At 34.2% G+C, this 70,920-nt stretch overlaps 4 protein-coding genes and 1 pseudogene across 6 annotated transcripts; 3 read left to right on the plus strand and 2 right to left on the minus strand.

Moving 5' to 3' along the window:
* The first annotated feature begins 1,990 nt into the window (after positions 1-1,990).
* Positions 1,991-13,231, plus strand: LOC144567876 (kinesin-like protein KIN-7J). Of its 2 annotated transcripts, none has more exons than XM_078318081.1 (15): positions 1,991-2,158; positions 7,081-7,418; positions 8,059-8,148; positions 8,262-8,362; positions 8,444-8,557; positions 8,677-8,758; positions 8,856-8,923; positions 9,032-9,094; positions 9,186-9,310; positions 9,553-9,801; positions 9,900-9,999; positions 10,096-10,200; positions 10,328-11,512; positions 11,993-12,306; positions 12,701-13,231. In XM_078318081.1, the coding sequence occupies exons 1-15, from the start codon at positions 2,124-2,126 to the stop codon at positions 13,017-13,019; spliced, it is 3,288 nt and encodes a 1,095-aa protein (XP_078174207.1). In that variant the 5' UTR covers positions 1,991-2,123; the 3' UTR covers positions 13,020-13,231. The 2 variants fall into 2 exon arrangements, with proteins under 2 accessions (XP_078174207.1, XP_078174208.1); XM_078318082.1 differs by lacking the exon at positions 1,991-2,158 and adding an exon at positions 6,903-6,966.
* A 3,806-nt stretch (positions 13,232-17,037) lies between these two features.
* Positions 17,038-17,590, plus strand: LOC144567469 (30S ribosomal protein S31). Its single transcript, XM_078317615.1, has one exon. The coding sequence runs from the start codon at positions 17,145-17,147 to the stop codon at positions 17,409-17,411; it is 267 nt and encodes an 88-aa protein (XP_078173741.1). The 5' UTR covers positions 17,038-17,144; the 3' UTR covers positions 17,412-17,590.
* A 3,876-nt stretch (positions 17,591-21,466) lies between these two features.
* On the minus strand, positions 21,467-22,590 carry LOC144567385 (auxin-responsive protein SAUR32 pseudogene; annotated as a pseudogene). Its single transcript, XR_013515405.1, has 2 exons — positions 22,446-22,590; positions 21,467-22,213 (listed from the first exon to the last, which is right to left on the minus strand). The product of XR_013515405.1 is annotated as an auxin-responsive protein SAUR32 pseudogene (transcript).
* A 21,811-nt stretch (positions 22,591-44,401) lies between these two features.
* On the minus strand, positions 44,402-45,958 carry LOC144567680 (EIN3-binding F-box protein 2-like). Its single transcript, XM_078317845.1, has one exon. The coding sequence runs from the start codon at positions 45,956-45,958 to the stop codon at positions 44,402-44,404; it is 1,557 nt and encodes a 518-aa protein (XP_078173971.1).
* Positions 45,959-51,084: 5,126 nt separating this feature from the next.
* EXO84B (exocyst complex component 84B) lies at positions 51,085-56,807 on the plus strand. The gene is made up of 7 exons (XM_078317149.1): positions 51,085-51,510; positions 52,293-52,390; positions 52,706-53,747; positions 54,728-55,225; positions 55,375-55,560; positions 55,854-55,990; positions 56,371-56,807. The coding sequence occupies exons 1-7, from the start codon at positions 51,328-51,330 to the stop codon at positions 56,513-56,515; spliced, it is 2,289 nt and encodes a 762-aa protein (XP_078173275.1). The 5' UTR covers positions 51,085-51,327; the 3' UTR covers positions 56,516-56,807.
* Positions 56,808-70,920: the final 14,113 nt, after the last annotated feature.

Here is a 70,920-nt window from a genome sequence, read left to right on the forward strand (position 1 = left end):
TTTTATACACGGAGATTTTCTGGAGACTGTAGCCCGGATGACATTATTTTTTCTCTTATTTTATCCTTAGGATAGCTCTTCGATAACTGATCTCCAGTCTTTTAGATCTGTCCAACTTTGACCATTGTAGACGAAATCAAACATCATTTTTTTTTTTTAATAAACTATTGTGTGTATAATAATACACTTGGCGCTCTCAATCATGTACAATGTTTAGTTAAAGTGCTCATGTCTAGCCCTTAATGCCATGCCTGTCGTGGTTAACTGGTTACATATGGACCTGAAATTTAGTTGAGAGAATTGAGAGCAGCGAAATTCTAATGTGCAATTGTTTTCACCATAGATCATAACATCCGAGCGGCCATAACAATAAATAAAAAAAGTCAACAAAAAATTAAAGGAGTGTTGAATGCAATAATTAATTGCTTTCAGTGGGAAATTAGAAATTCGAAATTAGTGCCTAATGCATTATATCACTATTTTTGAATGATCCAGAAGGCTCAGAATTGTCCAGAAAACAATGATTTTGTATCTATTTAAAAAATATTATTTAAAAAAAAATAGAAAAATTGATTTCGAGTCACATTTTAATATTGATATCATGTTGAGCGATTCAAATCAACTTTTTGGACTTTGAAATATGAGATGAAAATGAGACATGACTCTAATAGTCTAATTTATAATTAGATTAGTATGGAAGATATCTATAACATTTCTCTAGAAAGTAGTTATTGAATAATCTTTAACTTTTAAAAGAAGATAAATCTATAAAATTATTTTCGCTTTCAGCAAATTTCAGAAACAAATAAATTTATTTTTTTGAAACATTTAAAATGTATATAATAATAAACAATACGATTAGTTACACGATATTCATGAGAAGGAATATAAAATGGATTGAATTTCTTTCAGAGTTATATTATACCCATGGATATCAAGCAAATATATATATATATATATATATAGAGAGAGAGAGAGAGAGTGGCTAAGCTCAAATCGTTTGTTCTGGGCTCAGGAACAAACGATTCAGTTCTCTGATTTTCGAAGTTCAAACAGCCGATCCAAACCGTTAGATGTTTAATCTATATTAAAATGTGCTTGGAGATAAAATTTCATATTTTTTGGAATTTTTTTACTATTTATTAAGAGGGTTTGAAAGTCGCTGTTTTTTTATGGTGCAGAATTTGAATAAAAACAGCAACTTTCAAACCCTCTTAATAAATAGTAAAAAAATTTCAAAAAATATGAAATTTTGTCTCCAAGCACATTTTAATATAGATTAAACATCTAACGGTTTGGATCGGCCGTTTGAACTTCGGAAATTGGAGAACCCAGTCGTTTGTTCCTGAGCCCAGGAACAAACGATTTGAGCTTAGCCATTCTCTCTCTCTCTCTATATATATATGTTTTTTGAGTAAGGAATGAAAAATATAAATCATGTACCATCCGATCAAGATAAATAAAACGGAAAAAAAAAATCAAGCGATTGAGAGTATAAATAATATAATATGACTAGAAAACTTGAATGTTTAACTATTTTTTATGTATTATAAATTATAAATTCGGTACATTTTTTTTTATAAATTAAGTGGGATTAATTAGTTTTTACATAGCCCTTACTAACTCTGTCACTGAGTGAGAGCGACAAAAATATAGGCATTATTAATATATGATTAATTCTATAATAAGCTCAGAGGAAACCAGATCACCTATGCGTCAGCGTTCAGATCAAACTAATTATGATTTTCACACGCTAACGGTGTTGTTTTATTTTTAGAAAATCCATCCTCTTAATTTTATTTTACAAAATATCCGAAGTACCAGGGGACTATTTTGCACAAAAACCACCTGTAGCAACAAAGCCAAAGAAGAACAGAGCGTTCAGGTCCTCAGACGTGGGAAGAGGAAACGGTTTTAATTTTTTTTATTTCCTAAAAGGAAAAAAAAAAAAAAAAACAATCGTCTCTTCTTCCTTGTATTGTAGCCACCTAAGCCACTTTTTATCTTTTATATTATTTTTTGGAATTCTTCACAATCTCCATTCCTAAGGAGATCAATAGAGAAATCTCCAAGGCGGTTTTAGTGCTTTTCCATTCCATCTCAGCTTTGATCGAAGCCCCTTTATGGTTTTATCCCTCAAAGCTAACGCAGCTATCAGGTAATTATATTATTTTTTATCTTTTTATTTTTTTTTCTGATAAATTGTAATGTGGTAACTGTCCTTCATCTTTCTTTTTCCTAATAATTTTTTTTTATTAAAATTGTTTTTGGGACTTCGCTCTTAGAATAAAAGTTTCTGTGGAAGAAAAATTGAATTAATCTTTAAGGATAATAAAAAATATATATATTTAATTGGCTCAATATAAAAATAAAAAATATAGACATGGTAATGGAATCAATTAAAAAATGAACTTTTTTTGCTTGTAAAGAAGAGATCAACTTTTTTAAAATAAACTTGTTTCAAAAATTGAAACTGAATATATCAGAATAATTGTATATTGAGATTATTGACGATTAATTAAGTTTATAAAAATCAATACATAAAAGTGTTGAATAAATTATACCAATCAAGAGCTTATCCTACATACTTTGTGTAATATAATAGTTTACAATTGTTCAAGTGAAATTAATGATTTTGATTGGTAAAAAAAATTATAATAAAACATAAAATTTGGAGAAAAATTCAAACTTATATAGATGGAATTTGGAAGGAATTCATACTTTCATTTTCTATTGCAATAGAAGGACTGCACTTTGTTTATTTTACCATTCTTTATTATATTAAAATATGTTGCCTGAAAAGTTGTTTAGTTTTCTGATGTTGATACTTATAAGTTATAACTAACAAAAAAAAAAAGGTGAATCGTAAGCGTTCAATCAATATCATGAGCAGATCAGATATTGATGCAAATAAACTATATAAGACAAAATTAGAGGAGTGTTGAAAAACTTAATTCTCAACTATTTTATGAAGAAGTATATATAGAGATTGATTTAAATATTATATTGGGTCAATATCATCCAACTCACAAATACCTCTCTTTTTCATTTATTTCGTTTGTTTTATGTGTCTTTCATGTACGTTTCAAACTGCCGTCTTTATCATTTTTTAATACAATTACAACGAAATTTTACTTGTGCAATCCCCATAAGAAATTTTCTTATCGAAATATAAATATACATGCTCTCAAACAGGGGTGGACCCAGGATTTTCGTCAGGGAGAGGCAAAAAAATATCGAATCGGGTTTAAATCCATTAACTAATTGGATACTCGATAAAAAACAATGTTTTGACTTATATTTTTCAATACACTGACTTATAATTTCTGATCCTATAACTTATAATTAATATTACCAATCATAATTCAAGAAATTTATTTTGATTTTAAAAGGCAGGCTATGGAACTATGCACAGTCTACTTTGATATGTATTATGGATATATATTTTAATTTTTAAAATCTAAATAATCAATCCGAACCGTTCAACATGATATGCATATAAAATATATTCAGAGACCAACTTTTATATTTTTTAGAATTATTTTACTATTTCTTAGATAGATAAAAAGTCACTACTGTCGAATAATCCGTATCCGTATTCTTTATATCAAGTGATTTTGTATTTTTTTTTTAAAATAGTAAAAAAATTCAAAAATATAAAATTTGAACACTAAGTATATTTTCATATATAGATCATATCAAGGTTCTAAATAGCGATTATAGCAGCATAGCGGGGAGACAAAAAAAAAGCTATTGCGAATAGCGTAGCTATAGCGGAAGCTATCACACATAGGGATTTCCCCTTTTCAAACTTTATATTCTATATTTATACTAATTATCAACATAATCAATATTAGAGAATTGATGTAACAACTAAATGACAACTAATCTAAGTCTATACTTTTTATCAATTACGCAAATAAGAAGGAAAAAAATCTAAAAAGTAACATTATTTAATAGTTTATACTTCAAGGTATTACATATTATAATAGACAAAGAGTAATTAATTTTATAAGGTAAATGAAGTCAATATACATATTTAAACATTTTATAATTATAATAATAATCAAAATCAGCTTTCAATTGAAACGAACGATAATAATTTTACAAATGAATACTATAAAAAGAGTAATCAAAATGAAGAATTAGTATTTGAATATTTCTCGATATAGAATGATAAAATAAATCACAAATAAAAATAGAAGCATATAGTTTGGTTTAGTATACTTATCGTAGAAGACCATGTAGCATTAAAAATAAGAATAGAAGTACAGAAGTCCATATAAATTGCAAAAAAAAAAACCATGTGGCATAGCGGGTCTCATATAGAGGTAATAGCGGTCAGCTATTATAGTTATAACGGTTGTAGCTGAGTTAGCGCAATTTTATCTCATAGCTTAGCGTTTATGGTCCGGAAAAGCTATAGCGCTGCTATAGCTAGCTATTTAGAACCCCGGATCATATTGAACAGTTTGATTGACTGTTTAAATTTTAAAAATAAAAATCTTTAATTATAGTACAGATTAAAGTGCGCTATAAATAGTATCAGCCTCACTCATTTTTTTTTTAATACTATTCTTTCTCACAGTCTATTCTCCATTTCTCCTACCCCATGTGATGTACTTTCAAAAAATAAATTGGAGAGGGGAAGAATAATTTTATGTCCTGGAAATGGGAGGGGACCATATACCATACCTTGCCTTGATTCTTGACTAAACTCCAAAACCAGTAGCGGCTGATGAATATAAAAAAAGAAAAAAAATGTTCTTTCATCAAAAGTCCCTATTATAACTGTTAATTATGTTCACATTATTACAAATAAAGAGGGGTCGCTCCCATGTTATATGCTCGGAAAAGGCACATACTGTTTTAATTATACTCTTAAAATCACTTCACTGTTTAATAGCATTTTTGGGTCCTTTTAAAATCGTTTTAAGTTTGGAAAGACAATTTGCTCACTATTTCAAAAATAAAACTTTGCAATAGCAAGAGATTGTTTTTACTAAGGAAGTTTATAAAATTTTAATGATAATGCACTGTTGTTGTTTTTTTTTTCGAAAAGGATTTTTATGTCGTGTGTTTAATTCGGCAAATATTTAAAATAACTTTTTTTTTATTCATACTTATTAACCAACAATGAAGATGAGAATTTAAATATTTCTATCGTTCATTTTTCCATTACGTCTTTATTTTTTATTTCTTAACATTGGAAAATCTAAAACTCAAATAATAATAAAAAAAACTACTAAAATTTATACTGCTTCCCTTTATATACATAAAAGTTGTTATATTTTTATCTTATTTTGATAAGAATCAAAAGTTTCGAAATTAAGAAATCGTCCTTAGCTGAAATACTTGTAAAACTTTTGATGTCAATCAAAATATTGCCCCAATGTAATAGTTTATTGAGGAGGGCTCATATGTCAAATTGTTTCATGTCCCAATTGTACTATAATATCTTTATTTTCAATTTTAAAGTCAAAATAAAAGATCTGAACCTCTCAATGTGATATACACATTAAAATGTGCTTAGAGATCAAATTTTTTTTTATTGTTTAATACAGCTACAAAATCACTATTTTTTAGAAAATTGTGGACCATCTAAAAACATTGTAAAAAAATTCAAAAAATATAAAATTTGACCTCCAAACACATTTTAACGTGGATATCACGTTGAGCAGTTCGGATTGTCTATTTGAAATTTGAAATTGAAGATAATGATATTGGAGTACGATTGTGACATGAAGCAATGAGATATTTGAGTTCTCTAGTTTATTTATACATGTAAAGAAAAAAAATGATATAAATAACTTAATAGTTCTATTTTTATACTTCAATATATATATATTTTTTTATTAAACCTTTTATAATAAACTCACAACAGAAATAAAAAATAGAAGCATTTAAATCCTTAGTTTTGCATTTGGATGAATCAAGAAATAGCTCGGAATAACAACTATTTTTGAATTCAGAATAGCTGTTAACTCAATATTTCATAGAAATAGCGAAATAGCAGCTAACCCGAGCTATTCCTTTGTTAAAAATAGCGTTTTTTTCATCAAAACGTACTGTGTTGAAAATAGTTTGCCAAAAATAACAGCTATTTATGAATTAGTACTATTCCTGTGTCATCAAAGTAAGTTTTCCTTTTATACTGTTCCTTGCGAAAATAACCAGGAGGGGTTGCCGACTTGCGGTTGCTCCCATATCTGTGGGGGTTGAGCAAGGGAGCATTAAATGCGAACCTGACAAGTGGGGTCCAGATAACGGAGGTTCGCTAAAAGGCCACTTTCAGGTGTCCCGTCGTGAAAATTTCCTCTGTAACGACCTTCAAGCTATTCTCAACGCTCTCGCCTCTCATATTACAATTTTCTATCTATATTATAATTTTTTTTTCGTTTTTTTTTTTTTTTAATCTCTACAAATCATAGTTGAGGGCTTGAGGCAAGATTAAGCCGGCCTAAATGAAGACAGCTAATATAAATTTAGAATCCTCTGTGGCGTGAACAAATCGTCACATAATGTGTCTTTTCATGTGAATCGTGGACCCACTTAGCGCTTTAAGCTCGTGGGGTCCATCTATCAGTGGAAATCTTAAAAATTGCAGTGACATGAATATATAGTTTAGGGATTCAAATCTGCTCTTTTTCTTAAGAAAAGGAGCACCCTCCTATTCCTCCCTCCGAGCCATTAAAAATTAATCTGACGGCTTCAATTACTTTTTCTTTTATATCAATATAATCTATTAAAACAAATCAGATGTAATTGAAGCCGTACGATTGATTTTGATTGGTTCAGATGAAGAAATAGGAAGTTGCTCCTTTTCTTAAGAAAAGGAACAGATTTGAATCCATAGTTTAGTGGTAGCATATTATATAGAAAGTGGCAGTCTACCTACCTTTTCCCTTTGCTTAGCTACAGAAAAGTGTACATATACAATCGCCGACGCCGTACCAAAAAGAAAATGTATACACTCAGTCACATTAAATAATCCATATATACAAACATACAAACATATAGTTAAGGGATATATCATTAATTATTTAATTTGTTTCTGTGTTGGTTAATACTTAATACCAGTTCAACCGTGTTGCCACCTACAAAGAGAGAGAGAGAGAAGCACCTTTTCAGTTCTGGCCTGAGAGATAGTCAGACAGAGAAAGGGGAGGAGAAAAGACAAAGCGAATCAAGGTGCCGGAGTCAGATGGGTGCCGCGGCGGCAGGAGACGATGAGGTCTCTGCGGCGGTCGCCGGAAAGGAGGAGAGGATCCTCGTATCCGTACGAGTACGACCGCTAAATGCCAAGGAATTCGAGAAAGGCGACACTAGCGACTGGGACTGCGTCAATGACACTACCATTGTGTTCAAGTACCCGCCGCCAGGCGAGCGCGCGCTGTTTCCTACTAACTATAGATTCGGTGAGTTTAAATTTGAAAACAATTTGGAAGTTCAGTTGATTTTTGGATGCATTTGGGTTGTGTTGGTGATTAGGGGGGTTTTGTCGAGCTTCGCGAGGTTTAATTTGACAATGTGGTGAGGTTTATGAGGAAATGACTTGGATTTTTGATGTAAACGTTGTTTTTTTTTATTTATTTTTAATTGAAAACTCGATTTCGTTTTTGTGCTCTAATTTCTGTCTTGGACTCTTTGTTGTTTTTTCTCTGCCTTTTTTTCTGTCTAATTTATACCCTCGTCTTTTTGTTTTTGGAATTTTGTTTGTTAAAAATAAAATACATCTGTGCAGTACTGAATTTAATTTACACTTGACTAATATTTTCCTTGTCCGTGATTTGAGTGTCCTTTTTTTTTTTTTAAATTTTTGCAAAGCTAAAGGTATATGAATTATCCAAAGGTAGCAACTAGCAACTCATTACAAAATGCCCAGTAGTAACCGATTCTCCTTTCTTTTTTCACTTTTTTTTTCTCTGGGTGAAATTGTTTTTTTTTTTTTTTTTGTTCTTCAAATCTGGGGAAATTGATTTGATAGGACACTTTTTCCTGAGTATAATCTTCTCAGATGATATATATTTTTTTAATTTGTTTCCATTATTGACACAGATAGAGTATTTGGAAACGATGTTGGTACAAGACAAGTGTATGAAGAGGGGGCCAAGGAAGTTGCATTGTCCGTGGTCAGAGGAATTAATTGTATGTACTTGCAATTTATTAAATCACTTGTTTGCCACTCTGTTATCTTTTTACCAACATGTAGATTGTATTTACCTTTTCTGTTTTTTTTTTTTTTTATCCTCATATTTCAGCAAGTATATTTGCTTATGGCCAGACCAGCAGTGGCAAGACCTATACCATGACCGGCATCACCGAATACAGTGTAGCCGACATCTATCAATATATTAAGAAGGTTTGTGTTAGCTTTACTTCAGCAATCATTACTTTTCTCTCAAATGTAATTTGTGAATTTCTTACCTTTTTGCTTCTGTAGCATGATGAGAGGGAATTTACTCTCAAATTTTCTGCTATGGAGATATACAATGAAGCAGTGAGGGATCTGTTAAGTGCAGACTCAACTCCACTTAGGCTTCTTGATGATCCCGAGGTATGATTAATCAATTTGACAATGAAGGCTAGGAAATGAATTTTCTTCATAGTACATCTTTAACATAGAAAAGAAGTGTTTAAATTTATTCTCTTCTCTTTTGTTTAAAATACCAACAGAAAGGGACTATCGTAGAGAAGCTCATAGAAGAAACATTACGAGACCAAGATCATTTGAGAGATTTGCTTTCCATGTGCGAAGGTAATAATAAAGATTTTTTAAAATTTCAATATAACAGAACCTTTTTATATCATTGGGGCTATATTTATTTAGTTGCATTGTTGGCTTTCTTCTACAGCCCAAAGACAGATCGGAGAAACCAATTTAAATGAAATGAGCTCCAGATCCCATCAAATACTCAGATTGGTTTGTTCCATCTCTGCTAAAATAACAAGTTTTACACAATCTACATATTCACCTCCATTTTTCTTTATTATTAAAGTTGATTTCATTTAAACTACTTTTGTTTTACAGACAATTGAAAGCTCTAATAAGGTGTATGTAGGCAGAAATACCTCTACTCTTGTTGCTTGTGTGGTATGAATATTTTTAATCTATTGCTCACATTCAGACTGCCTTTACATCTCTAAGCTGAATTAATTTCGGTTTTCATTCATGTGGATTGTAGAACTTTGTTGATCTGGCTGGGAGTGAACGTGCCTCTCAGGCAATGTCAGCTGGTATGAGGTTAAAAGAAGGTTGTCATATCAATCGCAGCTTGCTTACTCTGGGAACTGTCATTCGCAAGTTAAGGTAAAAGAATCTTGCATATTTATTTATTTAATTATAGTATGGTCACCTATAGATCATTATTAAATGTCTCCAAAAGCATCTAAAAGTCAAACAAGGTATCATTAGATCTTAAGAACAAAGAAAGGTAAATGCATGTACTTTTACATCATAAAAAAGGTCTAGGTAAAAGTATGTAAAATTAAATGTACCCAAAAAATTAAAACATAACAGATAATTAAGGCAGAACTTGCCGTGTATTGCAGCAAGGGAGGGAGGAATGGACATGTTCCTTACAGAGACTCCAAGCTGACAAGGATACTGCAGCCTGCACTGGGAGGAAATGCAAGAACTGCTATAATATGCACAATGAGCCCGGCTCACAGCCACGTGGAACAGTCACGCAACACCCTGCTCTTCGCCAGCTGTGCCAAGGAGGTTGTGACCAATGCTCGTGTCAACCTTGTTATGTCTGACAAGGCCCTCATCAAGCACCTCCAGCATGAACTCACCAGGTTTGTTTAATTTCTCTTCCAAACAAGGGTTGTTTTTTAGATCAGTGAAGTTTTCTGCTTTGATTGGCTTACCAAGTGTTTTTCTTTTTGGGGGATAGGTTGGAGACTGAGCTCAAGTACACTGGTTCTGCGTCGGGGTTGGGAGACTGTGCTTCACATGCTGAAAAACTTAAGGAGAAGGATGCTAAGATTAGAAAGGTATGTTACATTTTTAGTGGTCGCCAGTGATTGCATGGATACAAAACCAAATTGATTTTGCTTGATAAAAATCTTTCATTTGGTCTGTTTTATCAGCTGGAGAATGACTTGAGAGATCTCATGCTAGAAAGAGATCATGCTCAATCTCGGCTTGATGACTTGCTCCGAAGTGCCAGAGATGAGCCCTCTTCAAGACAATGGGTACGCTTTGTTATTTTTTTTACAGTTTCTCTTTGTTTTTCATTTTATCATCAGATTAAGAGCCCAAACTTCTTGTCTTTTTTTAAGAAAAGGAGCTAAAATTATCTTATTTCCCACCTTTTGTCAGGATGAACTGAGCCGCACATCTGGGACCCATGCACACAGCCCCTCGTCAGAGGTCTTCTCCAATTCTGACACGTTCGCACCAATCCAGGACCGCGAGTATGGTTTCACACTCTCTGAAAATCCAATCATGGCAGACAGTGACATTGAAGGCTGCCACAGCCGCCAACCCAGCAGCCCAGGCTCGTATAATTTAGGTTTCCATAAATCCCCTGAACGAGGCTTTGCACCTTTATCAGACTTGTATGAAGAACATTGTAAAGAGGTGCAATGTGTCGAGATCAACAATTTAGTAAGCAGAACCCAAAGTGAAAATTTAAGCACCTTGTTACCTGAGGATACTAATAATTTGCTGCTGCTTACTGATGCTGACAAGCTGGAGAGTCACGAGGTCTCGAGCTCTGACGACTCGGAGTTACCAGTCAAGGTAGACCAAGAACTCAGGAATGTGAGTATGACTAAAATGGTTGACATATTTGCTGAACCGGAGCCACAGCTTAAATCCTCCATTGACTCAGTCTTGTATGATGGTGCGGACCATAAGACCTTGGGCTTTTCAAAGAAAGTAGATGATGATTTTGCTGAACCAGATCTGTGTGTGGTGCATTCCGACTCATGCACAGACTTGCAGCATGAGGTAGACCAAAAAAGCTTGAGTTTTGCCAAGAGAGTCAATCAAGCTTATGTGAATCCGGAGTCGCCGTATGAGGTGGACGAAGAAGTTGAGAAGAGCATTGTCAAGAAAGTAGACAGCTTTAGCGAACCTGAATCAAAGGTCAAAGTCTCCATAGACCAGGAGTTGCCAGAAAATACTGGCCAAGAAAAAAATAACGCGATTGACAAGTCTATGGCCAGGTTTGCCAAGCTGAGTGCAGATGTGACTCCTCTGTTTACACCACCATCAGGAAGCCTGACTAGAAGCAGGAGTTGCCGTGCCAATCTGATGCTGACGTCAGCTTACCTGTTTGAAGATCTGCAGAATAGAGATAAAATGACCCCACCCGATTCATTCTACAAGGACTTTGAGGTGCGACCAGAGAGAGTGAGGAGGAGCCTTTATACACAGAATAGTGAGAATATGCAAGATCGGCTCTCAGTCATTAGATCTCATGGCTCTGAGAGATTTGTGCCTGACAAGGTTGAAGGGGAGAAACAGGTTGCTCAAGGACAGTCGGAAAAGCAAATTGATGTACTTTCTCTCTCTCTCTGAGTTTTTAATTTCAGAATTGTTTCTGTTAGTAACAAGTACAAAATAAACTTGGTGCTACCAGAAAGTTGGGTGTATATCTATCTATCTATATATATATATATATTTTCTGCTAGGTTGATGTCATTTGGTCTGCATAGATACAAGAGCTGTATTATTTTCAACTAGGTTTGCACTTTCCACAAAGTTATGCACTTAATGCAGCAGGTGATCTTAGGTGATTGAGAGGGTTAACTACAGTTTCATAATTAGGCAAATTGAAGTTTGATGATTGATTGTGATATTATGCCCCATTCTTGGAATTCATACAGGTAAGCTTTAAGAGCACATGGTTTTACAAAAATACAAGAATCCTCAAAATGATAATTAAACTTGGTATTCTCATTTAGGAGCTGGAACAAAATTTAGGAATAACTTAGTTATTACTAATTTCCCCTAAAACTAGTTGAAAATGTTTTTCAGCAAACAAGACGGGCCATGAGTGAGGACATGTCAGTGATCAACAATGTGCCAAAGGGGGCTTCAGGATTTGACCCGACGGCACTGGGTCCTATTGCAGGATCGCCAACACGGTGGACATTGGAATTTGTGAAGAAACAACAGGAGATTATTGAGCTGTGGCATGTATGCAATGTGTCCCTCGTGCACCGCACCCACTTCTTCCTCCTCTTCAATGGCGACCCTGCCGACGCGATCTACATGGAAGTTGAGCTCAGAAGGTTGTCCTTTCTGAAAAACAATTTCTCTACTGGCGGTAGCAACATAGTCACGTCAAGGTACTTAATAATTATTATACATTAACGGTTAGCTTGGTAAAAATATTGCACTTGATGTTTTATTTATTCCTGCGAAACTAAAAGTGTGCCAGATCCATCAGCTCTTTTCTGTTAATTATCATGATGCATAAACTGGCCTTCCTTTTTCATCTTTCCATATTTAAGATATGCCAAAACTACTCCCTTTTTTATAACAAATGCAATCGTTGGTCCTTCTCAGCCTCCATATTTGTATAAAATGAGGAAATTAACTGTCAGTGAGAAAAATTGACCCAGTTCTGGCTAGTTGGCTATATACAGGCTTCAAGAAATGGGAAATTCACTCAGTAGACTTGACCTAGGGTTATTCTACAAAAAGTTACTAATTTGTCTTATAATATACAAAAAATGGTAGTGTGAAGACCCTAAAGCGAGAAAGAGAGATGCTGTACCGGCAGATGCTGAAGAAGTTAAACACGCAGGAAAGAGAAAATGTGTACACCAAGTGGGGCATAGTACTGAGCTCAAAGCAGAGACGGTTCCAGCTAGCACGTCTGGTATGGACTAAAACTGACATGGAACACGTCACAGAGAGTGCATCTCTGGTCGCTGACCTTATCGGGCTATCAGAACCGGGTCAGGCCTTGAAACAAATGGTTGAGTTGAGCTTTACTGTAACACCCCCACGCGTAAGCCGACTTTCTTTTAGCTTTAAGGGTGGAAGCTTTGATTGAGTTTGAGAAATGATTGGTGCATGGAGGCGCTCTGGAGAAGCTGTATCTCTGTGGCTTGATTGATTTTTTGTTTGTTTTTGTTTTAACTTTTACTGTGTTTTATAGAAATGAGTGTATATTTTGATTATTAACCAAACCACAGAATGTATCAGTACTGTGCCATTGTAAGTATACTTGTCAAATAACAAAAGTGAGCTTGGGTGGCTTTGTTATTTTAGCTAGTGAACAAAAATGGAGTACGTCTTGACACGTGTGTTAATTACGTGACGTGACTCGTGTGTCTTGTAACAAGCTATTATACATGAGGTGCTTTTTTTCAATTAAAAAAAATGAAACAACATGGCACGTCATGTCCTGTAGGTCTTGACATATTATGACGTGTATATGACACGGCATCAAACAACACATTTTATGTCATGAAGTGACATGTGGTAATATTATGACACATGATAGAATGAGACGTTTTTTGATCCAACGGTAACTTTTGAGAAAAGAAAATTGACGATCTCATTTGAAACTGGGGCGTCTGCTGCGCCCCAATTCTCTACTAGGGATTTTTTTATTATTTTTCAAATCAAGAATTTAAAATCCAGACAACTAAAAACTTTTTCCGATCAATGTTGGGAAATTTAAATTTCTCAATGTTTTTTTCTTGAATTTACAATAATTTTGCATGTAACAAATCGACAAATCACAATACTAGTACCGTGCCTGTGCGTTGCAACGGAGACATATTATAAGATTGAATATAATATGAAAAGACTTTTTTATTTGACATTCACACAAAATAAAAAAAATAATGAAAATAAAAGACATTGAAAAAAATAGAAATCCAAATAATAAATAACAATAAAAGAAACGACAACAGATGAAAAAAATGGATCAAATATGATTTTTTTTTAAATATCATTGCGATTTAATATCTAATTTTCTCCACAAGTGAGACAAGTCATTAAACGATTTAGAGGAGATGATATGTAAAGAAACAAATTTGAAAAAGATATAATTAAATGATTAAAATAAAAATTTTCTCTACATATATATTCTTCATAAAAATTATTTTAACAATAGAAATTTTTCTACATATCATTTCTCTACACGAAAGTTCTAGATATTCTTCATTATTCTTCAAATCAGAAAGATTTATTGCTTTTGTCAGCACAAGATCTGTTATTTCTCTATTCACAAAAATACAATAACCCTAAACAAAATACAGAAAGATATGATTGTTTTCACTTTCATTGTTGAAACTATAGAGGAAGAGGAGAAATGAAGGAATCAAATCCTATGCCCACCGGTGGGCAGAATTTTCTTGCCATCTATGAAAACTAACCAATCCTAGTCTGCCACGTTTTGGGCCTCTCAACAATGGTTTTCACAATAATTAAATACTTGGTCCATTATTAATATTTCTAAGCATAGAAAAATTGACTCATGTGGTCAACAAAAATAGAAAAAAAATCCAGTTCATCTTTATGAAATATCTATTCTTATATTATGATACAACAAGTAAAATAAATTTATATCAAATTACCACAAGATATTTTTTTATGGAAAAAAAAAAGTTATATAGAAGAGAGTTCCAATACAATAAATTTTATGTGCAATTTGAGTTATAAATTTTCAAATATAAATGAAAAAAAAATAAACTTTGAACATTTTATAGCACAAAAATTTTGCCAAAGAATTTTGAATTTTAAAAATTATTATTAAATAACATCGGAAAATAAATTGAGTACGTTAGATTTTCAATGGTCTAGAAGGCTTTGAGTTAGTGGTTTGAATTAAAACTTTCGAACCAAGTTAGTAGTTCAGATTTAAACTTTGAAGTCGAATTAGTGGTTTAGATTTAAACTTTGGACCCAGACTATTAACTCAATTTCAAAATTTAAATCCAAGTGACCCACTCAGCGCCTTCTAAGCCATAAAAAATTTACATACTAAATCTATATTCTTATATTATTTAATAATAATTTCTAAAAATTAAAGTTTCTTTATAATGCTACGACACTTTGTAGCAAAATTTATTTTTTTGTTTATATTTGAAAATATATAACCCAAATTGTACATTAAATTTGTTATGTTGAAACTCTCATCTGGATAACTTCATAAAAAGAATACCTTGTGATATTCTTATTATTAATTTTTTTATATTTTTTATATTCATTATAATGATTATTCTCTAGATAAATTGTGGTGTTATTAATTATTTCATAAAATACATTGGATTGCATTTTTCTATCTTTGTTCATTATGTGAGTTAATTTTTTGGTATTTAAAACACTTTCTATATAAGTTAGTCTACACATACAACAACAACAACAACAACAACTAAGCCTTTAGTCTACACATATTAATGACAATTGATTATTGTAAAAACCTTCATTGAGAGTTAACAAAACGTGACATATGCAAATTAATTAGTTTTTATAGATGGCAGGGAAATAAAACGAAGAAAATAGAGAAATAAGAAAATAATTTAATTGCAAGAATAGAAGATAGTTGTAAGGAGAAATAAGGAAACAAATTGCTAAGAATTTATTCAATTTTAATGTGATAAATCATGTAGCAGTCTATGTGGCGAGCATGTTTTTAATTAAATTTAAACTTCTACACATAAAATATATGTATTGAATCAAAATAACACAAATTATGTGATTGGAGGGTTGATATTCAATTCGAAAATTCATATTTCAATCTCAGTCGTTGGCGGATCAGAACAACTACGTACATAATATAAGAATGGAGATTAACTAAATGTGGCGTGTCATAGGCGTGATGTGCATTTTTTTCGTCACATGAATAATATATTGTTGTGACGTCTCAGGTCTCATTGTGTTTATCACGTCATGTTATGAAACATCACAATTTTAAAATATAAATTTCAAACTTTGGAATTAGTTTGGCAAATTGGTCACCATTTTTAGAAATTAGGATTTCGGTGCTTGAAATACAAAGAGGTTGATGTTAACATTAATGTAAACTAGCCCTTGTGATTAAAATAGCTCTTTGGGGAAAACAGCAATGGTACTGAAGTGCTTTTTCAACGCTCTCTTTTTGTCACGATGTAATGAATGAAGAGAGTAGAGAGTAGAGACCAATCTCTCGATCCTTTGACCAACTAATTTTCCTAATAGTTGTTGCATTGGCTAAATTGGGCTTAACAGCTGTTGCAAAAACCAGTACGCAATTACATATCAAAGCACAAAAAGCAAGATAATTCCCAGCCAAGTAGGGAAACCATTAATGAACCTAAATAGCTTTTTCAATAAAACAAGCGTGGCCATGTCTACTAACAACCGGATCTGTACCTACCGTTTAGGCGCTCACAGTCCTTGGTCAAAGGGCATCCAAAAATGTATACTCCGGATCCTCTGTGCACCACATCAGTACTTGTTTTCTACATTAGAGTTAAGCACGTGTCTGTGTATATAGCCATTTTAGTTTAGAAATTATCTTCGGAAGAGTACAAAAGCAATGGTCCTAATGGAGCTAAGAGAAAAAAGAGCGAAAGGGGAAACCAAACCATTACTTCGGCCTACCTAGGATTTTAAAATCGAAAGCTCTTCCTTTGCTTCTTCCTTCTCTCATCTTCACCCGAAAACTCTTACCCGGCCACAGAGATTTTCACATTTCCTTTTCATATCTAAAAACATATTCGTTTTGAAATCTATTTATACAATCTTTGATAGTTTATTTTTAAGAAAAGTTAGAAAAATCTCAAATCTATGATTCCGGCAAAGTAAATTGTTAAACTTTTTTTAGGCCAAAGTTAAGATTTAGTTTAGAATTAAATAAGTTTAAAATGTAGTAAATAAAGGACGTAACTATTGATTCAGTCTAGATAACTGGTCAGAAATATAGTCCCCCTAGGCCCTATATTACAAGCAGCAGAGGCCCAAATTAAATCCTTTGTGGAGCCGAGTTTTAATTTAATTTAATCCAAGCCCAAAACAGATTTTATTATTGGGCCGGATATCCTAGGATCCAGAAATCGTAAACAAAACAAAGCTCTGGCTAGGGGGTCCCACCCAACACTTTCAGTTATCAGCGAAAGACCGAGAGAGAGGAGATTACAGAACCCTAGTGACCGGAGAGAGGCGGCGCAGCTGAGCTGATCCAGCCATGGCAATGCGGTGGTTGGCGAACCGATCGATGCTACGGCTCTTCTCCACTTCCAGCGTCTCTTCTTCTCCATCTTCTTCCACTCTTGGCGCAATGGGGGAGATGGTGACGTGCGGGAGAGGCGACAAGAAAACGAAGAAAGGGAAGCGGTTCAAGGGATCGTACGGAAACGCCAGGCCGAAGAAGGAAAAAAAGATCGAGCGCATCAAAGATCGTGTAGAGGTGCCGAGGTCTACCCCCTGGCCTCTCCCCTTCAAGCTCATATAGAAGGATTTAGGAAGGAGGTGTAATCGGGTTTGATTGGTTAGATTCCTGTTCCGATACTTATCTTGCTCTATGTAATTTATGGTTTTCTCAGGGTTTCCTATGAATATCTGGATCGAAACTTAGCAAGAAATGTTAGTATTTGCCTTCAGAGGTCTCTATTTGCGTTCTTGTTAATCAAACCCTTTGTTTTTGTTTTTTTTCTAATAAGTACGGTTTTGTTTGTATCTTAAAGGTGCATTTTAACTCCTATTGTACAATTGAACATAAAAAAAGTTGCTAATTTGTGAAAACAAGATTCTTATGCCCTAATATGAGGTTCTTAGTTAATGATCTTGCAATAAAGCACAAAAGAGAAAGAAATACTGCTATTGTGTTGCAATTTCAGCTTCTTCAATTTATTACCATGGTAGACAATTAGAAATCATGTTCTGCATGTCCAAAAATTCTCAAGTATTTTCTGGCCTTGTGTGCATGTAAAACTGCACCGCCATGCTTGATTACAATCGGCCATAATGTTACTTTACCTGATGCGGCTATGTGTTGTATGGTCATGCTGTCCTGGTTCCCATGTGGTTTCATGTCACTGGCTACACTTGATCACCAAACAAAGTTTCGAAATTTCTTTTGAGATCCTTATATTTTCAAATTTCTTTGAAAAGCCGGGATAGGAGAGGGTCCATCAAGATTCAAGAGGCACAGCTTTGGAATAGATACTGCTGGAGTTCAGATGTAGTTACAAATGTTTGCTTTTTATTTTTTCTCTTGATTTATGGATGTATGCAGTGATGCATGATTTGTGTTGTAGGTACTGTTTTGTTAATTTTAATAGAGTGAGTCTATGGTACCATGCATATTACGATTTGGCACCGTGCTACGGCTCTATATTCGAGTTTTCAAATCCTAACGGTTGATCCGAACCGTTCATATTGTTCTCCATATTAATATGTGTTTGGAGACCAAATTTTACATTTTTTGAAATTTTTTTACTATTTTTTTAGATTTATTGAAAATCACTGTTTTTGGATGGTCCAGAATTTTCAGATCAAGTGATTTTCTAAATATCTAAAAAAATAGTAAAAAGATTTCAAAAAGTGTAAAATTTGGTCTCCAAACACATATTAATATGGAGAACAAGATGAACGGTTCGGATCGACCGTTAGGATTTGAAAACTCGAATATAGAGCCGTAGCACAGTAACAACCCATGATATGCATAGTACCATAGACTCACTCATTTTAATAAACTAACTGGCAGCTGCCAATTTTCAAGAGACAGAAAGAGATACCCAAAATTTGTAGTTTGAGGTTTTTGTTCCATGTGTTTTGATGCCACCATGACATTAGAAAAAACAATGAGAAAGAGGCCTTAGGAAACTGGTCTGTACCTAATTGCTACTGTTTTTTACATACTATATGACCAGCCACAATAGCCACTTGGTGGAATCAAATAGATGAATGGAGCAGCAGACTTGGATTAGTGATGTGAAATTAGACCTACTTTTTGAACCTTTCTACTTTCTACATATTGAGCCTATGTTTGCAACATGTTTTGTTTATGATTTTAATGGTATCATATGATGTACACACGGAAAAGACAAGGGCTTGTCTATTGCCTAAAATCAGTTAGGTTAAATCCTCAAAGCCAAATTAAACACATGTAAGATGCGCTGAAGCATTAATTTTGACTTCACATGTAGCAGGTGTGATGAATGTGGGATTACATACAATTCTCGTGACCTCTCCTCGGCTCTTAGCTTGTAATATCATTTCTCTTCAATTCTTTGATATTTTGATTGGGAAGTAGTTCATTGTCACTAGTTACCAGATTGTGGGGACACTGGCAAATCTGGATCCTCCATTTAATATTCAACTGTCAAGATTGCACCTGATGTAAAAAGGGTGATGGTCAGGCATGTAATGAATAATTTACCTAGAAAGGGATGAATTTTTTTCATAAACCATAATTAAAAAAAGGATTCTTAGGGAACCAATATGATTACCAGTTTTTTTTCAAAAACCATAAGAACCGTGGGAACGTCACGGTCTGGCATTTTTTTTTATTTTCCAGACCGTGTGCTTCTCACGGTCTTGCCAAAATTTTTTTTTTTTTTAAAAAAAAACAGATTTTATTTTCAGACCGTGAGGTTCCCACGGTCTCAAATTTTTTTTTTTTTTTTATAAAACATAATTTTTTTTTATTTTTTGTATTAAAATATTAGAAATGTTAAATATGTTTCTTTGAAAATAGATGAAATACAATATAATTTAATTTATTAGAAATACTGCAATAAATAGATGAATGGTCATATTTGGCACCAAATGCAACTATGTTTCACACCATACAAGAACAGAATCTAGAATGCTCGACACGTCCATTCCAAAAGAGAAATGTGTGCATGATGTGACCCTGTACAAGTAGTACCTCTCAAAGGGAATGAATTGAAAATTCTCCTTTTTTTCCAATCATCATCCCAGTGAAAAGAAAAGCATCATTGGAAAATGCTATGCAACTTGGCTTGATCTCGTTTCAGCATATTTCCAAAAGTAAAAAAAATCTGATTGTGTTCTGTAATTGGTCAAGAGGACTTGTCAAACTTTATCATAGAAAGAGATAAGCAAGTTCCTTTTTCTTCATAGAATTAGAATATATGTTGGACCATCTTTTATATCATGTGGTCTAGCAGTGCTTTTCTTTTTTGTTAATATGGTGATCTTTTGTAATATAAGGTTTGCAGCGAACTCCTTGCCCCTCTCTAGTCTCTAGTTTGAATAATATCCGGACAATATAGAGTGCCGGAGGAAGTATAAACCTCTTCGGTAATAAAAGGTCTTTGTGGCATGTAAGAACCGAGCCACATTTCAAACGTGAATAGATATAACTTATGTAAAAATTTTATGCTGCGAATACAATCAATTTTATACTATTCTTAACATTTTACTCTAAACTAAATTGAAAATAAAGCACAAGTACAAAACTTTTTGAAAATAAATTAAAATCAATTGACCTCAGTTTTTTTACATGGCTCCACCATTGATGGCATGAGCTTGGTTTTTTGCTTAGTTCTAAGTGACTCTTGCACTCAAATATCGCTTTCTTCCTTGACCTTTGAATTCCTTAACTATTGATTGTATTTTGATTTTGCAAAATGCACTTGCAGTCGATGTCTAGAAAGGACATGAAGCTTATCTAATCAGTATGCACTATTACCCGTGCGAAATATTCACATTTGGTGCTCTTTTCTTGTTCGCTATATTCAGCACGCAAGTTACCTGGGACCAGAAAAATAAGTTAGAACTTAGAACATTCTTTTACTTATATTTTTAAGCGGAAGTAGCAAGTGATGGTAAGAGTTGGTTAAATGCGCAAATAATGGTTTATTGCTTTTATGGATAAGGCACAGAAGTATATTGTAACAGCACAATTCATTAGCTTAACTAATTAATTAAGTTAATAGAACTTTTTTTTAAGAAATTTCTGAAGCTTGTTCATTGGTTTGGTTTGGTTTGGTTCGGTTTGGTTTGGTTAAAATCAAAGTAAAATAGAAAAATCAAAATTTTATTTCGTTTTCAAAAATACAATCAAACTGACCAAAATAAACTTATGAACTGAATTGAAACCGAACCGAACAAACTGAACTAAATTTCGGTTTGTTTGATTGAACCTAACTAAGAAGATTAATCATAAAAATAAACATTGTTTTGTTAATTCTTGAATTTTTTAAAGATGTATTTAAATTTTTTGTTTGGTTTGGTCTAACCGGTTTTAAACTGAACCAAACAATATATATTAAGTCGTACTTTTTTAAAAAAAATGTTTGGTTCGGATGGGGGACAGATTTAAAATTTTTGATTGATTCGGTTTGATCGGTTTTAAAAAATTTTAAACCGAACCAAGCATGCTGGTTCTAAAAAATGAATTGAACCGATTTTAACTGAAAAAAATCTAACCATTTAATCCGAACACTCTCGGTTCGGATTAAAATCGGTTAAATCGGACCAATGAACTCCCTAAATAGAAGTTCTTAAAGCCTTGAAGGATTAAGAAAAACGAAGAAATTTAAGGAATAAATTATAATCAGTATGAGATCAAACGGTTACATAGATAAATACTGAACTGATATCACCTTTTGATTTCCTAACCAATAATCATTAATTAAAGCTTTCTTCTTTCTAGAAGGTAGAAGCAAAGCATACGGATTGCTGAAAAAAGGGGAAAAAAAGATAGGACCCCATAAAAGTGCAAAGCTCAAAAAACCCAAAACTTAAAACCCCAAAAGTACAGCCTAATCCATTTATTTACACAGCAAAGACCCTTTTTCATTGTAGAAGTACACATAGTGATGTTCTAAATTAAACAACCAAAAATATCATGCTTTAAAACAACCCACTATAGGGAAATGGGGAAGCACATGGCCATGGCCATGACCATGATATCCATGGTGCCCATGATGATGATGGCTGCCATAAGGAGTGCTGCTTCTACGGTCTCGTTCTATGATCTCCTGAACATGGCAAAAATGTTCGACATGGCAAGGGATGGTGATTGCGCCCTTTTGAGCGAATCCGTACTCTTCTTCAGCCTCCTTCAATAACCCTAGAAAAAGAGGATGGTTTAGGTACATAACCGGTACTAGAAACCGCCTTTGTTCTTCCCCCTCTGCACCGACTCTTATCGCCATCCACCCTTTTGGTGGTGCACCTGTCGCCTCCCTCTTACCCATATTCTCAGGTTGCTAGCTAGCTATTGGTTATATTTCTTCAGAGACTTTCATATAATTAACAAGACTCGACGAAAAAGATGTCCTATAAAACAAAACAAAACAAAACAAAAATATGTGAGAAAATATGAATGAAAACGGAGGTATACTGAGAAAATTAAGTTGTGTAATTTAATTTTATGGAGGTTGTATAATTTCATCGTCTAGAGAGGTAGGCAAAAATGAAAAAAACCTTTGTAGAAATTCAGAAAATATATATCTAGTCTGTATTACCATAAAACAATTGAGAAAGGGAGTATATAGGTTGCAATTTGTACCTTCTAGTTTAGAGGATGAGACTTGGAGGATAGCATTATCTCCATATGCTTGCACAACGGCGTGTTGTTAGAGAGAGCGAGAGAGAGAGAGAGAGGGAACGAGATGAATGTGTGTAAGAGAGAGGAGAGAGGTTGAAAGGAAGCAGGGCAAATGCTGAATAGGCCAATTGGGTAGGAGAGACGTCTTACAAGATCATGTCAAATTGATTAAGGAGGTCAAGTAGAATGAAGTATACCTATAATGTTCTTTAGCGTAAAGACAAAAAAACCCCTTAAGGTTCTCACCTGACTGGGATGTGAACTGTAACGTTCCTTTCTTTTTGGAATAATTCTATTGATCGAGCTGCTATTGGTCCCCGAATTATCCCCTATTTAATGCTCGATGAAAGTAGTTGAATTTATAATGTTAACGATATATAGAATTCGGATAATTCATAAGTTGAAGTTGATGTCTATAATGATTTTGTCCATATTATTTCGTATATATCAATTATATAGTTACATGATATGAATTCACATAAAAAATTACTATATCATTAGTAATTTTAAATGACGAGGGTTCCAATACCTCGTCTTTCATACTTAATTAAACCTCATATTTTTTTATTTTTTTTAAGTCCCAACTGTTGATCTGAACCGCTCAACATGATATCCATATTAAAATAAGTTTTTGATGAAATTTATAATTTTTGAAAATTATTTACTATTTTTAAGATATGTACAAAATCATTGTTTTTTAACGGTACAGAAACAATGATTTTGTTCCTATCTTAATAAATAGTATTTTTTTTTCAAAATTTATAAAATTTCATCCCAAGCATATTTTAGTATGAATATCATGTTGAGCGGTTAGGATCGATATATAGTTTAGATTTTAAAAATGAAGATATAAAATATGAATTATGATATATAAGATATGAAAAGCATGATTATTAAAATTGTTGAGAATAATTTGAAATTGATTTGCTGCACTTGTTTAGATCATGCATCTCTTTTTATATTTTATATTGCATTTTCAAAATAGATTGTGATTGCATGTACCAGATTTAATAAACCAAAATTGTATCCATGAACTTTTGAAAATTAAAAAAGAAACCAATGAAGCAAGATAAGCGTAAGAAGATAACTTTTGACTTTTCCCACTATAAAATAACATTTGCATGATTCATGCTGGTGTTCCTACTACTTAAAATTTAATTAAGAAACCATTTAACTCTAATCGCTAAAAGTAACATAATTTACTTTTGAAAAGAACATTGTATATTTAAATTTCTAATTGCATGATTTTCAAATTATGTGTAAAAATAACATGAATATGCATAAATTTGATCGTGGGGTTTCGAAAAAAGATACATGCGGTATGTAAAATATTTATGTACATTAATTGTTCATTTTTTTCTTGTATATATGAACAAAGAAATATTATGCTATATATTATGGAGCATGATTGATGTTTTAGAGCTTATCGTTTTGCTAGGTGAAGTTAATTAAATTATCTTACGTTGGGGTTAGAGATAAAGAGAGAAAAATATATACACGATACTAATTAGTATCTCTTTTTTCTCATGAATTACATTGTACGTAGAATGTTTTCTCAATAAGAAATATATATGTAATCGAGTCACTAATTTTTTTAAATGACAGATTTTTAGTTGAGATATACAATTGACTTTTAAACTGATACAATATTGTAACTAACCTGATGAATTATTGCTGAATGCATGTAGAGGTCTACATATATATTTCATTGCCTATAATTAATGCCAGTTTGATTCTATTTGTTTAGCCACAAATATCATTGATGGTTGGATATGTGCTACCAGGCATCAATTCTGTGGCCAAATCTGTGTTGGCATGTTTAGGAGGTACAAGTTTGTGGTTTTTAGCGTACTTTGAGTATATGAGGTGTAGACTTGAGAAGTGAGTACGATCTATGAGATAAAATATCTTACTGGTCGCTAGTCTATGCCATGCGTGTAAATGAGCCAATGGGGTCATCCTGCCTACGGTATTATCACAAAAAAAAATTCTGGTCGCTAGTCGATGCCATGCGTGTAACGGCAATTAGCTAAGCAGTAAGCACCAAAAAGAAGTACACTGAAGAGGGGCAAGAAAAATGTAATATAGGTTAATAATATTTTGTTTTCCACAATTTTTAATTTTTGAGATAATGTAATAAACATAATATAAAGGAATTTTCTCATCCAAGATAAATGATTTTTTAAACATGACAGAAGATATGATATGATATTTCTACAATAAGATTTTTTTCTAGACATATATGACTCACATTTTTCCAAACAAAGTTGCAACACATGTTGTGAACAAGCTCATGTCGAATTTGTCCTGAAAGATTGTTGACAGGCCTCTAATAAAGAACTTTGTCGTGTTGCAGGTCAGAATGTGATGTAAATTGTGGGTGAGAGAGGACTTTTTGTACATTGAACTCTAATTCTTTTTATTAATACAAATAATTAATGGCCGCCACCTATTCTTTCGGAATTAGTTGCTATTGTGAAAGATTTAAGTAAAGACTGTACAAAGAACTTCAAAATCACACATGTTCTAATTTGCTAATTTTAGAATTGTTATGTAGGCCAAATTGTATGGACCGAAATTAATTATATCTAAAATAAAATATGGATAAATACAATTGGGATTCATGAATATATCGCCAAATTTCTGCTCTTTCAGTCTAAATGAATTTGAGTGGTGTATCTAGATGAGTTTATGTGAAAAAGGTACAAATCAATATATAGATGAGCTCAAGTGATGCAATCAATTGATACATAGTATTTTAAATATGAGGAGGGTTCCAATGCTTCATTTTTTTCATACTTCATCATATCTCATATTTTATATTTTCGTTTTCAAAGTTCAAATTGTCGATCTGAACTGTTCAACAAAATATTTATACTAAAATATGCATGGAGATGAAATTTTATATTTTTTGAAATTTTTTTGCTATTTTTTAAGATAGATACAAAATCACTGTTTTTGAACCGTTCAAAAAACAGTGATTTTCTACCCATCTTAAAAAATAGTAAAAAAATTTCAAAAATTATAAAATTTCATCCCTAACCATATTTTAGTATGGATATCATGTTGAACGGTTAAGATCGACAATTTAGACTTTGAATATGAAGAAAATGAAGATATAAAATATGAGGTATGATGAGGTATAAAAAAAATGAGGCGAACCCTCCTCTTTAAATATACATGTACAGTTCATTTTTTGTCATTTATTTTGTTGACATCATTTCTAGAATTAAGAGTGAGAGAGAAAGAGAATAAAAAGAGGGGTTGTTAGTCGGCACTAACACTCTGACTTATAGTTGTTTTCGACTTATTCGTGTGAATACTGATAGAGACGTACGTAGTTATTGTTGTTGTTATGTACATCTGACACAAGACTAGAGAAGAATGTCACTATTACAATTAGATGAAGATTATCTCTGCTATGCATCTAGTGGTAAACTCTATCTTAAATTTAATTTTACACTTAGATTCTATTTCGAGTAAAAACCAATTGACTGATTCAAAAATTGAATCGAATTGATGAATCTATACTCTACACGAATTCTCAACAACTAAGACAACATTCTCCCTGTGAAATGTTACAAGTCTACTCAATACCCTCTATAATTTCTGAAAAAAATGAATTTTAATCCTTTTATAATAATAATGATGATGATGATGATAATCATAATAATAATTATAGAGGGTTCAAATATCTCATATCTTTCAAACTTAAGTATATCCGGCATCTTTTATCTCCATTTTTAAAATTCAAATAGTCAATCCGAGCAACTCAACCTTATCTCCATATTAATATGTTTTGAGGACCGAATATTATATTTTGGAAATATTTCACTATTGTTTGTTTTAGATAGATTCAAAATCACAGTTTTTAGATGGTCCATAATCTTCTAAAAAATAGTGATTTTGTACCTATTCAATAGTAGTAAAAAGTTTCAAGAAAATACAAAGTTTGGACTCCAAACTTATTTTAATATGGAGATCATGTTGAACAGTTTTGATCAACTAATTTGAACTTCGAAAACAAAAATAAAGATGTAAAACATAGATAAAACATGAAAGACTTGAGACATATTTTAATCCTACTCTTAATTACAATTAGTGTAAAAATATAATTGTTAACTACTAAAATTTAATTTTTCATATATAAGTATATATAACTGGATATAAATGATTAAAGTTTTCACTTAATAATCATATGCTTGCCTAACAGATCAATAATTATAAGACGGAGTTTGGATCATCTAAAATAACTCCAACTTTGAATTTAGATCCGTCCGATTAGAATCTGAATCAATCCGATTTAAGATAGAATGCATAGAATTTCTTTAATATTTGTGTGTGTCAACACAGATCTTAAAAGTTGTTCTGTCGGAGGCCGCTAAGGTTGTCGTAACTCTTTTTTTTTTTTTTTTTTTTGAATAAATACCAAGCATTGGCTGCCAGGTTTTGCATTAATAAAATCAAAGGAAAGAATACACAGCACATAGCAAATCATTACAAGTCAGTAGCCCTATCTCCAGATTACCTCCATTCAACTTACTAATAAAGCTACAACTCCACTAACAATCAAAATCAAATAAATCTAAAGGTTGTGTATCTATGTTTGTATTAACCTTTCTGTCTGTCTTTTTGTACACGACTGTCGTAACTCAAAATTTAAATTACTATAGGTGATCTGAATTCGTATAACAGGTGGGTGAACAGCTCACGCGTTCCTACAGTAAATAAACATAAACGTTCAGGGTCTCTAGTCAAGCATTTTGAACTATATATTTTTCGATCTCAAATTAGAAACAGACACGTTGAAGTTTTGACCGTTGATCTGACTAAATTGCATATTTGAGATCTTAGTCTTTAATTTTTTTTATAAACAATTTGTACAAAAATAACACGTTTTTATTTAATTTATCTTCTAGATATATATACGCAATTCTTATTTAAAAGTTGGATGTCCAATGGAGAGGCTTAGTCATGCAATGATGCAACTCCTCAAAGAACAAACTTTTAATCTTTATTAGAAAAAGAAAACGACGTCACTAGTCTCTCACTTTGGAATAATAAATTTTGTGGTACAACTAGTACAACGACATGTATCCACTAATGTGGCACAAAAAATGGGAACTATGTTGAGAATGAAGCACAAGTCAAACCCGTTAAGCTTTAGACCCGTTTAGAATTAAATAGAGCTACTAGTTATAAAAAGTTACCGTTAGTACTGTAGCTTACTGTATAGGATAGGCATATTACCGTTGTATTTATTTTTCTCCAACTATATAAGGAGCCCACTGTACAAATTAGATTAAGAATGAAATATATTTTTCTCATACAAATTTCTCTGTCTCTATCTCAAAAACTCAACATGGCATCAGAGCATGGATTGAAATCCTAACTCAAAACAGAAAAATCAGCAACAGCACAAGCAGCTGTAAAACCAGAGGAAAATTAGCAACAGCACCAGTATCAGAGCGGGATTAAAACCCTGACTCAAGACAGAAAATCAAACAATTAAAATCACAGACAAGAACTGTGACTTTGGAAAAAACTGAGCATCTGTTCAGCAAGTCTGCAACAGCACCAGCAGCTGAAAACCGAAAAAATCAAATCACCAAAGAGCAGTACAGCTAACAAAGAACTGTACCAGCCACCCAAACCGACAAAACCCCTCATACCAGTAAATTGGTACAACGACAAAAAGGGGGAGGGGCAAAATCAGCAAAACCAGAAAGAAGGAGATCAGTGAATACCAGAAAAATCAGTAAACAAAACCCAAATAAAAAAGAAAAAGAAAAAGAAAAAGCCCTTATGGAAATCATGAGTTACCTCCAAGAGGTAATCATTAAATATCTGTCATCCACAACCAATCCCTCTGAAATCAACAAACTCAAAAGCTCGCATCCCTCCGATAATTCCAGGGCCGAAGCAGTCGGCGTTGCAAAACCGAGTCCTAACCTTACGGTCGAAATACGGGGAGATCAAACAACCATCCAATGTGAAAATTGCAAGAAGGAGGGTCATAGAAATGATGGATGTTGGTTTCTCCACCCACATCTTCGACCGAAGGCGCCAAGGCGAGGTGGAGATCGGAGACAGGGGGAGCGAGGCGGCTACGGAGAGGACAAGAAAAAGGGTTTTTCGGCGGAGTTGAACTCAGAGAGCGAAGGAAATAAAAGAGATGGTTCGGATCTGATGAGGCAAGAACCAAAAAATGATTTGATGAGATTGGGCTCTCTGGATCAACTGAGGCACTTCATTCAACAACTATCTACGTTGCTTGATAAAAATCAACACAAGTCATCTGGTATTGTTGCAAACTTATCTCTTTCATTAAATAAAACTAAATGGATTCTAGACTCTGGAGCAACTGACCATATGACCGGAAATAAGAATTTATTAAGTGATTTTAGAAAATACGAAACTAAACAATTTGTTACAGTTGCAAATAGTGAAAAAATGGAAATCATTGGAGAGGGTTCAATAAATATTTTCTCAAAAATAATTCCAAATGTCTTGTATATAAAGGATTGTGCATCAAATTTATTATCCATAAGTAAAATCACAAAAGAATTAAATTGTGAACTTATTTTTTCATCAAAAAAGGTGTTATTTCAAGAATGGATAACAAAAAATATAATTGGTGAAGGATATTTGGAAAATGGACTCTATTTTTTGAATGAAGAAAAATTTAATTTCAATGCTAAAAAGGAAGAAATGAGCATTCTTTGGCATAAAAGAATTGGACATCCTTCCGATAAAATCTTAAAAAGTCTTTTTAATTTTTCTAGTTTAAATAATAATGATTGTGAAATATGTAAATTAGGAAAGCATGCTAGATTACCTTTTAATTTATCAAGTAGTAAAAGTGAAAAACCTTTTGATTTAGTACATTCGGATGTATGGGGCCCCGCTCCAATTAACTCTTTTAATGGATACAAATATTTTGTTATCTTTATAGATGACTTCTCTAAAACAACTTGGTTATATTTATTAAAAAATAAAAGTGAAGTGTTTTCACAATTTTTAGATTTTTATAACTTCATAGGAAATCAATATGAAGCAAAAATTAAAACTTTTAGATCCGATAATGGAACGGAATTTATAAACCAAAATTTCTCAAATTTTTTCAAAGAAAAAGGGATTTTGCATCAAACAACATGTGTCTATACACCCGAACAAAATGGTGTCTCCGAAAGGAAAAATAGACATTTGCTTGAAATGACTCGGGTACTTTTATTTCAAAACAATGTACCAAAATTTTATTGGTCGGATGCCGTTCTTACCGCAACATATTTGATTAATAGATTGCCAAGTGCTAATTTAGATTATAAGAGTCCATTAGAAATTCTTTACAAAAGAAAACTCAACATTGAGCATTTACGAATTTTTGGTTGCACATGCTATGTACACAAAAATAAAGAAGATAAGTTGGATTATACCTCAATTAAAGCGATTTTTTTGGGTTACTCATCACAAAAAAAGGGATACAAATGTTATGACCCAATAAATAAAAAATTGTACATCTCTAGAGATGTAACTTTTTTTGAAAATGAGCCCTATTACAAAGAAAAAATTCATGAGGAAAATATTATAGAGCCTCTTAAGGAAATTACATTTCCTTATTTTAACTCACCAAGAGAAGAGGTAAGACCAATAGAAAATGAGGTTGCACCCGAAACCGAAAATGAAAATGAAAGTGTAAATGATGAAGAAATAGAGGAAATTTCTTCAAGTGAGGAAAATGGAAATGTTGAAGAAGCACCTTTGAGAAGGTCAATTCGAACAACACAACCCTCAACGAGGCTAAGGGATTTTATAACCTACAAGGTACAATATCCTATACAAAATTTTATTACATATGGTAATGTATCCTCCAACCATAGAACCTTCTTAACCTCAATTGAGAAAGGACAAGAACCAAATCAATATGAAGAAGCCATGAAAAATCTCGTGTGGAACAAAGCCATGAAAGAAGAGTTGAAAGCTCTTGAAAAAAATAAAACTTAGGTAATTGTTCAATTACCAAAAGATAAAAAACCCGTAGGTTGTAAATGGGTATACAAAATTAAATACAATAGTGATGGCACCGTAGAACGGTACAAAGCTCGCTTGGTTGCCAAAGGATATACTCAAACTTATGTTGGGTTTTCGTGAACGGTTCAAACCCATTTAATTAGCTTAAGCTGCGGAAAGAGTAAAACAAAATTTTTTACATCTAACTTAAGCTACGGATTAAATGAATCAAGAAGATTCGTTTAATCCTATTTACAGATCTACTCCATAATTGATTTCCTAAAGCATTAAATCTATTTACAAATTAAATAGATTAATATAACAATTTATACCTTGATTCCAAATCTCAGTTGGAATGCAGACCGAGCGAGTAGAGCCTCACCAGGGATGGAATCGACTCGCAGTATCACACGTGTGATACCTCTATTGGTTATCCACCAGGACTAACCGGAGAGCGATTTACTTCTTCTGCCAGAAATACCGTAAACCGCGGAATTCTGCAGAAACACTATTCACCGAAAAAGAGACAGATTAAATATATTTAAGAATGCAAGTTATTCCGTTTTACTAATAAAGCAAAACATGAAATACCGCAGAATCTAAAAATATATTTTTCCGAATCTCGTAATAACCGAAATCAGGGAAGAGAGGGAAAACCGATCAACGAAGTAATCAGATTAACACATGAATTAGTGAGTCTTTCTCTCTACCCTACCCCTCTATTTATAGACTTTTGAGGAGGTTGGCAAAAGACCAAAATACCCCTCAAAACAAATCTATTTACCAAAAGCCCTTGACACCTCATCCTTTTATCATGTGAAATGACCAAAATACCCTTGCCACCTCACATGACACATGTCAACACAAGGGAAGTCGGCATAGGGTGAAAAAGACCAAAATACCCTTGGCCCATTAAGGCATGAATAGTGTTGGGCTTTGATTTTGGGCTTTTGACTTTGGGCCTTTAATTTTAATTAAGGCTTTGATTATTTTGGGCTTTTAAATCCATAATTCAAGCCCATAATTAACAATTAAAATTCCAAATCATATATATATAATTGTCATGTACAATTATATTTCTTTTCGGTTATTGTTCGGTAACTTTTATACAACGTAACGTGTACGTTTATAAATTAACTGTTGTTTCTGCTTGTCATTCTAAATGACATTTATAATTTAATTATATCACGTATAATTAATTATAACCATCTTAATATTAATTATAATCAATTTATAATTAATCAGTAAGATTCTCCGAGTAGCTCCTATATGGTGTGACCCAATAGGATCTGTGTTATGTTGGTAAACAAAGTTAAAACTGTTTTAACTTCTGTTAGTCATGGGTGGCATCTGGCAACACATCATGACCATCCAATTACACAGATGATGCTGTACTGTACAATATCACGATCCAGTAAACAATTTACTTGTGTCAGTTCTTCTGTCTCATAGCTATCAGATCAGTTTCAAGGTAGATGTGTGTCATCCTTGGTAACTGTATCTTTTCTTGATCTTGAGTAGATTATCAAATATAATTACTCTTGTAATTATACCGCATGCAGATAATCTAACTCTATCAAGGGGCCCAGTGATGCTATAGCTCGTATAGAGATACGAGGGACAAATAGTATTCTTAGCAGACTATCACTTCCTCAGCTAAGTTATATATATGGAAATGCTACCGTTATGGCTGCTTTTTACGGACAGCGTTAGATAACACTTACTCATATATATTTCTTAGTGGGAACGATAAATACCTCATACTGTAGAACTTTGACACTGAATGAAAACATAAATGACACGAACACAATTCTATTTAATGTTTCATTCGGGGTCTGTCAAATACCATGTTCCTAGAACATGTATCCATGTGATTAAAATGACATCTCGTGTCAGGTGGTTTGTAAAACTTAACCATCTTTTAATCCACATGCTAACCTTATCGCGGTAATTAGTGTTCCTGCTAATTACCTTGGTCAGTGACTTTTAAGAGTATATATTATCTATATTATGGAGTTTCACAATTTCAGTCATGAACTCGAAATGATCCATAATTTCAATAATACTCAAGGCAACAAAATGATATATAAATAAACATTCAATTCATGAACAAAGCTTTATGATTAACTTATCGTATTATTGACTTCTAGATTATTACAAACTAACAATCTCCCACTTAAGCTAGGAGCCAATCATCGTAGGCCCTAGTTACACAAATCTCTAGTATTCTAAAATCTCGTAGATCTAAAGAAAAACTCATAGCCAGTCTCCTATGTGTCTCAGACCCATAGAGGCAATATGCATCTGGTGCTTGGCTTGAGGAAGAGGTTTCGTGAGTGGATCAGCTGTGTTGCTGACTGTGTCAACTCTACATATCTTTACATCACCTCTATTTACGATCTCTCGTATCAGGTGAAAACGCCGTAGAACATGCTTGGATTTCGAGTGCGATCTTGGTTCTTTGGCCTGAGCTATAGCTCCATTGTTGTCACAGTAGAGGTCCACAGGGCCTTGAACACTGGGAACCACTCCAAGTTCGCTAAGGAACTTCTTGATCCAGAAACCCTCTTTAGCTGCCTCGGATGCAGCTATGTACTCTGCTTCGGTGGTTGAGTCTGCTGTAGTCTCTTGCTTTGAACTCTTCCAGCTCACAGCACCACCGTTGAGTATGAACACATACCCAGACTGTGATCTTGAGTCATCACGATCAGTTTGGAAACTGGCGTCAGTGTAACCATTAATCACAAGCTCGGAATCACCACCGTAGACGAGAAACATATCCTTAGTTCTTCTCAAGTACTTAAGGATATTCTTTGCAGCAATCCAGTGCTCTTTGCCTGGATTAGCCTGATATCTACTCGTCACACTCAAAGCGTACGAGACATCAGGGCGAGTGCACAACATGGCGTACATGATAGAGCCAATAGCCGAAGCGTATGGTACTCTACTCATAATGCTTCGCTCATCAGTTGTCGAAGGACACTGAGTCTTGCTTAGCTGAACACTATGAGACATTGGCAGGAATCCTCTCTTAGAATCCTGCATGCTGAACCGATTCAGCACTTTGTCAATGTACGTGCTTTGACTTAAACCTATAAGTCTATTTGATCTATCTCGATAGATCTTTATGCCTAGTATATAGACAGCCTCGCCCAAGTCTTTCATTGAAAAGACTTTCTTCAACGAAGACTTGGCTTGTTGCAAAAGAGGAATATCATTTCCCATTAGTAGTATGTCATCTACATATAGGATAAGAAAAGCGATGGCACTCCCACTAGTCTTTCTGTATACACATGGTTCTTCTTCGCATCTGACGAAGTCAAGCTTTTTGACTTCTTCGTCAAATCGAAGATTCCAACTCCGTGATGCTTGCTTCAGTCCATAAATGGATTTAAGAAGCTTGCACACCTTCCCAGCATTCTTTGAATCCTCAAAACCCTCAGGCTGTGTCATGTACACATCCTCTTCTAAATTTCCATTTAAGAAGGCGGTTTTGACATCCATTTGCCATATTTCATAATCATGAAATGCGGCAATTGCTAGGAGTATCCGAATTGACTTAAACATAGCCACGGGCGAAAAAGTTTCATCATAATCTACACCGAGAATCTGTTTGAAACCTTTCGCTACTAGCCGTGCTTTGTATACAGTCATCTTACCATCCATGTCTGTTTTTATTTTGAAAACCCACTTGTTAGCTATGGGTTTTATCCCATCAGGTGGTACAACTAGGTTCCAGACCGTGTTGTCATACATGGACTGTATTTCGGATCTCATGGCCTCCAGCCATTTATCAGAGTCGGGCCTATCCATTGCTTCCGCATAGGTCAAAGGATCTTCAGTGTCATAGGCTGAGATCTCGTGCAGTCCCAAGTACCTTTCAGGTGCATGGACTACTCTTGTTGACCTACGTAGTACTCGTTCTTCGGGCTGTTGAACTTGATCCACAACTGTCTGCGGATCCAGTTCTACTTCAACTTGTGTTGAAGTACTTGAGCTCGGGACTAGAACCTCATCCACAGCTACTTGTGGATTTGGAACTTCCAGATGCTCATCAGCCGAAGTATCAAGAGGTGGGTTAATCTGATCTGGTTCAGATATTGTATTATGTGATGTATCTTGAATTTCTTCAAGTATTACATTACTCCCACTACTTCCTTTTGCGAGAAACTTGTTCTCCAAAAATATACCATGACGAGCAACAACTATCTTGTTCTCGGATTGGTAATAGAAGTAATATCCTTTCGTTTCCTTAGGATATCCTACGAAGAAGCATTTGTCAGCTTTGGGGTCAAGTTTGCCAGACGTTGGACGTTTGACAAATACTTCGCAACCCCAAATTTTAAGATAAGACATAGTTGGGATTTTCCCAAACCATAACTCGTATGGAGTCTTTTCTACTGACTTGGATGGAACCATGTTTATTGTTCGTGCAGCAGTTTCTAGTGCGTGCCCCCAGAAGGATTTCGGCAGAGTGGCTTCACTCATCATGGATCGAACCATATCCAGTAGAGTTCGATTCCGTCTCTCAGAAACACCATTCCATTGTGGTGTCCCTGGAGGTGTGAGCTGTGAGACTATCCCACATTCCTTTAAGTATTCTTTAAACTCAAAACTCAAGTATTCGCCTCCACGGTCAGAACGTAGAGCCTTAATACTTTTGTTCAATTGATTTTCTACTTCAGTCTTGAATTCTTTGAACTTGTCAAAGGATTCAGACTTATGTCTCATCAAGTAGACATAACCGTATCTACTGTAATCATCAGTAAACGTGATAAAGTAAGAAAAACCATTTCTTGTGCAAGTACTCATAGGTCCACATACATCCGTGTGTATAAGACTTAACAAGTCACTTGCCCTTTCGCCCTTTTTGGAGAAAGGCGCTTTGGTCATTTTACCTCGTATACAAGATTCGCATGTGTTAATTGATTCCAGATCAAATTTACCAAGAAGTCCATTTTTATGTAACTTCTTGATGTATTTCTCATTTATATGACCAAGGCGACAATGCCACATGTAAGTCGTGCTTTCATGTGATGCTTTGAGTCGTTTGTTATTTATGTTAAACACGGGTTTATTCATTTCCAGTATATAAAGACCATTCATCATATAAGAAGATCCATAATATAATTCATCTTTGTATATAGAACATCTATTGTCCTTTATCACAAAAGAGAAACCATTCATCTCTAAACATGAGATTGAAATGATGTTTCTGGAAATGCTAGGAACAAAATATACATTTTCTAATTCCATTACAAGCCCGCTGGGCAAATACAACTCTATACTACCAGCTGTTACGGCTGCAACTCGTGCTCCGTTTCCAACTTGGAGTTGTATCTCCTTGTTACGTAGCTTCCTTCTATTCTTTAGTACCTGCATATTTGAACAAATATGAGCACATGATCCAGTATCCAATACCCAATCATTTATAGAGGTAGCAATGTTAACTTCAATAACAAAAATACCTGAGGTTGAAGCCTTGGAAACCTTTCCAGACTTCAGATCCGCTAGGTACTTCAGGCAGTTCCTCTTCCAATGACCCTTGCTATTGCAGTAATAGCATTCAGAGGAAGCAGCAACCTTTATCTTGGGAGGATTCGGTTTAAGAATCTTTTTCCCTTTGCCTTGATACTTGGGAGCCACCTTCTTTGGGGCTTTCTTTATCTTTTTCCCACCAGCTTGGATCATGAGAACAGAAGACTTTTTCTTCATGTCCCCATCAGCGATCCGAAGCATCCCTTGGAGCTCTTGCAAACTTTTATCCATACCAAGCATATGGAAATTCATGATGAATCCCGAAAAGCTTGGAGGAAGTGAGTGCAGGATAATGTCCGTAGCAAATTCCTTGCTTATCGGAGCATTCAGCTTCTCGAGCTGCTCAACATCGCTCGTCATACGGAGCATGTGAGTTCCCATAGAGCCTCCCTCGGCCAACCTGTGACCAAGTAGAGATTTTGTCACTTTAAATCTCTCGATACGCGCTTGCTCTTGAAACATGTTCTTGAGCTGATCGCATATGATATAAGTTTTGGTATCCATGAATCGGCGCTGCAATTCAGGACCCATAATACTTACTACGAGACCTTGTACATCAAGCTCATCCTCTTTGTGCTTGTTGTACTTAGTGATATCCTCTGGTTTGCCATTTGTTCCTGGCTCAGCAGGGACAGGTGAGTTTAAGACATATTCTTTCTTTTCACGTCTTAGTACAATGGTGAGAGTACGGAACCAATCAGTGAAATTGGATCCGTCCTCTTTCAGTGTTTGTTTCTCGAGCAGGGAGCGTAGAGAGAAGGATGTTTCTTTAGCCATATTACTACAATGTTTAAAATGTAAAGATTTTAGCTTTGTTCATGTAATGTTTTATTCTAATGATAAAACTCCCACTGCAAATTTGTTCTATTCCCGTTTTGCAGTAGGACCAAGATCCCTATTTTTACCAATAACCAAGGCAGTGTATGCATATCATGGCTATCAGTTATCTTAGGTAAGCAAACTCGCTAATCACACCTCTTTGTGATTCTTGGTTTCGTTAAAACATCACGTGTATTTAACGAAGACTTTGCCCCAAGCCCAAAACTGTTTTGGAAATCATTGGTAAGTAACCTCACTCTATTTGGTTTGATATGTCGGACATAACCCTCGACCACCAAAGGTAAAAGGCGATGTCTACTGAGTAGTTTAATCATCAACCAATGAACAATGGTTTGAGGAGGATAGAGTGGGAAGGGCATACTACTTAGTATTTAATGGGTTGGTGTTTATGCTTAACAGTGCCAGCAATCTAAAAGAGATATGTCAGGAAGAATGATTAATGTGATTCTATTCGTATCTTTAAGCGACCTCTTTCATATGCTTCATTAAGCAGTCGTGGAAAGGAAGTCTAGAGTACGAAATGTGATCGCATTTTTCTATCCTTAACGTGCCAGAAAGAACGACTAATGTGATTTTATTCGTATCTAAAGAGACATCTTTCATATGCTTCATTAAGCAGTCGTGGAAAGGAAGTCTAGAAAGGATACCGAATATGATCTCCATTACTTTCTATTCTTAGCGTGCCAGAAAGAACGACTAATGTGATTTTATTCGTATTTAAAGAGACCTCTTTCATATGCTTCATTAAGCAGTCGTGGAAAGGAAGTCTAGAAAGAATACCGAATATGATCCCCATTACTTTCTTTTCTTTTAGCAGTATCTCTTTCATATACTTAGCTTTTGTTAAGCAGTCAGTTCTTGCAACTGACATTAGACATTCTAGCGGACACGTGAAAGTCGTCTGCCAGAAAGACAACGGTGAGTTCCTTCACAAATCTTTCTTTGACATCACGTTCTTTCACGGTTCCATGAAAGCGATAAATCTAATTTATTCAGTTCATATCAAAGCAGTAAATCTAATTTACTTATATACGGGACCAAGTCAGGTATATTTATTTATCAGTTCCTAATTCTTTATTTTGCAGTTATGCTCAGTTCTTTATTCTATACCGTTTTAAAGCATATAAACAGTTTACATGTTTTTAAAACAGATATTCTTTTCGTTCCATAAAGCAATTTGGTAACGTGACAAAGTTCCTTTTGGGCCAGTCATTAGGACATGTAAAAGGGGCCCCCAGGAAAGATTGGGGTCACGAGGACCGCTTAGACTCAATCTTTCCTAGACAGAACCATCTCTTTTACGGTGTGGAAATGACAGTTCTTACTAAGGTACTTTATTGCTTCATCACATTCTTCGATGAACTTTATTTTCCGAAGGTTTTCGAAAAGGCGAAAGATTTACACTAAATTTTGCCATTTCAAAAGCGTTAAAGCAATTTGGTAACGTGACAAAGTTCCTTTTCGGCCAGCCATTAGGACGTGTAAAAGGGGCTCCCAGGAAAGATCGGGGTCACAAGGACCGCTTAGACTCAATCTTTCCTAGACAGAACCATCTCTTTTACGGTGTGGAAATGACAGCTCTTACTAAGGTACTTTATTGCTTCATCACATTCTTCGATGAACTTTAACGCGATCAAAAGTTTTTGAAAACGAAAATATAAAGAAAGCATGAAGAAAGCGTAAATCTAATTTAACTTTCTTAGTCGGAAAAACCGAACCAAGAAAATCTCATTTCTAATCGGTTTTGGACTTGTGCTGCAAATGTAAGAATTTAAACCGATACGCGGTACATGCACCTTATTTGCATAAGTTATAACTTTAGAAAATCAATCAGCGGGAGAGCCTTGTGCTCTGATACCACTGTTGGGTTTTCGTGAACGGTTCAAACCCATTTAATTAGCTTAAGCTGCGGAAAGAGTAAAACAAAAATTTTTACATCTAACTTAAGCTACGGATTAAATGAATCAAGAAGATTCGTTTAATCCTATTTACAGATCTACTCCATAATTGATTTCCTAAAGCATTAAATCTATTTACAAATTAAATAGATTAATATAACAATTTATACCTTGATTCCAAATCTCAGTTGGAATGCAGACCGAGCGAGTAGAGCCTCACCAGGGATGGAATCGACTCGCAGTATCACACGTGTGATACCTCTATTGGTTATCCACCAGGACTAACCGGAGAGCGATTTACTTCTTCTGCCAGAAATACCGTAAACCGCGGAATTCTGCAGAAACACTATTCACCGAAAAAGAGACAGATTAAATATATTTAAGAATGCAAGTTATTCCGTTTTACTAATAAAGCAAAACATGAAATACCGCAGAATCTAAAAATATATTTTTCCGAATCTCGTAATAACCGAAATCAGGGAAGAGAGGGAAAACCGATCAACGAAGTAATCAGATTAACACGTGAATTAGTGAGTCTTTCTCTCTACCCCTACCCCTCTATTTATAGACTTTTGAGGAGGTTGGCAAAAGACCAAAATACCCCTCAAAACAAATCTATTTACCAAAAGCCCTTGACACCTCATCCTTTTATCATGTGAAATGACCAAAATACCCTTGCCACCTCACATGACACATGTCAACACAAGGGAAGTCGGCATAGGGTGAAAAAGACCAAAATACCCTTGGCCCATTAAGGCATGAATAGTGTTGGGCTTTGATTTTGGGCTTTTGACTTTGGGCCTTTAATTTTAATTAAGGCTTTGATTATTTTGGGCTTTTAAATCCATAATTCAAGCCCATAATTAACAATTAAAATTCCAAATCATATATATATAATTGTCATGTACAATTATATTTCTTTTCGGTTATTGTTCGGTAACTTTTATACAACGTAACGTGTACGTTTATAAATTAACTGTTGTTTCTGCTTGTCATTCTAAATGACATTTATAATTTAATTATATCACGTATAATTAATTATAACCATCTTAATATTAATTATAATAAATTTATAATTAATCAGTAAGATTCTCCGAGTAGCTCCTATATGGTGTGACCCAATAGGATCTGTGTTATGTTGGTAAACAAAGTTAAAACTGTTTTAACTTCTGTTAGTCATGGGTGGCATCTGGCAACACATCATGACCATCCAATTACACAGATGATGCTGTACTGTACAATATCACGATCCAGTAAACAATTTACTTGTGTCAGTTCTTCTGTCTCATAGCTATCAGATCAGTTTCAAGGTAGATGTGTGTCATCCTTGGTAACTGTATCTTTTCTTGATCTTGAGTAGATTATCAAATATAATTACTCTTGTAATTATACCGCATGCAGATAATCTAACTCTATCAAGGGGCCCAGTGATGCTATAGCTCGTATAGAGATACGAGGGACAAATAGTATTCTTAGCAGACTATCACTTCCTCAGCTAAGTTATATATATGGAAATGCTACCGTTATGGCTGCTTTTTACGGACAGCGTTAGATAACACTTACTCATATATATTTCTTAGTGGGAACGATAAATACCTCATACTGTAGAACTTTGACACTGAATGAAAACATAAATGACACGAACACAATTCTATTTAATGTTTCATTCGGGGTCTGTCAAATACCATGTTCCTAGAACATGTATCCATGTGATTAAAATGACATCTCGTGTCAGGTGGTTTGTAGAACTTAACCATCTTTTAATCCACATGCTAACCTTATCGCGGTAATTAGTGTTCCTGCTAATTACCTTGGTCAGTGACTTTTAAGAGTATATATTATCTATATTATGGAGTTTCACAATTTCAGTCATGAACTCGAAATGATCCATAATTTCAATAATACTCAAGGCAACAAAATGATATATAAATAAACATTCAATTCATGAACAAAGCTTTATGATTAACTTATCGTATTATTGACTTCTAGATTATTACAAACTAACAACTTACGGTATAGACTATTATGAAACATTTGCACCCGTGGCTAAAATGAATACCGTAAGAATTTTATTTTCTATTGCAGTAAACCAAGGTTGGAAATTGTACCAAATGGATGTTAAAAATGTTTTTCTTCAAGGAACACTTGAAGAAGAGGTATATATGTCCTTACCTCCCGGTCATGAAAAAGAAAAAAAACTGTGATTTAGTTTGCAAATTGAAGAAATCAATTTATGGATTGAAGCAATCTCCAAGAGCATGGTATGACAAACTAAGCACTCATTTAATTTCTTTTAATTTTAAAATTAGTAGTGCCGATCATTCTTTATTTACTAAAATTGAAGGAAATAACACTACCATTATTCTAGTATACGTTGATGACATTATAATCACCGGAAACAACCAAGAAGAAATCAATAAAATAAAAATTCACTTGAAGGAAAAATTTGACATCAAAGACCTTGGTTATTTAAAATATTTTCTAGGAATAGAAATAACACATTCCAAAAATGGTCTCTTTATTTCTCAAAGAAAATATATCCTAGATTTGTTAAAGGAAATCGGTAAATTAGGTTGTAAACCGGCATCAACACCAATAGACGGTAGGCATAAATTGAATAGTGAAGAAGGTGAACCATTAGATAATATAAATCAATTTCAAAGACTTGTGGGAAAATTAATATAACTAACCGTAACTCGACCGGATATATCATTTTCCGTAAGCCAAATTAGTCAATTTATGCATGCTCCAAGAACACCCCATTTGGAGTCAATAAATAGAATTTTAAAATATTTAAAAGGAACACCCGGAAAAGGGATTTTTATGAATTCTAATAATGTGTGTGGCTATTCCGATGCAGATTGGACATGAAGTTTTGATAGAAAATCGACAACCGGCTTTTGCACATATGTAGGCGGAAATTTAGTCACATGGAAAAGCAAGAAACAAAGTGTCGTGGCAAGATCAAGCGCCGAGGCAGAATATCAAGCCATAGCATCCACCGCAAGCGAGCTAACTTGGATCAAACAACTTCTTGCGGACGTTGGAATTAAAATTCAAGAACCAATAAAAATGTTTTGTGATAACCAAGCGGCACGACACATAACAACCAATCCGGTGTTTCATGAAAGAACGAAACATATCGAAGTGGATTGTCACTTCATTAGAGAAAAAATTCAAGCAAAAGAAATTGAAACTCCATTTGTGAGAAGTGAAGAACAATTGGCGGACATATTCACAAAGGGTTTAGATCCGAAACAATTTGAAGAAAATCTAAGCAAGTTAGAGTTGATCGATATCTACACACCTAACTTGAGGGGGAGTGTTGAGAATGAATCACAAGTCAAACCCGTTAAGCTTTAGACCCGTTTAGAATTAAATAGAGCTACTAGTTATAAAAAGTTACTGTTAGTACTGTAGCTTACTATATAGGATAGACATATTACCGTTGTATTTATTTTTCTCCAACTATATAAGGAGCCCACTGTACAAGTTAGATTAAGAATGAAATATATTTTTCTCATACAAATTTATCTGTCTCTATCTCAAAAACTCAACAAACTAAAGTAAAATATAAGCTAGGTACTTAGGTGGGGGTAGTGTGGATACAAGGGAGTTTGTATTGATTTACTTATCAAATGGATATACAATACTACTTCTGCTCTTGAGAATTCAAACGATCGAGATGACTTGGATAAGATAACCAAAACACCTTTCCTAGGTATACCTTCAATTTCTTGGGCGTGCCTTAGGCTTAGGTTAGAGAGCTTTTACTGGAGATATATAGTTATCAGATTTGATAGAAAATTAAAACGTCATCCTTTTCCTTGGCTGCTTGTTTGGTTAAATCATATCATTATCAAATTCCAATAATTCAGGTTATGGATTTCGTTTATCTTTCATGAATTGTAAACAAGAAGAGATTAAAATTAATGTGACCGCTACATAAATCTCGCCATTAAGGTGGTCGATTTGAATCAAAAATCTCCTTAAAAAAAGGTGAGATGCTTGGCTTTTCTTTCTCTCTCTGTTTTTTTTCTTTTTCTTTTCACCTTTGAAAAAGATGAGATGCGATGCTTGTAACATAATAAAAATGTGGGTACATATTTTCTGTTCTTTTTTGTCTTCTTCAAAGATTAAAATCCCGTAGGCATAGTACAATGATAGTCAAAAATTGGGACCCATGATGCTAAAAAGCAAAGCAAAGTGCAAAAGTGTTATCTTGGTCTTGGGTCATTTAATTTCCAATTTAAATGTGTGGAACTCAACTAGGGGTGAAAACGGAGCCGGATTATCCGGCGGATATCCGCTCCGTATCCGGATATAATCCGAATCCGGATAATCCGGATTCGGATAATTCCCGGATACGGATTCGGATAATTTTCGGAAATCCATAAAAGATCCGGATACGGATACGGATTCGGAGTCCTAAACGGAGCGGATATCCGGATTATCCGGATTCGGATAATTTGGCCAAACCCATATAAAAGAGGAATAAATATTTGCTATAGGTGGGATTTGAACCCATGTCCTCCCATCTCAATGCCTTAAGACCAAGCTTCAAACCACTACACCACAACATCTTTTGTTACCATACACTTATTTGATATATATATATTATATGAATAGATTATCTTTCATCTCTTATAAGTTCATTAATATTTATATTTAATGTTTTAATTAATATTTGTATTTTAGAAGTTCATATATCTTAATTATCCGACCATTATTCGTTTTATATCCGTATTCGAATCCGTATCCGTGGACTATCCATTCCGTATCCGTATCCGTTTAAGGCGGATTTGGTTTTGAATTTTGATATCCGTTTACTATCCGTATCCGTATCCGTATCCGCTCATTATCTGACAGATGCGGATATGGTATTAGCATTATCCGCTCCGTATCCGCTCCGTTTTCACCCGTAAACTCAACACACCACTGCTATCTATGTCGAAAGTTAATGCTATCTCAAAGGCCGTTTTTATTGACCTCTTTGACACCAGTTCTAGAAGTGAATTATAGCAAAATTAATTAAAGATCTTTTGCTTTTTATAACTCGGTTTCATTGTAGGCTTGTATAACCTTTTATGAGGCCCATTTGTGTTGTTTTGAATTTTGTTGAGAAAACCTAAATAGGCCTAATTATAACCAGTACATAAAGCAATAACTAGATTTATAGAGAGTACAGACCCAAAGTTAACAGGCTTCTGTGAAACTAACTAACATTAATTGCAAGTGCTAAAAAAATGAAGAGAGCAAGAGATTGAAGTTTGGGCTTTGTCCTGTTGACAAACAAACTACCGTGCTATTAGATTTAAGATTTTCTGGAAATAAATGTTGGTTTAAGACTAGTTTGTTAGTTTATACTGAGAAGGTTTATATTTTTCTTAAATCCGTAAAATAAATAATTAAATATAGAATTTCTTAAAATACAAGCCAGTTAGCCTTGAATATTTCCTTGATATGCCAGATAAATTATTCATTATTGCAGCATAATTTCACAATGTACAATGCAATACAAAAGCTTTAGTTCTAGATATTATAGGTACTATGATACATTAATTTGTTCCCTACAAAAGATCATTAATTTACAAACACCCACATGTACATAATTAAGTATAAAAATCTCCATCAGATCAATTCATATGCCATGGACTCGAGCAACTCGAGTCCTTTCTTGGTCAGACCAGTGCAACCCGACAAGCCAACCCGCTCGAGACTTATAAGAAAAGGTGTATTTGCAATTGCTACTAAGCTCGCATCAGTTATCTCAGTACATCCTCTCAACGAAAGCTCCTCAAGATGAAACAAATGCGCATTGACAATCTGTTGGACCCCTGCATCCCCGACTCGGGTCCCACCAAGGTCTAGATTGATTAATTTCAGGCATCGGGAGTTGATTACGCTGACTCCACGATCAGTTACCAGTTTGCAATTTCTGATAACGAGACTCTTCAATTTGCTCCCGCATGCTCTTGTGATGGCCCATACACTGGGATTGCCAATTTTTGCACAACGTGTGATCTCGATTTTGCGCATCATATCAGCATGATATAAATTTTGCATGAAGTGTATGATTCCTTGGTTCGTGATGGAGTCTATTTCTACTAGGCTCACTTCCATGATGTGCCGACATGCTTGTCCGAGAATTAATAAGAACTCATTACTTATGTTTTTGCATTGTTCGAGCCTCACCTTTTGCAACCTCGGAAAGTTATGTTTACCGGGACAGAAATCAGACAAACTTATTGATTTGCTTGCAATGCATCTTACCAATTCTAGGGATTTTATAGTGTGGTGACAGTTTACTAAAATTTGCATTAGACCAGAAAATGAAATTGCAAACTCAAACCCCTCCAAATATAGGTTCTCCATTTTCCGGGCCAATCTTGCCAGACATTCCAACCCTTTGTAAGTTAATTCGTAACCGGAGTTTTTAACAGCAACATTCTTCAATTTGGTCAATGACCATTTTTGGGGAGACGAGAAAAGGACTTTATCAGATAGATTGATTGAGTCAATCTTGAATGTTGCTAATTGTATCCGGTTTAAAAGGATGGAGATTACACCGCATCTGTTAACTAGTGGAAGATTTACCAGTTCAATCGACTTTAAATTGGTCGAGTACCTTGCAATGGCCTTTAGCGAATGATCGCTTATGTTGCGGCATGTATCGAGGCTCAAGGAGGATAAGCCGGTACATCTCATTACTAGTAATATCAAACCCTCATCTGTGACCAACTGAGAGTTGGTTAACTCTATCCTTTCCAACAAACTACAATTGTACGCAATGCAAGCTATCCCGATGTTATCTATCATTGTGCAATTGCACAGACTGATAGCTCTTAATCTCGTGCACACACCGGTAAGCATGCTAATACCCACATCTGTAATTTGGTAGTTGTTTGACTGAAATGGTGAGCCCTGGATGACTAAAGACAAAGATGTTAATATCTCATCAGAGTCGATACCAATAAGCATCGCAGCGAGACTCAGGTCACTGAAACTGGGACCCACGAGGTTTCGAGACACCTGACGAGGGGATATTTGGCTGCTGGATTTTGTAAGTTTTGAGTAAACTATGTCAAGTTGAAGACTGAACCATCTCTTGGAGACAGCAGAGCATGCCAAACGATCTTTCTTCTCAGGAAGAAAGGAGAACAGATGCCGGAGACTGTCGTCAGGCATGTTGTTTATAAAATCAAAATTGGAGACTAAACCATCTCTTGATGCTGTATAGTTGTTTCGTGGCCGTTTGATGACAGGAAGTTCATGATTCTTCATGAGAGTTTCTTAGTTGAGTGTTTTTGAATTTTGATTCAATTTTGAGAAGACAATGGAGGATGTATGCACAAGGACAATATTTATATTTTTTTCAATAGAAATATATCTTTATCAATATGTCTTCTCTTGTCGGGAAAAACATGACCAAAAGAGGAAAAAATGAAATAGTCATATGCATTGCTTTGAATATCCTGACAGGTACATGGAGGCGATGCATGTACCTTACTTTTGATTTGGCACATTCAACTCACCAAATCCATCTCTGTTCTGAAAATTGTATCGTTCCGTGTTTCTTTTGCTGACTTGGTGAAAGTGGTTAATGCCATGCAATGTATCTGAATTCTGAAACCTACCTACTACTGGATCTGAATCTGCTGAAATCCAAGGTCAGTACTGCAATCCCTGCAATTCGAATCCAGCCATCGAACTGTTCCGAGATACGTACAAGAAAAAACCAGCTGTTTCGAGATGCGTTCTCGAAAAAATTCGATGGCTGGATTTCGAATTGCAGGAATTTCAGGATGAACAGTACCCGATCTCAGAATTTCAGCTGATTTATTTCCCCTACTATGTAGGAGTTGATCCCTGATTTATTTAGTAATATAACCTGAATAATACTCACTCTAGAAATAAGGAATGACAATGTCCGCACTGAAACTTAGTAAAATATAATACTGAGCACACAATGGATTTCTTTTTCAATGTTAACTCGGATGCGTTTGAAACTTTGAATTGTCAAAATATATATAGTTAAAAAAATAATGCTGTTTGAATTAGCTTGTAAAAAGATTACAATAAATTTGATAATTCAAATGGTATGGCTTTACATTATTTGAAATATAGTATATGTATTTTTGGATAATATAATTCACATAATACTAACTTGAAGAGTTATATAATTGGTGGAACTAGAAAATTGAAATTGAAGAACTGAAAAATATAAAATAGCGTAATATTTAAAAAGTATTGATACATACAAAAATGAGTAAGGTTCAAATATTTCTATTTTTTTGTGTCTCCACCATGCCTCTATTTTTAAAACATTAATAACTCAAAATTTAAATTATAAACATCAAATTAAAATTGTTAGATGTGATCTATGTTATTTTCTTTATGTACTCATAAAAAAATTATCACATTTTGATTTTATTTATATGTGAATCAATAAGTTGTAAAATCAGTCTCTATAAATTATCCACATTAATATGCTTTTACAAGCTCTTGATGATAACCAAAACAAAGTTAAAATGTCATAATTTTTTACATGTGCATAGATAAAATGATATAGATCATATTCAACTATTTTATTTTGACTTTTAAGTTTTAAATTTTGAGTTATTAAAATTGTTTAAAAATAGAAGCATGATGGAGTCACAGGAAATGAAGGAATTTGAACCCTTATAAAAAAATATATATATATTTTATGAATAATATAACAAGTTTTTAATTTGACTTGAATAAGCAATTACGAAATATTGTGTGACCTAATCCAACTCTATTTCGGAGATAGAAAATTAAGTTTGAGTTCCATCCAATAGTACTATTTTTGGATTAATGTTATTTTCATAAATCCAAACAAAATTTTATATTTTGTTACAAAACATATTCGTCTTTTTTTTAGAATAAAGATTTTTATCTTCCATATTTTTTCCTCCGATTGTCTCTCAAACTCATTAATTCTCTTAACTGATATTTCTAACTGTCAAAGCTGCTCTCTTTAACGGTCTCTTTCCAAAAATAGTGCAAAATAAATATGTCATATTTAGATCGGATAGACTTGATGAATAGAGCAATCTTATTTTTCATGGTGAAAAAGCATGGTATAAACGACAACTGGTATATCAACAACAACACAAATTCTCCATTAATGAGGAAAAAATACAAGGCACCGTTAATCTAAGATTCAACTTCAATGAAAATGCACATCATCAAATCATGTTTTCAAATCTAATTTAAGAGCATGAGAAGGATATCAAGGGTCACCTATTTCCACCATCTTCTCCACCTCTATCGTCACCACAATACCTCCATCTCGAACTCTAATGGCTGAGCGGTGGACGCATTGCGCCTAAGACTTTGCTGGACAAGATCATCTTTGGGCGAGCGGTGGCCGCTATCGACACTCTTTCTAATACGCTCCCTCCCACCATGTCGAATTTAAACACGTCGCCGGTTTCCTCGCCGATAAGCTCCCTCCCTCTGCCGCCGCCGCGTCCGCCTTTGCCTTTGTTTGTCCATCTCTACCCACCCGCCGGTAGCCTTTGCCTCCCTTAGGATAAGTATATTGTTTTGGGGACGTTGCGATTCAGAAAAAATTCGAATTTGGAGAAGTCGTGATTCAGAAAGAAGAAGAAGAAAGTTTACATCATTGAATAAACTTGGTGCATGTATGGTGTACAATTTTAGTTTGAAAAAATAATACAGTTTATACTAGATCATGTCCAAACCTGTTACTTATAAAATATTATTTTATTATTATTTGTATTTGACTAATGTAAAGGTGTAAACTGCGGTTGACAACTATTTTATTTATTTTTTGACTTAATAAAATAAAATATTAATTATTTATGAAATAAAATATTTAACATTAATACTTTCAGTTAGGGTTTCAATGTCACTCTTTTATTTGTTTATTTGATTCATATTGTATTCGAAAATACGGATAAGGATAAGAATTTTTATTCGTACATATATCCATGCAACATAGTCTACAATGTAAATATTAGTACATAAATGTATAGGTGTGAATACTTTCTATATTACGTATTAATACAATCAAGCACCAAATAGAATAATTTGTAAAAAAAAACTATTAAATTAAGATATTTTTCAACGTAACAATTCATACTACAGTTATAAGTATGAATACTTATATTATGAGATACGAATACTTACAATACTTGATATTAATACTTTTCAAACGTCATCTAGTGCCACAAGGAAAAAAATAGAGAATATGTTAGATACAAACACTTGATATACGAACTATTTACACTTGCATCACAATGTATGAATACTTGCAATACTTGATGAGGAGGGTTCAAATGCCTCCATTTTTAAAAACTTCAATAACTCAAAAGTTAAATCTTAAAATTCAAAATAAAACCGTTAGATATGAACTATATCATTTTATCTATGCACGTGTAAAAAATTATGGCATTTCAATGTTGTTTTGGTTATCATCTTGAGCTTGTAAAAATGTATACTAATGTGGATGATTTCTAAACGTTGATTTTTCAACTTATTGATTCATATAAAAGCAAAATCAAATGTGATAATTTTTTATGGGCACATAGATAAAATAACATAGATCACATCTAACGGTTTTATTTTGAATTTTAAGTTTTAAACTTTGAGTTATTTAAGTTTTTAAAAATGGAGGCATGATGGAGGCACAAAAAATGGAGGCATTTGAACCCTCCTCATACTTGATATTAATACTTTCAGACATCATCCAGTGTTATGTAAAAAAATTTGATAGAATTTGTGAGATACAAACACTTGATACATGAACTATTCACATTTACATGACGATGTATGAATACTTGCAATACTTTATACTAATACTTTTAGATATCATCCCGTACCATATGAAAAAAAAATTGTTAGATACATATACTTGATACATGAACTATTTACACTTACATGAGGAGGTATGAATACTTGCATACTTTATATTATTATTTTCAAATGTCATCTGATGCCAAAAGAAGAAAAAAAAAATGTTGCTAAAATATTTTAGATAAAACGCTTGATACATAAACTATTAACATTTGCATAATAAGGGATGAATACTTCCAATATTTGAAATTAATACTTTCATACATCATCCTGTGCCATATGAAAATAAAAATAAAAATTTCATAAATTATGTTAGTTACTAACACTTGACATATGAACTATTTATACTTGCATGATGATGTATAAATACTTGCACTACTTAATATTAATATTTTCAGACATCATCCTATGTCATATGGAAAAAAAATGATAAAATATAATAGGTACAAACACTTTAGACATGAATTATATACACATGCATTACAAGATATGAATACTTGAACGACGAGGTATAAATACTTACTCGACAAGATATGAATACTTACATGACAAGGTATTCATGACGATGTATGAATACTTGCACGACGAGATATGAATACTTCCACAACGGACAACCCGAAAGTACATCATCATGGATCTCATTTGAAAGAGAAAATTACGTAGAAGACGTCCATGATTTTAGATTTGCAAATTTTCTCACAGATCATCAGAAATATTGATGAGATTAAATGGAGAAAAAAAAATCAACTCTAAAAATGTGTAAAAGATGTGTGTGTGATATGTCCAGCTTTTTTTGAAATACTTGATATCTTAAGTATGAATACTTGATATATTATATATTAATACTTGTGCGCATATGTATCCATATTTGCACGCGTCAGTTATAAAATCTACGAAATATTAGGTGGTCTCCAAATAATTAATAAAGTTCAGTTAGTTAACGGTCTTCGCAAGTAGTTATTGACTGGAGAATAAATATGAAAAATTGACTGAGAGATAGTTAGTCGATCCCTTTTTTTTATTAAGTGACTACAAGCCTACAACATAGAAAAATATGTTTTGAGTATGTAAAAGGCAGGATCAAAATTTTGTCTTTCCCGGGTGGAGATTATAAAGATTAATTCTTATGTGTAATCATGCGTTATCAAATATACATTTAGATTTTGCATCCAAATACACGCGTTTGTTCAGATTTTATGCCTTTTGTTCATAGTAATTACCTTATTCCTTTGTATCCTTCTAGCTAGCTACTTTATTAAAAAATAAATAATAATTTACATAAATATTTTATCAGTTTGCTAACTAAGAAATATATGCTAAAATATATATTATATGAATTACTATAAAAAGAACCGCAAATTGTCGGTTTGCAGTTTGCTCAAATCTTTAGCCAACAATTTTAGACTAGCAAAGCCCAAAGACAAAAAAAGAAGCAGAACAGCCCAATTTAATCTACTAAGACCAAGTTTAAACAGGATCCGAAGAATTAATACCGAGCAATGGATGCATCCAGTACAATTTTTTTCTCCTCTCTCCCCCCCGCACGGCTATAGTTCCTATCCTCCCAGATGAAATTTCTCAGCTTTTAGATCTCCCCGGATCTGGTGATGTGCCAGAACTTAGATCCACTCCGAATTGGATCGAAGCAAATCTTTACGTGGAAGCGCTAGGTGTTTGTGGCAGAATCGACGGTGATAGGTCATTAAGTCGCAATGTCTTCAGCAGCAAAATCGTCTAGGTCCAGGCAATCGGTTCCGTCTGGGGTGTACCAGGGCAATGGAGGGGCCGCGCAGGAGAGTGGGGTCCAGCTGGCGGACAAGCTTAAGATCTTCAAAACGGAGAACTTTGATCCGGATGCCTATGTGCAATCCAAGTGCCAAACTATGAATGAAAAGGTTCCAATTTATTTATTTATTTTTAGTTTGGCTTATTGGTGGATGTTGATTGATGGAAATCTGTGAGCTTCTGGGATTGGGATCTGAATTTTTTGGTTATTTAGGTAATAGGTGGATTTGGCAAATTAAATTCTGTAGGTTTTGATAGTTCAGGAGTGGGAAATAGTTTGATTAATTGTGAAAATGATATGCAAATGGGAATTCCATGGCTTCAATGTCCGAAAAGATGTCTTCTGTAAAAATCGAATTACATATGCTGATTCAAAGTGAAAACAAGATAGAGGCATTTAATGATGAAAATTTGTCATTTTGTAATGAATGGATTCAAAGTGGTGGCTCTACCATACTGAGTATAGTTCATTAGGCTGCTGACATTAGGGTTAGTACTTCCAAAACCGTTAATTTATCGACCAAACATCATTTAGGAAACACTATCGATGTGATCTTTTAGCTGATTATCGTGATCTTTTAGCTGATTATCGTTTCACCATTCTTTTAGGTTCTATGCAGTGTGTGATGATGATGCTATAATTATTTTTTGTTATTAACATCTCATCATTTCTTTTAGCTAAAGTATTCGCCTTTATTGAATTTCCTTTATTTTTGTTGTAATAGCTGATAGATCATAATGGCAACGCTACTATGTAGCTGGTTCCTCTTTCTAGCTACAACATTTTGTGTTTATTCACATCTCATTGTTCATTTTGCTAGCTAATGTACTTACCTTGATTTAATTTCCTTTATATGTAGTATAATAACTGATATATCATAACTTTATTCAGGAAATAAGACACTTGTGCTCATATTTGCAAGATTTGAAGAAGGCTTCTGCCGAGGAAATGCGAAAAAGTGTTTATGCCAACTATGCTGCATTCATTAGGTCTGCGCATAACCTTGTGGTCTTTCTCATCTTTTCTTTTCTTTTCACCAGAAACAAAAACTGTGATTGCTTTGAAGTTTAGAGTGTCATTTGAGCTAATACTTCTGAAAACCCAAGCAAACAAAATAACTAATTTAGAAGGGTACATTCTGAAAGTATGTCCTGTCCATTAGACAACATCTCACCAATGCCTTGTTGGCTGCACTATGAAAGAATTAGATATATGTTGAATCAGAATTCCTACTTTTCAATAAACATCTCACCATACTTTTAGTCTATCTCTTGTCTTACCTAAAACTCATTTCCTTTTGTTAGAACATCAAAGGAGATATCGGACCTTGAGGGAGAGCTCCTATCCATCCATAACCTTCTCTCCACACAAGCTGCTGTAGTACACAGTCTATCTGATGGAGTCCAAAGCGACTCCTTAACCGATGGTCCTGATGGTTCTGAGCAAAGCCACACCTCTTTTATCGAGGACCAGGACCAGTCTGAGATTCAAAAGTGGGCAACTGAATTCCCTGATGTGCTCGATGTGTTGCTTGCAGAACGGCGTGTTGATGAGGCGCTTGATGCCCTTGACGAAGCAGATCGGATCGCTGCCGAAGCAAAACGTGACCAAACCCTTAGCGCTGCTGAAATCAAGTTTTTAAGGGATTCTATCTCAGAGCACAGACAGAGGCTTGCAGACCAACTGGCTGAGGCTGCATGCCAGAGCTCGACACGAGGCGTCGAGCTTCGAGCTGCCGCATCAGCTCTCAAGAGGCTTGGCGATGGTCCACGGGCACACAGCTTATTGCTAAATGCTCACAACCAGAGACTCCAGTTCAACTTGCAGAACATACACCCAACAAGCACATCATACGGTGGAGTTTACACCACAGCCTTGTCACAGCAAGTATTCTCAGTAGTCAGCCAGGCTCTGAGTGATTCTTTGGAAGTATTTGGTAATGAATCATGCTACACATCAGAGTTGGTTGTGTGGGCCACACGCCAGGCTGAGGGATTTGCACAGCTGGTGAAACGGCATGCACTTGCCTCATGTGCTGCTGCTGGAGGGTTGCGGGCTGCGGCTGAGTGTGTGCAAATTGCGCTAGGGCACTGTGCGCTTCTCGAGGCACGAGGTTTGTCTCTCTCATCGGTGCTCCTCAAGCTGTTTAAGCCGAGCGTGGAGCAGGCACTTGATGCAAACCTGAAGAGGATAGAAGAGAGCACTGCTGCTCTAGCTGCAGCTGATGACTGGGCTTTGACATATCCTCCGGGTTCTTCACGTGCATCAGGCAGGATGTCTGTGGCAGGTCTTGGGCTCCAGCCAAAGCTCTCAAGCAGCGCACACCGGTTCAACTCGATGGTTCAGGTGATTTATTCCTTTCAAAAATATATACCCCTAAAGAATTAAGGAGGGGGTTTCTTGTGCACGGAAAGTGCAAATGCTCATGGAATATTATGTTTACTGATATCTTTTGTTTGCATAAAACTATGCTGCTTTGATGGGTACGAGTACACATAACACATCTGATACAATATGAGTACTGTGATATGGCAATTTCAAAATAGGATATGATATGTCTGTGTTATATGATCTTTTCTAATTTTTGTGCACGAGAAATAACATTTTTAAAGAGTTGCCTTAAATTTTCTTTTGGATATAAAGGATGTCCAAAATTTGAAGGTTTAGATATAGAAAACTTTATTTTAAATAATATGCTTACTATGCATATTTACTAGTGGCAAAATTAAATAGGATATTTGTACAGGAATACATAGGATTAACTAAATTTGTAATTTACTATTTGCACTTATATTATTGGCTCTAAGAGAGCAATTGATCTAAAAGACACAAAAACAAATTCGCAAAATTCACCAGGAAGGGAAATGGACATTTCCAGCTTTAAGACAAAACTCGATTGACTTCTACAAGATAGACCCCAACTTTATATATAGCATTCCAGAGCTACAAGTTTCTCCAAATCTTTTGGGAGATTGCTATTGCAATCTTCCGTGGCTGGATACGTGTCTATCTATGCTTTGTATTATATCCAAAATTTAGTTTAAAATGTTAGATATGTCAGCTGGTATCTCAGACACATGTCGTTCTCATAATGATGTATTTGATAGCTTTGCTAGCTTATGTGATTGGCATAGGCATAATGATGATTGGGTATGTTTTCTGAAAAAAAATTGGAGAATTTCTTATTCATCGGAAATTTTATATGCAAATAATGAGTGTTAAGTATATCAGTTCAGAGTTGAGGCAGCATCCCTACATTTACTTGTGATGCTCAGGCATTCTCCTTGCATGAGCATATATGACCTTTTGTCCATCCTCATTTTCAGGATTTCTTCGAGGACGTGGGCCCACTCCTCAGCCTGCAACTAGGTGGGTCCACAATGGATGGCCTCCTGAAAGTCTTTAGCTCTTATATCGACCTCCTCATAAACGCTTTACCGAACTCAATGGAGGACGATTTGAATCCAGAAGGTTCTGGAAACAAGATCGTAAGGCCTGCAGAAACCGAGGCGCAGCAACTTGCATTACTTGCCAATGCCTCTCTTCTTGCCGAAGACCTACTTCCTCGTGCTGCCGTGAAGCTGTACCAGGCAGCTGCTAGTGCAGACAAGAGGGGACAGACCAATCGCATGCCAGAGCAAAGGGATTGGAAGAAGAGGTTGCAACGATCAGTTGACCGGCTGAGGGACAGCTTCTGCCGGCATCATGCTCTCGAACTCATATTTACAGAGGATGGTGAGAGCAATCTCAGTGCAGAGATGTATATCAGCCTGGATAATGTCGTGCTCAAAGAGCGCGACTGGGCCCCATCTCTGATCTTCCAGGTACATAGTTGCTCTTACCTTTCAAATATGTCATTTAGTTGGGATTATCTTCTGATTACATCTGATAATTGATATCTATGTTTTCTATGCATTCTATTGGATTGAGATTTTTTGATACCTGAGTTAGAGAGTTCTATTATTTTTTGCAGGATCTATATGCAAAGCTAAACAGGATGGCCGTTATTGCTCAAGACATGTTTGTTGGCAGAGAGAGATTTGCAACCTTGCTAATGATGAAACTCATTGAGCCAGTCATTCTATTTATTGCTGATCAGAGCTTCTGGGAAGAGATTGAAGAAGGGCCCCACCCACTTGGCCCCTGCGGTCTTCAACAAGTAATTAAATTTCTAAAATATTAATAATATGACCTTATATAGCCGTAATCCCCAAACTGCAGTTTGCACTTTAGTCCCCAAATCCCATGTTTTGAAATTTATACTCAAACGTTCAGCTTTTGTCAATCAATCCCAAATATTTTTTTCTGTCAATTCTTACAACAGTATAAGACTGGTTGTCAAAACTTGAGGGTTGGTATAGTTTCCCATATGTATACATATTAAAATGCTGTCTTAAGTCTCCTTTAATGAGCGGCATCCTCTGATATCTTTCTTTTTGTTGTTGAGTTTAGTTTTACTTGGATATGCAATTTGTGATCGTCTTTGGGCAGCAAGGAAGGTTCTTATCTCGACATGTGCACCAGGTCATACTTGACAACATTGAAAGAGCTGTTAATGCCTTTGCCGCCTCCGGATTGGATCCTGAACAGTAAGATACCAAATAGACCCTTGGATGCATGTGAATTATATTATAGGGGTTTTTAGGCATGTTTGGATCTTGAGCCGTCTTTGGGCTCTATCAAAAGTTTTGAGTTTTTCGGTCTATTGACCATTGCTATTTAAGTACTATAGTTGAAACCAATTGGGCCAAGTCCCAGAGAGGAGTAATAGCCTCAATTCTTGCCATTCATCTTAATAGATAACAAAAAGAGAAACATAATATAACAAAAAGCACTGAGAACTTCCTTTTCTATACCAGCACAAGTACTTGTTCATCCAACCACTGGTTGATATGATCAGTACAGTATTAAATAATTTAAACATTGTAACTCCTAACTTTCAAGCTAAATATTTTTAAAATTATATTAGGCATCTGGATGGAGATGATGTGATCATAGAAATATGTCAAGAAACAATTGGTAAAATAAGTGGCAGAGGCCGATATGCTAACGGAGACAGAGACCCGAACAGCCCTACTGCCTCAGTTTCTGCACACTCCATGTCGTCAGTATGACATATTGCCAACTTTCTTTCCTCTTGTTGGCCCTTCTCTAGACAGATCCCTGTAAAAATAAACAATAATTTCTTGGTTTTAAATTTTTTTTTTTTGCAAGTGTAGAAAATCATGATTGGTTTGGCCTAGGATTTCCTTTTTTTTTTTCCTCAATCTTTTCTCTCTTTTCTTTCTTTCTTTCTTTCTTTATTTTCCTTTTTGTATTATTCTTTGATTGATTAGCTTGTGCCCTCCATTTGTTATACTTTTTGGTCTATATTTAATTTCAGAAGGATGCATGCAAGTTTGAAAAGTCCTAGGAACATTTCTGAATAATCTATAATTATCTGCAGACTTATCATGTGGGTAATTGCAATATTTTTCACTTTTCAATCAATCCACCCTTGATGCACAAAGGATCAATTTACCGGGCCTTAAATAATATAGTCTCAAATATGGTCTTTTTAATGCAAGCTCACTGTGCATAGTTTAACATATGTTGCTTGTGCTGCAACTAAATGTATGCTCTAAATTAGTGAGAGCAAAAGATAATTTTGCATAGAAACCAAACTGGGGTTAATTGTACAACATGAAGTTTATGCAACTTCATGTATTCTTCATTTTTGAAATTTGTCTGATCCTATTATTTCATGTTCCCATTTAGCAGGCTAACACTGGATCATACATTTGGAAAACATATCACCTGGCTAACAGTTTTAAAAGAAAACACTGGCAATTAACTTTCAAATAAACAGAAGATGGTAGGCAAATTGCTCATTCAAACTTAAATTAAGAGGCCAAACAGCACTTCAGAGCAAGGCCTGATATCCGTGCTGACGAAACTGGTTCCCCTTGACTGTGTAAACCATATTGGATTCTATTCATTGAAATGTGCAATGGTCTGATACTCTGATGCTTCTAAGCGTAACTGCATTGAAGAATGTGTTCAGTCATGTGAGAATGGCAACCTTAGCGGACTGAACCTGAATGTGTTATTCTTGTCATTTCTCCCTCCGATTCTGTGAGACCTGTGTGGACATAATCTTTTGAGAAAATTGATGAGGATGAAAAGAGGACTGATTCCAAGGTAGCTGATGATGGTTGAGTTGGGATTGAAATGCTAAAGATAGGCGGATGCATCTGGTGTTGGTTGCAGGAAGGAAATATAGTGGGCCAGATTTTAGGCCGAAATTTGTTCTGCAATTTTTCTATGATCCAAAATCACTAGCCTAGGTATGTAGAGCCCAAATTTATGAAAGAATGTAATTATTATTTATTTAAGTTCCCTCATCGAGTCAGACTTCATGCCTCCTGAGTACTTCACTGAAATGAGCAACATCCGAATAGTTCGTAAAATCTCTCTTTTTTTTTAAAATCTTGACAGTGGCTGTCAAAAGGTTTAAAAAAAGAGAGATTTTACGAACTATTCAGATGTTGCTCATTTCAGAAGTACTAATAGTTCGTAAAATCTCAAAGCATAATCAGACAGTCTGAATTGTGTAGGCTGACGAAACTAGTTCCCCTTGACTGCCTCCTTCCACTGCATGGTCAGTGAAATTGAATAGATCCTTATCTGCTATGTTAATGGTCGATGATGTGATGATTGAGATAGGTAAACAAAATTTTTTTAGGCACTGAGGGGATGCCCACTAGTCAATTTATGCTGAGAAGTGCTTGCCGTAGAGGCACTGGTTAAGTCAGTGATCCGCTTAAAAATTACTGAATGTACCAATAAGGGAGGGATTGTGTCTTTTTTTGAAAGAAAGATGGAGGTCTTTGCCTTCCAGTATCCTTTTTTTTTTTCAAAATAATTCTCCATCAGGCTGGTTTCAACTTTCAAACATGCGATCTCTCACACAGAAGACACTACTTTTTGTCACTAGACTAAATGCTAGTTCTTAATTGTGCTCTTTTGATTTCGAGTGTATGTGATTTGATTCACATGTAAGTTTATAAATTTGATATTGGATATTGTAATAAGATAAGTTTGAGGCAATGCAACTGTTGGTGAGAAATTACCAGAAATTTATGCAATGCATAGGAAATTCAGTTATGAAAAAATCCATGATATACCGGAGCTGACGAGCTGTCCTCTTAATCATAGCAGAAAAGCTGATTAGGCAAAGCGACAAAATTTCTCAATTTCTGTCAATTTATTGTCAATATTCATACGGCCGAAAGATGTATATTTTTTTACAGTACATGTTACCAGTTTTCTTGCATTAGTTCCAGCAATAGGATAAAAAAATATCAAACTTTGCTATCCTGTTAAAAAAGCATGGTAAAGCCCATATTATATAGAAGCATATAGAACTACATAAAACCAGGCCTAAGTAGAATTTTGACACAAAACCAGTCCCAGCACAGATGAACTAGATGGAAAAGAAATTAGGCTCAAGACGACAGCAAATACAATTGGAGAGGAATTAAGATGTTATTCAATTAATCATAAATATCTAATTTAATTGAAAACGACCCAATTTTTGGTGCTATTACATATGTTGATATTAAGTAGCTCAGTCTGATGTTCAGTTTTACTTCTCAATTGAAGTTTCGGTCGCTTTTGCACAGTTAGCATTTTCAAACAGATTTGGGATATTAGAGATCGCTTTGTTTCGTAAAATTAGTTGGCCAAACTATCCTAACATTCTCTCCCATCTATCACACAAAGTAAATTGCTTGAAAAATAAATTGATCCCGTTAAATCCTAAAAGTTGATGGCTTGATTTGATAAACATAGGTTTCAAAGCCAGTAACTTGAACAAGTTACAATGGATTAACTAAGAGTTGTTAGTCATATCACATTATCACATCCAATTTGCATACGTGTGATGGTTTAATGGAATAAGATTAATTCAAAGTAGTAGAATGAAGACTTATGTGATAAGATTGCGGACTTTGAATGTGTTAGGTGGGGAACCGAAGAAAAGAGGTTGGTAATTCCAACAAGCAATATTTATCGGATTCCATTTCCATAGATTAGAGATGGATCAAGATTGTCTGCGGCAGGTCCTTTTTCACAGGACTGTGTACTTTTTATAGCACACCTAGGCATGGTAAGCAACTAAGCATTATAGTGACAACTCAATAATTCGAGAAAGATTTGACAGGATTAATATTCGTGACTTGGAAATAATTTATAATTATATATTGATTTCAGACTGGAGATCTTAGTCTCACAAGAGAGCAAATATATATATATATATATATGAGATGGGCTACGGTGAGTTGCGAAGTAAAATGTTTTTCTACTTCACGCCGTATTTTTATTTTGAAAGTCCAAACGACCGATCCGAACCGTTAGATGTTTAATCCATATTGAAATGTGCTTGGAGACCAAATTTTACATTTTTTGGAATTTGTTTACTATTTATTAAGCATTTTTTAAAATTGCTGTTTTGCTGTGAACAGTAAAAACAGTAAAATTTTCTGGACCATCAGATCAGCGACTTTCAAAATTACTTAATAAATAGTAAAAAAATTCCAAAAAATGTAAAATTTGGTCTCCTAGCACATTTCAATATGGAGAACAAGATGAACGGTTCGGATCGACGTTTTGAACTTTAAAATCGCAAAATATGAGCGTGAAGTAAAATAGTCGCTTTACTTCGCAACTCACCGTAGCCCACCTCATATATATATATATGAGGAGGGATCAAGTTACAACAATTTTTGAGTTACAACAAGTTACTACAACTATTTTTTTCATTTTCAAAGTCCAAATAATCGATCCAAACCGTTAGATGTTTTTTTTTTTTGGTGTTACAACGCCCGTAGGCAATACCGTTAGATGTGATATTAACAATAAAATGTGCTTGGAGACCAAACTTTTCATTTTTTAGAATTTTTTTACTATTTATTAAGATGGGTACAAAAACTAGTCAAATTCAGACCATTAAATTTTGTACCCATCTCTATTGTCTGAATTTTGTTACTTCGCAACTCACCGTAGCCTTACTCTCTCTCTCTCTCTCTCTCTCTCTCTCTATATATATATATATATATATATATATGAGAAGGGATCAATTTACAACAATTTTTGAGTTACAACAAGTTACCACAACCATTTTTTTCATTTTCAAAGTCCAAATTGTCGATCCAAACTGTTAGATGTGATCTCCACAATAAAATATGCTTGGAGACCAAATTTTATATTTTTTAGAATTTTTTTACTATTTATTAAGATGGGTACAAAAAGTAGTCAAATTCAGACCACTGAATTTTGTACCCATCTTAATAAATAGTAAAAGAATTTCAAAAAATGTAAAATTTGGTCTCCAAACACATTTTATTGTGGAGATCATGTTGAACGGTTTGAATCGACTATTTGAACTTTGAAAATGTAGAAAATAGTTGTGGTAACTTGTTGTAATTTCTCTCTCTCTCTCTCTATATATATATATATACTAGGAACTTTTTTGGCTTATGGAATAATTCGTGTATAATTCTTAAAAATCACAAATAATTTGAGAATAATTCAGGTATACCGAATAATATGGGGATTGATTTGCCAATGCCTCAAATCCAAATAATTCATAAATCTTGTTACTATGGTAAGCATAGTTTGAAGAAGACAACTATTTTGGTTCCTACAATTTATTTTTAAAGTTAAGAGATTTTTTTTTTAACACGCAACCAATAATGTCATGCTTAAACCTACTTGAAAGAAATATTTGTAATTTGATAGAAATAAACTAGAAAGTACATTTTTAACATTTCATGTTAAACATATTGGTATGTTTAGACTTAAGATGTTGGATGGCTCTGTTATATTTTTAGATCAATTATTTACAATTGAAACTTATATGGTCTAGAATATTACATTATTAGTCAAAACTTTTGTTGTTGTATATTTTATACCAAGCTAGTGAAAAAAAAAAGATTAAAAGGTTTTAAATTGAAGAAAGACTAATTGAAGACCATCATTTGATTTTGTGTCTTTAAGCTTTTATAATACTAAAATATAAAATTTGATCCTGAAACTCATAGTTTGACCCCCATATTTTGTAATTAAACTCTTCATCACGACCCTCGTACTTGTGAAAATGATAAATATTATGAAATTTATGACTCTATGATTCTCAATTAGACATTGTTGAAACTCATTCAAAATCTTTCAAAACAAAGCTATATTTATATTTACAGTGACATGTTACATCACATCCATTTTTTGTTTTATTAAATTGGCAATCTCAAATTCAATGTTACCTACCTTATCTGATCTCCATTTTTGAAAACTTCTACTACAAAATTCAAGATAAATATGCATAGCATTAATTGCGTTTTCTTTTCGGCCTTTCGATATGACACACATTGCATTATAAAATTTATAATTCGATCTATAAAGCTGCATATTATATATGGAATCTAAAATTACTTACATTCTTGTAAAATATCCGACCGTTAATTTTTATATAATAATTAGAATGAAAATATTTAGCTGCCAAGCGGATCTTTCTCATCTTTGTCTTTGTATAGCGCTAACTGGAATTTTTTTCATAAACCATAATTAATAAAACAAATTTTACGGAATCAATATGATTGGTTTTTTTTTTTCAAAAACCATAAGGACCGTGGGGTTCCCACGGTCTCAATTTTTTTTTTTTTTTATAAAACATAATTTTTTTTAATTTTTAATTTTTTGTATTAAAATATTAGAAATGTTGAATATATTTCTTTGAAAATAGATGAAATACAATATAATTTGATTTATTAGAAATACTGCAATAAATAACCCGGATCAATATTTTTCAGGTCGGGTTTTTCGCGGCTGTAAGAAAAATTAATATATTTCTTTATGTGTTATTAGAAAAAAAAAAATGCTTAGATTCTGAGTTATTGATCCCGGTTCAAAAGTCACTTCTAGGTTATCCAGAAAATATTGTGATCCTTCTAGGACATTTAATTTATAAAAAAATATATCTATTTTGAGAATTCCTTTTGAATAAAAATCATTAAATAACTTCTAAGCATTTTTATTTTTTTATAATAACACATAAAGAAATATATTAATTTTTCTTACAGCCGCGAAAAACCCGACCTGGAAAATATTGATCCGGGTTATTTATTGCAGTATTTCTAATAAATCAAATTATATTGTATTTCATCTATTTTCAAAGAAATATATTCAACATTTCTAATATTTTAATACAAAAAATTAAAAAAATTATGTTTTATATAAAAAAAAAATTGAGACCGTGGGAACCCGACGGTCTGGAAAAAAAAATCTGTTTTTAAAAAAAAAAAAAAAAAATTTGAGACAGGTCCTTATAGTTTTAAAAAGAAAAAATCAATCATATTGGTTCCGTAAAAAACGTTTTATTAATTATGGTTTATGAAAAAAATTCCGCTAACTGACCCGTCACATGATGTAACCCATGTCAATATACGGCGAAAAGCATCTAATTATTATCTAACACGTGTTGTTCATAGAGAGCTGGAGTAAAGCTGTTGCTCTCTCTCCTCTTTCACTCCTCAGCATTTATTAATAAAAAATTAATTAAATAATTAAACTTGCTACTTAACAAAAGTTGTGGTACAAGCTGGTTGGATAAAGGGGAATTTTGTAGGGTACAGCAACTTTGTCAAGTACAGAGATACCGGTCCGAGAGGACCGCTGGAAGATGGTACTGAAGTTTGGTACATAGGCTACAGGTAGCGAGTATCTTCTAGAAGGGTTTGATAAGTGGATGCATAAAATTAAAAGCTGATAAAAAAGTTTTGTGGGCATAAATTTGGACGGTAACTAATTCCCACTTCCAAATGATTTGCAATTCTAAAAGATGATAATAGTTGAATGCGCAGAATTGTAGAAAGCAACTTAAGCTTGATGTGAAAATACGGTACATGAGCATGGTCGATCGTGCAAGGAATAGCTCAAGAATAGCGATTTTTGGATTAGTGATTGAGAATAGTGCTAACCCAAGAGATTCAAAAATAGCACTAACTTTGGCTATTCCGGATTTGTAGAAATGTTGTTTGGATTGTATGTTAGGAATAGCAAAGGCCAGCGGGTGCTAAATCGCTATTCTTGCGGGTGCTAAATCGCTAACCCAACGTTTTCACGGAATAGCGGAATAGAGCTAATCCGGAGCTATTCTTAATCTTCGTTTCACGTTTGGATGACCCTCTTCTAAGAATAGCTCCGCTATTCTGAGAATAGCTCTATTCTTTGAGCATCCAAACGCAAATTGTACAGGCAATTTTACTCGGACGAGAAAAAAATATTTACATCAATTAATCAGCCAAATGTGATTCTTATTGAAAATCGGGAACGGCTCTATGTACATAGGACTAAATTCAGCTCGAAATTAATCAGGTAAAATCAGTTTGATCTTTATTAAGGTTTATGCGAACAAACTTTAGAATTCACGTGAATCAAGTACACACGGATCTTAAGGCCCGATCAAATTTCAAATTTAATTTGATCTGATACTTATTGAACCACTCTGCTCTGTTGTATATGCTATTTTTATAGAAACGAAATTTCGAGAATGAAGCACAAATGAGAAAAGAATGAAACTATAGTGATATATAGAGGCATAATCAAACTTTCGAACTATAAAGATCAAACACACAACAAAGATCGATCATATAATTTTTTTTACTACAATTAATAAAAATTAATTTTACAATACCATAATATTTTAATCTAAATTATATAAAAAATTATATATATTTTAAGTCTTATTTAGACTCTCTAGTCTCTTAATCTCACCGACCAATATTTCATTAGCCTGGATTAAAATTTGCTCGTTTTTCCCATATTATCTCTTTTGAGCCTTTTGTCCGGATTCTTAAAGCATCAATTATATTGAATTGAGCTTCCTTAATACATTTTTTTAGTCCGACTCCACTGAATAAGTGCTACTAAATTATATTCTGGTTAAGTTTGAGACTTGAGACTGAATATCTAGATATTTTTATTGTAGAGAAATTTCAAAGAGAAGAAATGTAGAGTAGGGGATGGAAGCAGTGGGCCAAAAACCCACGCGGGGCACGCATCCCCACCAAAACCAGCGACGTTGACCTGTCTTAGACAGCTTACTTTCTGACCATATCTTCTACTCCTTTATTATTATTTAACCATCTTTTTAGACTATCATGTCTTCTTCCTCATTTTTATAAACATTTCTTCTTATGTTTCATATTTTTTTATATACTTCTGATGTGCTTCTCTATTCAATTTATCATTATTATTGTTATCTTTTTGGACTACCTTGCCTTGTGTATAAATTTAACACGCAAAACAAAGCAAGCACAGCTTTCTTCCTTTTTTGACAATTCAAATCAGCACCACAGATTTAAGTTCGTTAGCAAACAGTCGTTTAAAAAAATGGACAAGTAGCTTGGTAGTTTTCCCTTTTAGTGGCATTCGTTAAGGAAAAGAATCATATCCAATCCTCAGGGGAAAAAAAAAAAAGTTACTGTCCTAAATTTTTATGATGTTGCATCGTCCAGTAAAGCTCAAAGTTGTTGTATTACTTTCAAAAGTTGAACAATTCTAGAAATAAACAACCCACCCCCTCATCTCTTTGATATTTGCATCGAAAAAAGTTAGTATATATTTGATAAATTATTAGTAGTTTATGTTGCGGGTATATATGAAAATATTATTTTTTTATAAATGTTAGAGTTTAAGTCATTCAACTATTTAATATTCACAAAAAAAAATCATCTGAGTTTTATTTTATTTTTTTTCCAAAATTTATATTAATAACGTTAAAATAAATCAAATTGAAGAAAATGACATCATTAATTAAAAAAAATTCAAATATGACATTTCTGTTGAATTATTCAGCGGAATTATGGCCAATTCCACTGGATTATTCAATAGAATTGCATGGGCTCAATTCCGCTACATCATCCAGTGAATTTTTTTTGTCTAATTTTGCTGGATTATTTAGCGGAATTAGTTTTTTTTTTTTTTTTCTAATTCTATTGGATTCCTATCCTTTAAAAAAAACTAATTCCATGGATTATTCAGCGGAATTAGACAAAAAAAATAATAAAAAAAAACTATTCCGTTGAATAATCCAACATAATTGACCACGAATTCCACTGGATAATCCAGAGAAAATGTTGTTTCTAGAATTTTTCAAATAATGGCGTCATTTCCTTTAATTAGATTTATTTTAATGTTATTTGTGAAAATTTCGGTTGTTTTTTACTATATAAAATGATGGTAGAGAATTATGTAGAACTAAAATGTACAAATAAGTAAATAACAAAGATCAGACCAAAATTCTTTTATCTCTATATTTTGTTTTTGGATTGTTTTATCTTTTGTGAATTCGTAATTAAAATAAAAGTACATCTTCACATTTTTTTTTCTTTCTGAAAACTATGAAGGTAATAAAAATTATTTACCTTTTATGGTCTGATATTTTAATTCTTCTGATATCAAGTTTTACAAACTTATTTCAACCATCTTAATTATCAATGACTGACAAATGGAACAAAAGTAATAATAAATAAAACAAAAATGGAGCTTCGTTTTCTAGAAATAATCAGACAAATTTGTTTTGGAGTGATTTTTCTTTTTCTCGGTATAATTTCGCACAGTGCAAAATTAAGTATGAATCTTATACAAATTAATTTTGACAAAGATGGATTATATTCAAATTTAAATTTATATAAAAATGCATTTATAAATGAAAACTCAATGCTATAATTGATGGACGAGGCCAGAGACAACAATTGGCAACAATACGTCTTCTGTGTCCATTTGCTTTTTTAAAATCGATTTCAATTAAAGGATTAATATGTGTATATATCAGGGTTCTAAATAGCTAGCTATAGCAGCGCTATAGCTTTTTCGGACCATAAACGCTAAGCTATGAGATAAAATTGCGCTAACTCAGCTACGACCGCTATAGCTCTAATAGCTGACCACTATTACTGCTATATGAGAACCGCTATAGCTACCGCTATGCTACATGATTTTTTTTTTTTGCAATTTATATGGACTTCTGTACTTCTATTTTTATTTATAATGCTACATGGTCTTCTACGATAAGTATACTAAACCAAACTATATACTTCTATTTTTATTTGTGATTTATTTTATCATTCTATATCGAAAAATATTCAAATACTAATTCTTCATTTTGATTACTCTTTTTATAGTATTCATTTGTAAAATTATTATCGTTCGTTTCAATTGAAAGCTGATTTTGATTATTATTATAATTAAAAAATGTTTAAATATGTATATTGACTTCATTTACCTTATAAAATTAATTATTCTTTGTCTATTATAATATGTAATACCATGAAGTATAAACTATTAAATAATATTACTTTTTAGTTTTTAGATTTTTTTTCCTTCTTATTTGCGTAATTGATAAAAAGTATAGACTTAGATTAGTTGTCATTTAGTTGTTACATCAATTCTCTAATATTGATTATGTTGATAATTAGTAGAAATATAGAATATAAAGTTTGAAAAGGAAAAATCGCTATGTGTGATAGCTTCCGCTATAGTTACGCTATTTGCAATAGCTTTTTTTTTGTCTCTCCGCTATGCTGCTATAATCGCTATTTAGAACCTTGGTATATATATATAAAATTTTGGTTTCTAATTGAGGTATAATGGAGTATTGTTATAGTACCGTATCATCAACTCGGATGGAGTCACGTGAAATGTATTTGAAAATATTTTGAAGGTTTATATTGTGAGATATTGTGATATTTTATCATTAGCAGTAGTCTTTTGGAGGTTTATTTACTCTAGACTCTAGAACAAATAAGGAATTTTGTATATATGTTGTTTAAATATGATGCTCATATATATATATATATATATATAGGCTGTGGCTAATTTGCTGCCGGCAGCATTTCTGTCGGCGGTGCTGCCGCTCATATATATATATATATATATAGGCTGCCGGCGGTGCTGCCGCTGTTTCAATGCTGCAGAAATTTACTGAAATCAGCAGTTTTCAAACCAATTGTCACACCCCGCGGCCACGGGTCGTAACAGTCCCCCGCCGTAAGCATACAACGCCGTGTATGTTTACAAGGCTACTCACATTTCAAACCAAACAACAAGCAATTCAAACAAGTTTCTAATATATATATCAGAGTACACAGTCTGGTCAGCATATAATACAACAAAAGTATCTCATCCGGATACCAACCACGAGGCCTACCCTAAATCTATACAACAAAAGATATCTAGGGTCATATACTGGTAAGCTACTAAGGCCTACTACTCTCGTGCCTCTCCGGAATCAGTCGCACCAATACCTGTAAAATAACGGGGAAGGTGGGGGTGAGAATAAATTCTCAGTGCGAATTTGCCACATTTGAATTATTGGACTTGCAATCAAACTCTATATTCAATAATGAAACCCAAACAACAACAATGCAAACAGTTATATAAGAAAACATAAATAACAGAATGCCACTACTCGACAACAGTTAATCAACCTGAAACACAGTTTACGGAATTTCCAAGATGAATCTCAAACACAACATATATTTTGGCTTAACTCGATTCCTAACTCAGATCAGTAGGGCTTGTAGCAATTACAGATGTTCTTTCGAGCTGAACCTTTATCAAACCCACATCTGTAGGGTTACTGACACCTACAGATGGCCAACCGCTGGACCCTTTATCTGACACCCATCTGCAACCGCTTGGCTTAACAGTTTATTAAGGTCTGGTTCAAATCATGTAAAGAAAATCCACTTTAGAATCGTTTCCAATATTCGTCATATTCAATCGACCGTTCAAATGCATTAACACGTAGGAAAATGCTACCGAGCCATAGACGTTACACAAGTCAACCACGATTTCCAATCACACATCTCATAACATAATCACCCTCCCTCGTCCCAACCGGTACTGGGAATATCGAGGGCCGTTCACCTAAGGCCATTTAGGATCCTGGGAATCCAAGTCAGCATACAACCCGACTTGGCAAATTCATTGGATCCAAGTGCTTAACTTCGTAAATCCATTCACATACATTCACATACACAGTTCGTGGTGACTTTCAATCAAAATCAGATCACAATAGATCAACATAACCTATAACCATACCAGCATGCAAATCATTCAATTCAGATCAATTCGAGTTTAATTTGATTGGGCTATGCAAATGCTCTACGCAATTCAGTGATGCAATCAATGATATTCAACATGACAAACGAATACACAGTTTAATTCCTGAAAATAAAGTATCAAACAAGTCCAAGAATCCCGCACCTTAGTATGACGAGCGTACCGCTTAATTTAAGGATCGGACGTCTCGTATTGTCTCGCAAGTTCTTGCTCGACCGAGCCTACACCTATATTATACGTATACTTGGTTTAATTTGGATTCAGTGGTCCATACGTTTACTTAGGGTTTGTACAGTCCTAAATCAATTCTTATGTTTTGGTATCGATTCTTTTCGGTTCTTTCTTTCTTACCAAAATCTCACATAACGGTACACAATTCCATCTAGGCCCTCTAGCCTTATACTATTTCACTTTGGTAACCATCAATCACCGTTTCACTACTTTGGTTCTCGGATCAATTCGATTCACCGTTTGGTTAACCCTAATTTGGTCAAAACCTCAAATCAGCCGTTAAATGTTCTAAAAATTCACGATCAGGAGGCAACCCTACCGATTACAAGTCTAATTGGTCGGGTTAAGCAAATCAAATCACGATTATGCCAACTTTCAATTTTGGAACGAAACCCTAGAAATCAGATTTCATAAATCGGAAGAAATCGGGAAAAAGATTGGCAAACAAACTAGTAAGGAGTGTAGAGGAACTAGTCCTCGAGCAATTCGAACACAAATCTCGGGTTTAAAACGAGAATATGAGAAATCGAGAAAATTCGAGTTTTCGAAAGAAATAAGGAGAGAAAGAAATACCAAATAGAAGGGTTCGGAGAGATCCTCGGCTGCTTTCTCGGTTCCAAACTCGATTTCTCGCAACAATCGGGAGTCTGAAAGAAACGGAAACTCACGGGCTCTTTTCCTTCTCTCTTGGACGAAAATAACTTAAAAATGGGGAAATGATGGAAGAGAGAGAGAGAGAGAAGCTTTGATTTGAGTTTTAGGGCAAAAATTACCCTGAATGCGGATGCCCCCATCCGCACTGCGGGTGGCTTGATCCGCACTCGATACTTAGAAAGTTTTCAGACCAAATTCAAGAAAAATCCGAGCCTAGTGCGGATGGACCCTTACCCGCACTGCGGATGGACCCCATCCGCACTCACTACTTAGCCGATTTTTGGACCAACACAGAATTTTAATGAGTGCGGATGCACCCCACGCGCACTGCGGATGGACCCTTACCCCACTACGGATGGACCCTTACCCGCACTGCGGATGAACCCCATCCGCACTGAGCCTATAATGTTCTGAAATCTCGAAATTTCGACGCGATTTCAATTCACAATTAACTTACTTATTTAGGGAAACCTTAATTAAGGTTTAAACTTCCATTTTATTAACACAATTAACTTGATTCTTTCTTTTAAATCATTTTAATTTAATTGTAAAAATTTCGTAACGTAACATTTCTCCCCCCCTTAGAATAAAGTTCAGTCCTCTGAACTAAATTGCGTACCTGATTCGTTGAATAGTTCCGGGTACTTCTCACGAATGGTTTCCTCATGTTCCCATGTTGCTTCCTTAGTCGAATGGCGTCCCCATTTGACCAGGACAAGCTTAATCGTCTTGCTCCGTAGTTGCTGTTCTTTTCGGTCCAATATCTGCATTGGCTCTTCTTGATAGGACAAGTCACCTTGGACATGCAGGTCCGAGTGATTAATGCAATGAGATGGATCTCGTACGTATCGGCGCAATTGTGACACATGAAACACCGGATGAACCCGGTCCAATGCTGGTGGCAATGCAAGCTCATATGCCACCGGTCCCATTCGCCTCAAAATCTGAAACGGTCCAATGTATCTAGGACTCAACTTGCCTGATACGCCAAATCGGTGTACACCCCTGACGGGTGAAACTCGAAGCCACACGTGATCCCCTTCTTGAAACTCCAACGGTCTTCTATGCACATCTGCATATTTCTTTTGTCGCTCTTGGGCCGACTTAAGCCGACTCAAAACGACTTTCGTCTTTTCGGCAATCTCTTCCAGCATCTGAGGCCCGGTAGGTGAATACGTACCTGCGGGTCCCCACCACAGCGGTGTGCGACACTGCTGTCCCGTAAGTGCCTCTTGTGGTGACATTCCAATGCTTGAATGGTAGCTATTGTTGTACGCAAACTCTACCAAGTACAAATGGTTGATCCAAGATTCTCGGAAACTCAAAGCACAGGATCGAAGCATGTCCTCCAATGTTTGTATGGTTCGTTCGGATTGACCATCGGTTTGCGGATGATGGGCTGTACTGAATCTCAGTTTCGTGCCCATGGCTTCTTGAAAGCTTCCCCAAAAGTGAGATGTAAATCGAGTGT

Source organism: Carex rostrata, chromosome 16, assembly GCF_964058835.1.
Source record: "Carex rostrata chromosome 16, lpCarRost1.2, whole genome shotgun sequence".
Taxonomy (NCBI): domain Eukaryota; kingdom Viridiplantae; phylum Streptophyta; class Magnoliopsida; order Poales; family Cyperaceae; genus Carex; species Carex rostrata.

Bases quoted from the DNA above. Each gene is read 5' to 3' on its own strand.
- LOC144567876 (XM_078318081.1), top strand. From the start codon at position 2,124: ATGGTTTTATCCCTCAAAGCTAACGCAGCTATCAG. The intron at 9,095-9,185 runs GTATGAATATTT...TGTGGATTGTAG, and splicing joins CTACTCTTGTTGCTTGTGTG to AACTTTGTTGATCTGGCTGG. The intron at 10,000-10,095 runs GTATGTTACATT...CTGTTTTATCAG, and splicing joins AGGATGCTAAGATTAGAAAG to CTGGAGAATGACTTGAGAGA.
- LOC144567469 (XM_078317615.1), top strand. From the start codon at position 17,145: ATGGCAATGCGGTGGTTGGCGAACCGATCGATGCTACGGCTCTTCTCC.
- LOC144567680 (XM_078317845.1), bottom strand. From the start codon at position 45,958: ATGCCTGACGACAGTCTCCGGCATCTGTTCTCCTTTCTTCCTGAGAAG.
- EXO84B (XM_078317149.1), top strand. From the start codon at position 51,328: ATGTCTTCAGCAGCAAAATCGTCTAGGTCCAGGCAATCGGTTCCGTCT. The intron at 52,391-52,705 runs GTCTGCGCATAA...TCCTTTTGTTAG, and splicing joins AACTATGCTGCATTCATTAG to AACATCAAAGGAGATATCGG. The intron at 55,226-55,374 runs GTACATAGTTGC...TATTTTTTGCAG, and splicing joins CCCCATCTCTGATCTTCCAG to GATCTATATGCAAAGCTAAA.